Source organism: Schistocerca cancellata, chromosome 3 (genome assembly GCF_023864275.1).
Source record: "Schistocerca cancellata isolate TAMUIC-IGC-003103 chromosome 3, iqSchCanc2.1, whole genome shotgun sequence".
Classification (NCBI taxonomy): Eukaryota; Metazoa; Arthropoda; class Insecta; order Orthoptera; family Acrididae; genus Schistocerca; species Schistocerca cancellata.
The window spans coordinates 180,301,071-180,373,159 of NC_064628.1; positions in this window are offsets into that span (position 1 = coordinate 180,301,071).

Here is a 72,089-nt window from a genome sequence, read left to right on the forward strand (position 1 = left end):
ATACAATTCCTAAGATTTCAAAAGCTGAGAAGTGCGGGAATTATCGTACTATTAACTTACCAGATCATGTATCCAAGCTTATGAGAGAAGTTATATAGAGAAGGACGGAAAATTGAGAATCTGTTAGATAACAATCAGTTTGCCTTTAGGAATGGTAAAGGCAACAGAGGGGCTGTTCTGATGCAGCGGTCGATAATGGAAGCAAGACTAGAGAGAAATCGAGACACGTTCGTAGGGTTTGTCGACCTGGAAGAAGCGTTCGACAGTGTGAAATGGTGCAAGATGTTCGAAATTCTGAGAAACGTAAGTGTAAGCTATGAAGAAGGATGGGTTGGTTGGTTGGTTGGTTGGTTTGAGGAAGGAGACCAGACAGCGCGGTCATCGGTCTCATCGGATTAGGGAAGGATTGGGAAGTAAGTCGGCCGTGCCCTTTCAGAGGAAACATCCCGGCATTTGCCTGGAGTGATTTAGGGAAATCACGGAAAACCTAAATCAGGATGGCCGGACGCGGGATTGAACCGTCGTCCTCCCGAATGCGAGTCCAGTGTCTAACCACTGCGCCACCCCGCTCGGTGAAGGATGGGTAACATACGGTATGTACAAGAGCCAGGAGTTAACAATAAGAGTAGAAGAACAAGAGAGTAATGTGAAATGCTCTGGTTAAAAAGGGCGTGAGACTAGGATTTAGTCTTTCACCCCTATTGTTCGTTGTATACCTAAAAAAACTAATACGAAAATAAAAGAAAGTTCAATAGTGGGATTAAAATTTATTGTGACACGATATCAAAGATAAGATTCGCTGTTGGCATTGGTATCCTCAGTGGAACTGAAGAACTTCAGGATCTGCTAAATGGAACTTATAGTCAAATGGGTACAGAGTGTGAATTGTGAGTAAAACAAAGGAAGTAATGAGGAGTAGCAGAAACGAGAACGGCGAGAAACTTAACATCAAAAATGGTAATCACGAAGTAAATGAAGTTCAAAAATCATTTTACCTAGGCAGCAAAATAACTCATGATGGACGGACAAAGGGACGTAAAAGCAGATTAGCACAGGCAAAATTGTCATTCCTGACCAGAAACACAGCACTGTATGGTAATGAAACGTGGACTATGGGAAAACTGGGATGGAAGAGAATAGAAGCATTTGAGAAGTGATGCTAAAGAAGAATGTGGAAATTAGGCTGACTGATAAGTCAAGCAGTGAGGAAGTTATTCCAAGAATTGGTGAAGAAAGGAATATCTGGAAAACACTGACAAGAAGAAGGGACAGGACGGTAGGACATCAGTTACGACAACAGGAAATAAATTCCATGGTACTAGAGGAAGCTGTAGAGGGTAAAAACTGCAGAGGAAGACAGAGACTGGAATATGCGATTGCCATTCTGAGATGAAGAGGTTGGCACAGAAGAGGAATTCGTGAAGGGCCCAATTTCTCACAGTGGACAAAGAAAAGTGTTAAGAACGTTCACAAACGTCTGTGTGCAATTTATGGAGCAGCCGCAGTCGACGGTACTTTGCTGGGCTAAGAGATGAAACCATTACGAGAAGGCGAGCTTTAAGATTTAAAGCTTTCGGTGATGCCACCACGGCTGTCACCGCTGACAAACTGAGCTTGCTGATGTCTCATTAGTACTGATAAGAGACAGCAGCATTCATTCTAAAAGATAACTTCTTACATTAACCAAATTCAAGAAGCGCTTCCAGCAACTTCGGTACCGTAACAACACAGGTGATTGATTCAACTTGATAACACTCGACCTCACACAAGTTTGAGGACTAGGAACAAATCATTAAATAGGGCTAGACTGTGTTATCCCGTCAATCCGACAGCACTGTCCTATCACCTTCAGACTTCCACTTGTTATTCGTTAAAGACACTTTGAGGATGACGAAGAAGTGAATAAATGGTTTACGTAACCAGCAAAAGTAGTGGTACCGACTAGAAATACACGCTCTTGTGTCTCGCAGGAGTAAGGCTATAGAACGCTAATAGATAAAGCGCAAAGCCAGGAAATGTAGAAAGCACACCATTTCTTCTTGTAAATAGGTTTCACAACGTTCAACACATAATTGATAATTAATTGAAACCCTCAGCTGCCGACAAGTGTTGTTGATATACCTCGATGGGGACAGCTGAAAATGTGTGCCCCGACCGGGCCTCGAACCCGGGATCTCCTGCTTACGTGGTAGACAGTCTACTCACCTGAGCCACCGAGGGCACAGATGAATAGCGTGACTGCAGGGATTTATCCCTTGCACGCTTCCCGTGAGACCCACATTCCCAACTGTCCACTATCTACATACGAAATGTTCCTAATAGATATTTGCCCATCCACTCATTACTCGCGCCAACATAAGGTGACGATTCACGTAAGAGTTCGTGCACCTGTGCGCATTCGCACAGACGAAGTTCAATGGCCGGGTAGCCATTTAACTATATATGAAGATAGTAACTGTTCTCGAAAGAATAGATACCATTGATGACAGTGCAGCTTCTCTAGAATAAATGATAATTAATTGAAACCCTTAGCTGCCGACAGATGTTGTTGATATACCTCGGTTGGGATAGCTGGAAATGGGTGCCCCGCCCGGGCTTCGAACCCGGGATCTCCCACATACATGGCAGACACTTTATCCAGCTGTCCCCATCGAGGTATATCATCAGCACCTGTCGGCAGCTGAGGGTTTCAATTAATTATCATTTATTCTAGAGAAGCTCTCTCCCCTCCTTTCCCTCGCCCTCCCCAGTGATGTTATTTCGACACCAGCTTAGGGGTCGCTGCTTCGCTCGTATAGACTGTATGGCCTGCAGAGAGCATACAGGTCGAGATGACGCGGCAGATGATTTTCAGTTCGCTGAGGTGTGCTATTTCTACTGTTGTTGCTGCGATATCTGCCGAAGGTGCTGTAATTACTTTTACTCTTCCTGCAGTATCAGTTTTGGTGCTGTTAGCAATCGAGCAGCTGTTGGATCCATGTCTCCTGGAAACATGACTCGTGAATATATAAAAATAGCCCCGTCGATCATTTATTCTGTCGTGCCGCTATTGTCGATACCCAGAAAACCCGCCAGCGTTTTCTAATTTTCTTACTTGTCCAAAGGCCGTGTGGTCGACAACAAAAACCGAGGAGAGGTACTATAGAGACGGCCCGACTACCAGTCGACTAGGAGTCAATGGTCTAGTTAGCGAATTCCCAAGCCTCCAGACCCATAGGCAGGTGCCGGCGGTTGCAGTGCCGGGATAAGCGCGTTGGCGGCCTCTGGAGCACATTCGCTTTTTCAAGTGGTACGTGTGTTATTGCGGCGTGAGGCCGGGAATTAGTGCGAAGCATGTATCCAACAGCACTACTGGAGACGCCTGGCTGGAAGATAGCAAGCGAATAGGCGTGGAAGTAGCGGACGCCGATGTTTAATGCTAACAGAAGACTGAAATCGGTGGTGTCTAATAATGATGCGACACTGCAGCGAAACGATTCCTGTTGTTGGTGACTATTCGAGATGAACACGCAATTTCGGGTCGAATCCCAGTCTGGCACAAACTTTTAGATGTCACTACATATTCGTTCTATTGCAGGTTCATCATTTGTGAAAGTATGCAATCATATCTTTCCATGTCACTGGATATTCATTGATTTCCTACTCATCGATGCACTGATCGCAGAGCATTTATCCCATATATATTCTCCGTGATGTGGTAAACCAACGTGCTTCCTCCCCTCCTTTCCCTCACCTTCCTCAGTGATGTTATTTCGACACTAGCTTAGTGAACGCTGCTTCGCTCGTGTAGACTGTATGGCCTCAAGAGATTTTTCTTTTGCTTTTATTTAATCGAATTGCAACAATTTCTAAGCTTTTCATAATAATTAAGGCCAGATAAGCACGATCTTTCCCGAATGTAATTTGGACAAAAAGCGTTTCTGGCAGCTGGAGTCCAACGTTTTTGTTAATCATGCGTTTTGCGTTCTTGTGGAGATATTTCGAAAGCAACTTCCATCGCTTAACAATTATTTCTTTACATCTAACCGAGAAGTGAAACCCCAGTTTTCATTAATTTAACTATAAAACTCTGTAACGTAGCGAAATATTTTCTTAAGAATTTTCATGCTCTATTGCACCCCCTTACGTATTGAATTTCCAGAAATACTGAAACATGTATTTTTTATTTCTAACTAAGAAGTCAAATACCAGTTGTCATAGATGTCACCTTAAAATCCTTTCGTGGTTGTTTGGTAATTAATTATTTTCAAAATCCTTTCACCCAATATTTTACCTCCTTTAGTGGTTGAATTTTCAAAAATATGAAACACGTAATTTTTATTTTCGGACTGAGAATAAAATACCAGTTCTCGAAGTTCTAGCTTCAAAATTCCCTTAATAGCGGGATACATTCAAAAAGCCTCTCATCCCCTATCTCACTCCTTTAGGAGTGGAATTTCGGACAATTCCTTCTTAACCAATGCCTACAGTATAGGATCCACACTCTTTCCACATTTTAAGTTTGTATCCTTAACGGTTTGGCCTGGGCGATGATGAGACAGCAAATTATTCTGACCCTGTTTCACCCCATTAGGGGTAGAACTTCCAAAAACAGTGAAACACGTATTTTTCTTATTTATGAGTGACCAAATTTAATTTTTTGTATATTTAGCTGTAAAACTGCTTCAAAAATTAAATATTTTCGTAAAATGTCTCATCCCCTATTCCACGCCCTTAGGGATTCAATTTCCAAAACGACTGGAACACGTATCTATTTTTAACGAAACCTCAAACATCAGTGTTCATAGATATAATTTTAAAAATCTTGTGTTAGTCCTTTAAGAAAGACATGCATTTTTTAAAAAAAGGTGTCATCCACTATTTCATCGCCATTGGGTTCAATTTTTAAACTTGCTGGAAAACGTATTTCCTTATTTCTGACCGCCAAACCAAATACTAATTTTCGAACGTGTAGCTTCAAAGCACTCTCAACACCGACAGTTTTGAAAAATAAGTCCGCCACCCCCTAATTCACCCCCTTAGTGTTGAAATTTCGAAAAATCCCTTCTTACACGACGACTACATTATAAGATCCACACCTTCTCCAGATCTGAAACTTCTGTCCGAGGGGTTTGGACTGGCAATGATGAGTCAGCCAGCCAGTCGGCACATTGCCTTTTATGTACAGAGATAAACCATGGAATACCCTGTGGTAGTTCTGTTCGTAAATTAAAGGTTGTTCGTTCTACGTGTTCGGAAATTCACCTCTACATTGCTTCACACATGCTATCGAGTAAATTCCTCAATACGCCCTGAATGTTTGGAAAAGTCGCACATAAAGGTAATTATGTTATACCGTTCTCCATGTGGTACTAACAAATTCATTAACCTTGTGAATTGCTATGTTTCCTTGACGAAACTGTTGTATATTGTCTATTCCCATTGAACATGAACTCGCCATTTTCAGTACTTTGTGTCTTCAGGTCACTGCTTTGTGTACGGAGACTTATGAGTGTTCCATTTATTTTCATTCTGCACATCCTACAGTGTAGCGATTTTAACACCTCATCACTCTGTTTTGGTCAACAGTTCTGTGGCTGTGCTCAGTATTCAAAATGGTTCAAATGGCTCTGAGCACTATGGGACTCAACTGCTGTGGTCATAATTCCCCTAGAACTTAGAACTACTTAAACCTAAATAACCTAAGGACATCACACACATCCATGCCCGAGGCAGGATTCGAACCTGCGACCGTATCTGCTCAGTATTGTACCGGTGGTTGCGATATATTATTTTTACTTTACAGTTTTGTTATTCTTAGTTAATATTGCCCAGCTTGGAATTCCTATATACATTCTTCGTATGCCCGAGGCAGGATTCGAACCTGCGACCGTATCTGCTCAGTATTGTACCTGTGGTTGCGATATATTATTTTTACTTTACAGTTTTGTTATTCTTAGTTAATATTGCCCAGCTTGGAATTCCTGTCTACATTCTTCGTATGCCCGAGGCAGGATTCGAACCTGCGACCGTATCTGCTCAGTATTGTACCGGTGGTTGCGATATATTATTTTTACTTTACAGTTTTGTTATTCTTAGTTAATATTGCCCAGCTTGGAATTCCTATCTACATTCTTCGTATGCCCGAGGCAGGATTCGAACCTGCGACCGTATCTGCTCAGTATTGTACCGGTGGTTGCGATATATTATTTTTACTTTACAGTTTTGTTATTCTTAGTTAATATTGCCCAGCTTGGAATTCCTATCTACATTCTTCGTACTTTATCTTCCACAATTCGATAAGTTTGCTTTTTTATTTCCGAAGGCATGTCCTACATCTAGTGGATACTCGCCATATTTTCAACAGGTATATTTTGTAAATTTTGGAAAAACGCAGTGATGTAGGAGCTATTTGCTGCTGTTGATAGGTGGTAAAATCTACGCCACCAAATCCTCTAACTTAGAAGGGTTTCTCTGCTGTGTGAGGCTGACTCAGTAACATATCCTACATCTAGTGGATACTCGCCATATTTTCAACAGGTATATTTTGTAAATTTTGGAAAAACACAGTGATGTAGGAGCTATTTGCTGCTGTTGATAGGTGGTAAAATCTACGCCACCAAATCCTCTAACTTAGAAGGGTTTCTCTGCTGTGTGAGGCTGACTCAGTAACATTGAATAAAAATATATTTTTTTATCACAGGTAAGAAGAAACGTATCCACGAATCGGTTACGTATTTCACTTCCCGCTCGTAATGTGCCTTTCTTGTTGGACAAAGGTGATTCAATACAACAAACGACAGTCTCATGATCACAATCTGTGAGCGCCGATCAAGTGGTTTAATTTAGGCTCACAGGCAAAGGATATGGTGCAAAGGCGTGGACAAAGGTTTCAGTGTTGCAGACACTCGTGGATAGTCACTCGTGGACACACTGGTGTCTGAGACACAACCTACAACAGATCTTGCCACCACTGCTGGAATACTTGGGTGATATGTATTTTATCATGCTGAGCTTACGCGACAGAGTGAGAAGCAGCTGTGGATTTAGTTCGTTGTCAAGGATCAGGTCTGAGTTTATTTTTGCCACGTTTAAGAAATGATTCACGAAATTAATGAGTATTGTGTTCAGTAGATATTCTTCAATGCCCTCGTGGGACTCGACAATTAGTCAGTATTAATATTACATTGTTCATTCATTACATAAATGCTCTGACTTGCACTGTTTTATTATGGTGTTCCGTACATGCAATGTTTCGTAAATTGGCATACCGAGATGTCGGTTGGAGCTTCTTGCCTTGTTCATCTGTGTGAAATAACATGTTTCTCAGCAGCGGGTTTCAGAACTGTTTACGAATTTGATACGATGAAATGTGTACTCTGTTCACGACTCCGTGAAAAGGGAATTCTTAATAAATTAAAAATCTTACGAACTAAATGGTGGCCATCGAGCCTCACGTCTTTTATCTTACCAGGTAGTAATTATCGAGCTTAATATAGGATAAAAATGCTTTATGTCGTATGACAAATCAATTTATGGTTATATGAGTTATTTTGGAAAGGTTGTTATTTAAATTATTGTGGAAAATCGTAGCCGTTGTGGTGAGTACGCATATGGAATACAACATAGCACCTCAAAGCTCGATTGTAATGTAGCATGTATATTATATCTCACGTAAGTTGCTACTCACGCTATTTCTGAATACATGCATAAAAGTAGATTTCGTGAGTTCGTTTCTATGCCCTTTGCTTCCGAACGCGTTATCCTGATGAGCTTTAAAAGCGAGATGTTACGAAAAAGTGTGCGTTTAGTTAAAAGTACTTGGAATATAAATTTGTTGCCAGTGTGTATTTTCTTCTTCTTGCGTTTAATTAATCAGTACTGAACGTTTGTTTCACACTTTTTTCATGGTGCACCCTCTATTTGCGCCAGTTTTATTCTTTTCGTTGAAACCCATCTTCTGTCTGAAGATTAGACATACATTTTATCGGCACAATTATCAGATAATACTGATTAAAAATGCGAAAGTGATCAAGAAAGTCCATTGCACGATTACTGGCTACAAGGCATAGTATAGTACATCTTTTTTTAAGCTTTAAGTTCCAGTGACTATCAGGCTGCAAAAAGAATAAATTTAAATGCTGATTTTTCATTAACTCAGCAGAGCTGCTACACTGTTGAAAGTGTGGTTAGGTACGGGGCAACAGAGCAGATGGTGTGGTTGTCTTGGTCAATCATAAAGGCTACCCGTATATGCGTTTTGTTCAAATAATAGATAAATTCATAGTGTTGCTCTTAAATATTGGGAGTAGTAAGGCACACATTAATTATTACTCTACTGTGCACATACAGTCTGTGTTTGTAATTCGGACATTAGTTATATCTGCCTAAATAACCAATCTTCAAAAGACCTGTTACAAACTTATCAAAAAATAAGCAGCCATTTCCATGCCACTTAGGTCTTTAATTCCTATTATGAAACACGCTAAAGTGCCCTATCTGTGTTCCGCACGGATAGTCTTTCTGACAAAATAGAATACTGTGTGTTAGTGCCGTGACAAACCAGTACTTCAAAGTCTGACAAGCTTTCTGCAGAAGAAGTAGCAATGTCATTGTGGATATACTGCAGAGAGCACGTTTTGACTTTATCCAAGAACACTGGCACATCGCCTATTAAAAAATTATTGCCAGCAAGTAGCCATGAATTAGAGCAACGACATTAAAAGATTATTGCTCGGGAATGAAATAAAAATTGACCTATGTCTAGGTTATCACTCAGCAAATGCGACCTTTAAACAAATACCACTGAAATCTGAGCTTTCTGGCTTGTAAGTTTATATGTTTGGGTAATAAACGTTCGTTTTGATAAGACGATTTAAAATTCAGTAATATACGTCCACATGGTGTTAGAATTAGTTATTACGTTTCTGACAGTCGACAGTGGATACGAATCTGGCTTATCAACACTGCTACGAGCACATGTTCCCTTTTTTTTAAAAGGTTAAGCAAGATTACTTTTTATCTACTGGAGGATTGCCGCAGTTGCCCTAAGATGTAATCAGCAAGAGCGCAAGCTGCAGCGCTGCCGTTACCAGAGCCGGGCGGGTTCGTCGATGTCGGCGATAGCGGCCGATGGGACGCCACGCACCAATCGATGCACCAGAGGGGGGCTGCTGGTGGCCGCTTGTCGTTCTCTCGTCGTATTGCAGCTTACGTGTCTCTCACCAACGGGCACAACTAATGTTTAACTATGTGTGACACATTGCTAATACCCATTAGGAGCTGTTTTTACATACTGATACCCGCTGAGGAGCGTGAAAAAACTAATTAGCTGATTAGGTTGCTTTGTTCTTCTCCCAGATGTCAACCATCCTTGGTCGTTTTTACTTTTCTTCTCCCTCGAGTCTGTCTTCAACTACCTTAAACAGAAACACTTACCAAATGTATCCACGACTTAATTTCTTATGTGTAATACTTTCTTTCAGGCTTGTTCATAGTAGATATTTTAAGCTGATTGTAATACATTTTGAGGTCTACTGTGATCCACTCTATATTGAGTTTTTCCATACATTTAAGAAATACGGTGAAATTATACAATGTCAACAGAAAACGAACGTGGTTCAAACATTTTACATAAACAAATATTCCTTCTTAACTTCTTTTCGGGTTCGAGGATCTGAAAACTTCCTCTACGATTCCAGAATGAGATTTTCACTCTGCAGCGGAGTGTGCGCTGATATGAAACTTCCTGGCAGATTAAAACTGTGTGCCCGACCGAGACTCGAACTCAGGACCTTTGCCTTTCGCGGGCAAGTGCTCTACCAACTGAGCTACCGAAGCACGACTCAGGACCGGTTCTCACAGCTTTACTTCTGCCAGTACCTCGTCTCCTACCTTCCAAACTTTACAGAAGCTCTCCTGCGAACCTTGGAAGGTAGGAGACGAGGTACTGGCAGAAGTAAAGCTGTGAGTACCGGTCCTGAATCGTGCTTCGGTAGCTCAGTTGGTAGAGCACTTGCCCGCGAAAGGCAAAGGTCCCGAGTTCGAGTCTCGGTCGGGCACACAGTTTTAATCTGCCAGGAAGTTTCATATCAGCGCACACTCCGCTGCAGAGTGAAAATCTCATTCTGGAAACATCCCCCACGCTGTGGCTAAGCCATGTCTCCGCAATATCCTTTCTTTCAGGAGTGCTAGTTCTGCAAAGTTCGCAGGAGAGCTTCTGTAAAGTTTGGAAGGTAGGAGACGAGGTACTGGCAGAAGTAAAGCTGTGAGTACCGGTCGTGAGTCGTGCTTCGGTAGCTCAGTTGGTAGAGCACTTGCCCGCAAAAGGCAAAGGTCCTGAGTTCGAGTCTCGGTCGGGCACACAGTTTTAATCTGCCAGGAAGTTTCCTCTACGATTGCTTATAATAATTTTTCTGTTATGAAACAGGCTGGTCTGACTCGTTTTTCAAGTTTGAGTTTCAAACTATATAAAACAGGTACAGGCCGCCTGCTTAGCTGAGTGGTAACTTGCTTGCCTCCCATGCAACGGGCCTGGGTTCGATTCCCGGCTGGGTTGGAGATTTACTCCGCTCGTGGATTGTTTGCTGTGTTTCCTCATCAGCATTTCATCCTCATCATCGGTAAATCGCCCAATGTAGCGTCGACTGCTATAAGACTTGCACATGGCGGCCGAACATCCGCGAATGGGGCTTCACGGCCAACCGTGCCAAATCCTCATTGCATTTGTAACAGGTACAATGTGTAGTTACAGCTCTTTAAATCAGACCTAAACTGTTAGTCGGGAGACGAACTTGTATTTGGTCGTTACTACCTATCTCTCAACTAAGTGGTTGTACCCTGCTAGCACGCTTACACAGTCTCTGAGTGAACGAATTGTTGTCGGTAGATATCGTTTAGCACATGGTTTACATCCTCTTGCCTCCAACTATGTTCATAGAATTCAGAAGACCACCAACGAAATCCATCGAGAATACAAAACCTGTCTGGAAACGCAGGGTGAAAACCAGACTATCGCCTGGACGCCTATCGTGTAAGTAGCGGGGCGCAAGTAAGATGAATCTACAGATTGTTTTAAAAGTCATTCTTTGAGATGTACAAGTAATTTGTATTTACACTTTTTGGTTCAGAATAAAATGTTTTGAGGAACCCACTTTTTATTCCAATATATATTAAGGTGACTTTCTTCCATCCCTTGTGGAGAAAAGTAAAACTGCATAGATCAAATCGTTTTAATGGCTCAGACCACTATGGTACTTAACATCTGAGGTCATCAGTCCCATAGACTTAGAACTACTTAAACCTAACTAACCTAAGGACAACACACACATCCATGTCCGAGGCAGCATTCGAACCTGCGACCGTAGCAGCAGCGCGGTTCCGGACTGACACCCCTAGAACCGCAAAACTGCATAGATCAAATCGTTTTAATGGCTCAGACCACTATGGTACTTAACATCTGAGGTCATCAGTCCCATAGACTTAGAACTACTTAAACCTAACTAACCTAAGGACAACACACACATCCATGTCCGAGGCAGCATTCGAACCTGCGACCGTAGCAGCAGCGCGGTTCCGGACTGACACCCCTAGAACCGCAAAACTGCATAGATCAAATCGTTTTAATGGCTCAGACCACTATGGTACTTAACATCTGAGGTCATCAGTCCCATAGACTTAGAACTACTTAAACCTAACTAACCTAAGGACAACACACACATCCATGTCCGAGGCAGCATTCGAACCTGCGACCGTAGCAGCAGCGCGGTTCCGGACTGACACCCCTAGAACCGCACGGTCACAACGGCCGGCTAAAACTGCACAGATATATCACTTTGTACGAAATGTTATCAGTGTTGTTTTATTTTTAATGCTTGTGCAGAAGCGAGACGTAAGAGGGTGAGGGATAATTAAAAGTTTCAAAAGGAAAACTACGTCTTCGAATTTTCAAAGTAGTCTGGCGTATACTAGGCTTTTGACAATTATGACTGGATTACACTCATTGGATTTCTCAACTTAGCACGTATGAAACACTTACGGAGAAAGGTTATTTGCAATTTGATCAGCAACTAGATTGCAGTCACAAGAATCGAAGGGCATAGAAGGGAATCCATAGTTCAAAAGGGAGCCAGTTAAGTTTGTAGCCTTTCCGTAATGTTGTGAAATGTGTGCATGCAGCACGCAATAAAGGAATTCTAGTTAAAATTTTGAAAGGGTATTGAAGTTTATGGAGAAGAAAGAACCACTTAGAATACACCGACTTATCGTGTGAGGGAGGCACTAACACTTAAAGGTTTGCCAATAACAGTGCAGTTCTGTCAAAGACGGCATAGGAATTGGAAGAACAGCTGAACGAAATTGATAGCAAGAAAATCAACAAAATTAAAACAAAGGTAAGAACATCAATCAGGCGATGCTGATAGAACCGGATTAAGAATGGAGATACTAAAAGTAAATGATGTGTTTTGTTATTTGGGCAGTAAAAACTGATGATAACCAAACTAGAGAGCATATAAAATGCAGAGTAGCAATGGCAAGAAATTCATTTCTAGAACAAACATCGTGAAGGGTAAAAATCTTCTTTCTTTATGAGATATAATTCCAGATCCTTTTTTATCCTTTTCTTGTAATATTGTTTAGGTTAGTTGCGTGATTCATTGAAACATTCCACTTCAGATTTCTGCTACTAAATGTACCATTAATAAGACTACTTCGAATCATTGCATTCTCCGCTTGTGAATACCGTGATTATCCAGATGATTTACACGGAAATGAATACACCAACTTCAGCTAAATGATTATTAGGTTACTTGATTTAGCGATCACATAATCACATCTACTTCCATCTGTCACTATGCTTCCATTCCGCCTGATGTGACAGTAATCCTACCGTACTGTTGAGGCTTTCGTGGCCCCTTATTGACAAATTGCCTGTTGGCTTCTGTCTCTGGTTCTTCAGTCGACGTTTGTTTACTGATTTTTCTGAAGATAATTAATATTATTTACAAACCAATAAAGAGTAACAAAGAAAGATTGGGAAAGAAAAAAAGGGACCCACTTGAAATGTGAATATAACGCATGCCACGCACAAGCAGAAAAGTCTGTGTTGGGATGACTGCCGCGCGGAGTAGCCACGCGGTCTCAGGGGCCTTGCCAAGGTTCGCGCGGCTGCCTCCGTCGGAGGTTCGAGTCCTCCCTTGGGCATGAGTGTGGGTGTTGTTCTTAGCGTGAGTTAAAGTTAGCTTAAGTAGTGTAAGCGTAGGGACCGCTGACATGAGCAGTTTGGTCCCATTGGACCTTTCCAAAAAGATCACCGAACATTTCAGAGTGAGGCAGGTGGAGAAACTGCCCGTAGTGGAGCACGCGCTGTGTGAGAGCGACCACGTAGTGAAATTCGCCGACACGGAAGTTCTTGCTGTAAAGAAGAGCTATTACACCAACTTGTTCAGAGAAGCTGTAGAAATACACAAACACGAGAGTAACTCCAACAAGAAAGAAGAAAGCCTCGAGGTGAGCGGATCCTGGATTTCCGTCCTGCAGAGATCGATCTTTGCAAGTAGCGAGGGGAGAATCGCAACGCAACCACCTTTGGAAAAGTCTTTGGGCGCTGGTGCGCCAGGTACATATACGAGTAATTTACGGCCACGAGCTCTACTCCAGTCCACCAGAAGCGGTGGAAGGTGTAGCTTTGACAGTGCCAGCCGCTCGCGCTGGTGAAGCGTCAGAAAAATCATAAAAGAAATGCTGTCCGAAGAACAGAGACAGAAGCCAACAGACAATATGTCAATCCTACCGTAACTGGCCAGGCCACTTTATACAATATATTTTGCTAACGTAGGAGAAATTAATATTAAAAATTAATAATTGACACTATATGTTTTTTGCACATACATAGAGAAGGCCGTTTGTTTGTTCCTCTATGCAGACTGAATAAAATTTAATTAAACGTCCAAATGTTAACAAATATAATAGTATTTTTTATCTTTAGTGGTTTAATGAAGGCAGGTTTCAGTATACAGTTTAGTCTAGTGCTTAACGTAATCTTAGTTTGTTACACAGGGTGTTACAAAAAGGTACGGCCAAACCTTCAGGAAACATTCCTCACACACAAATAAAGAAGAGATGCTATGTAAACATGTGTCCGGAAACACTTAATTTCCACGTTAGAGCTCATTTTAGTTTCGTCAGTATGTACTGTACGCCCTCGATTGGCCGCCAGTTGGCCCAATTGACGAAAGGTAATGTTGACTTCAGTGCTTGTGTTGACATGCGACTCATTGCTCTACAGTACTAGCATCAAGCACATCAGTATGTAGCATCAACAGGTTAGTGTTCATCCCGAACGTGGTTTTGCAGTCAGTGCAATGTTTACAAATGCGGAGTTGTCAGATGCCCATTTGATGTATGGATTAGCACGGGGCAATAGCCGTGGCGCGGTATCGAGACAGATTTCCAGAACGAAGGTGTCCCGACAGGAAGACGTTCGAAGCAATTTATCGGCGTCTTAGGGTGCACGGAACATTCCAGCCTATGACTCGCGACTGGGGAAGAGCTAGAACGACGAGGACACCTGCAATGGACGAGGCAATTCTTCGTGCAGTTGACGATAACCCTAATGTCAGCGTCAGAGAAGTTGCTGCTGTACAAGGTAACGTTGACCACGTCACTGTATGGAGAGTGCTACGGGAGGACCAGTTGTTTCCGTACCATGTACAGCGTGTGCAGGCAGTATCAGCCGCTGATTGGCATCCACGGGTACACTTTGCGAATGGTTCATCCAACAATGTGTCAATCCTTATTTCAGTGCAAATGTTCTCTTTACGGATGAGGCTTTATTCCAACGTGATCAAATTGTAAATTTTCACAATCAACAAGTGTGGGCTGACGAGAATCCGCACGCAATTGTGCAATCACGTCATCAACACAGATTTTCTATGAACGTTTGGGCAGGCATTGTTGGGCCCCATGTTCTTCCACCTACGCTCAATGGAGCACGTTATCATGATTTCATACGGGATACTCTACCTGTGCTGCTAGAACATGTGCCTTTACAAGTACGACACAACATGTGGTTCATGCACGATGGAGCTCCTGCACATTTTGTCTAAGTGTTCGTACGCGTCTCAACAACAGATTCGGTGACCGATGGATTGGTAGAGGCGGACCAATTCCATGGCCTCCACGCTCTCCTGACTTCAGCCCTCTTGACTTTCATTTGAAAGCTCTTGTCTACACAACCCCGGTATCAAATGTAGAGACTCTTCGTGCAGGTATTGTGGACGGCTGTGATACAATATGCCATTCTCCAGGGCTGCATCAGCTCATCAGGGATTCCATGCGACGGAGGGTGGATGCATGTATCCTCGCTAACGGAGGACATTTTGAACATTTCCTGTAACAAAGTGTTTGAAGTCACGCTGGTACGTTCTGTTGCTGTGTGTTTCCATTCCATGATTAATGTGATTTGAAGAGAAGTAATAAAATGAGCTCTAAAATGGAAAGTAAGCGTTTCCGGACACATGTCCACATAACATAGTTTATTTCTTTGTGTGTGAGGAATGTTTCCTGAAAGTTTGGCCGTCCTTTTTTGTAACACCATGTATATCTGACTGTGTGTGACCAGCATCAACCTGAGCCGTGGTTGAGTTCCGTCATTAAACTGTCGATCCGCAGTAGAAGTGACTGTAGACGGCTTCGCAAGTCGGAGGAACGGTAGTGTATTCTACTTTCAGCGGGATAAACCCTAGTAAGACAATATGATGTTTAAACTAATTAAAGTCCCTGTCAATATCCTACATACATTTTGCGGCCATAAACCCAAAGAGAACTTCCCCATCATACATTATATGTTGTTAACTTACATTAAAATAATTAACTACTTTCATCTTAGATCTTACCTAGCATAAGTGAAAGTAGTGTAATTTTGCAGTTCAATAAATAATATATTCATGTTTCTATGCTACAAGATAGTAAGAAGGAATTCCCACCTTATACGATTACGTAAGTTATGACAGATATCTTATGGCGTATTTTTAATTATAATCCTTTTTATTTGACTTATCCAATACAGCACTCTTCTGTTTCGCTGGTTTTCTCTAAATTCAAACTGTTACATGTATCCTAGTAAGCTCATGACTCACTTAAATACCAATCGCCAGAAACTTAGGTGTTGTTGGAAAAATCAACCAGACTAAAGCACTAGTTAGATAATTATGTTCTGCACGAGAAACCCATTACAAAAGACGTTAACATAGTTAACTATAGACAGGAGGTATTGTGCGAAGCGTTACATACGATATAAAATATATAAATAGATCTGGTGATGTGCTGGCTACGTTTTCGTTCAAGTATTACACATACGGAGTCCTTACAATACATTGGACCAATATAATTATTTTCTTATGTCTCATAAACTGTAATTAGAGCTATAATTACCACGCAAACTTTTGACCAGTAAGCGTAGGTGAGTTGAAAAGTGAGAGAGGAATGATTCTTAAGCTTTCAGCTACTGAAAACAATTTTTGGTCTTGTTTTCGCCATTAGATAGTTTTATCATCTAATGAATAATAAGACTTGCCAATTATCGAAGAATAAACACGAATTGAATGCATGGAGTTCATGTACCATCATAATTCATAAACTGTATGATGTTCAGTTTTTTAGAGTCTGGAACAGGACCTTGTGACAATATGGAACTTTATGAAAATCTTTATTATATGTCACTCTCTTTTGTAATTCAGAAAAAACTGTTAGAAAAAATCATGTTCGTTGTATTGCATGTAGTTTCTAAGGTCTTTCATCCACGTAATTAATGTCAGACTGATTCGTATACACTGAGTGACAACAGAAAAATTTTACGTTACACAAATTTCAGTCTGTAGTTAAATTTGAAATAATCACACACATACATATTTTCCAGACTATACGACAAAAGTAAAGTACAGTGAATACTCAATTATGTCGTCAAATTGTTGTCGTGAGAGTTTCAGGTAATGGAAAATCAGGGCAATTGAGACTGTGAAAACCGATTTTTGTATTATTAAATCTAGAAAGATAACCTAAGCCGTGCGCAAACATTTACCTTTTAATACGTTGTCATATGTTATCTTTTTAGGGTTGCAACGTAGAGTTAGCGGTTCATTAAATACAACAAAAACTAACTAAACGCATTAAAATCAACAAAATTAGTGTTTATTAAGAGACTAGGGAGACATTTTTGTACATACACTATTTTTAAAAAAATTACTAAAATACTTAAACGTTATTCATGAAGTATCTAACAAAAGTCAAATATATATAGGAATTGTCATATGATGTAGACAAGTCTTTGTCTTCATTTCTGCTACAACGCGAATTCCTTTTGATTAGAAACTCACGGTATCACACTCTGTTTTTCGAACCATTTGAAAGCTATTTGCAGGGCTTGAAATGCTTCCATATGAGATAGTCCCTCATAATATTCTGCATCTACCGATTTCCCAAGCTGAAATGGCTCTGAGCACAATGGGACTTAACTTCTAAGGTCATCAGTCCCCTAGAACTTAGAACTACTTAAACCTACAGGGTGTTTCAAAAATGACCGGTATATTTGAAACGGCAATAAAAACTAAACGAGCAGCGATAGAAATACACCGTTTGTTGCAATATGCTTGGGACAACAGTACATTTTCAGGCGGACAAACTTTCGAAATTACAGTAGTTACAATTTTCAACAACAGATGGCGCTGCAAGTGATGTGAAAGATATAGAAGACAACGCAGTCTGTGGGTGCGCCATTCTGTACGTCGTCTTCCTGCTGTAAGCGTGTGCCGTTCACAACGTGCAAGTGTGCTGTACACAACATGGTTTATTCCTTAGATCAGAGGATTTTTCTGGTGTTGGAATTCCACCGCCTAGAACACAGTGTTGTTGCAACAAGACGAAGTTTTCAACGGAGGTTTAATGTAACCAAAGGACCGAAAAGCGATACAATAAAGGATCTGTTTGAAAAATTTCAACGGACTGGGAACGTGACGGATGAACGTGCTGGAAACATAGGGCGACCGCGTACGGCAACCACAGAGGGCAACACGCAGCTAGTGCAGCAGGTGATCCGACAGCAGCCTCGGGTTTCCGTTCGCCGTGTTGCAGCTGCGGTCCAAATGAAGTCAACGTCCACGTATCGTCTCATGCGCCAGACTTTACATCTCTATCCATACAAAATTCAAACGCGGCAACCCCTCAGCGCCGTTACCATTGCTGCACGAGAGACATTCGCTAACGATATAGTGCACAGGATTGATGACGGCGATATGCATGTGGGCAGCATTTGGTTTACTGACGAAGCTTATTTTTACCTGGACGGCTTCGTCAATAAACAGAAATGGCGCATATGAGGAACCGAAAAGCCCCACGTTGCAGTCCCATCGTCCCTGCATCCTCAAAAAGTACTGGTCTGGGCCGCCATTTCTTCCAAAGGAATCATTGGCCCATGTTTCAGATCCGAAACGATTACTGCATCACGCTATCTGGACATTCTTCGTGAATTTGTGGCGGTACAAACTGCCTTAGACGACACTGTGAACACCTCGTGGTTTATGCAAGATGGTGCCCGGCCACATCGCAAGGCCGACGTTTTTAATTTCCTGAATGAATATTTCGATGATCGTGTGATTGCTTTGGGCTATCCGAAACATACAGGAGGCGGCGTGGATTGGCCTCCCTATTCGCCAGACATGAACCCCTGTGACTTCTTTCTGTGGGGACACTTGAAAGACCAGGTGTACCGCCAGAATCCAGAAACAATTGAACAGCTGAAGCAGTACATCTCATCTGCATGTGAAGCCATTCCGCCAGACACGTTGTCAAAGGTTTCGGGTAATTTCATTCAGAGACTACGCCATATTATTGCTACGCATGGTGGATATGTGGAAAATATCGTACTATAGAGTTTCCCAGACCGCAGCGCCATCTGTTGTTGAAAATTGTAACTACTGTAATTTCGAAAGTTTGTCTGCCTGAAAATGTACTGTTGTCCCAAGTATATTGCAACAAACGGTGTAATTCTATCGCTGCTCGTTTAGTTTTTATTGCCGTTTCAAATATACCGGTCATTTTTGAAACACCCTGTAACTAACCTAAGGACATCACACACATCCATGCCCGAGGCAGGATTCGAACCTGTGACCGTAACGGTCGCGCGGTTTCAGACTGTAGCGCCTTTAACCGCTTGGCCACCCCGGCCGGCAGTTTCCCAAGCTTCCTCCACTGGTAGCTATAAGTTCACTTGCGCTACAGGGTAGTTCCTTGCGCACGTGCTGTTGCCCATCAGCGGCGTATGAAAGAGCGACCGCTCGCAGTCTGAATTCAGTCCCAGCGAGATAGTGCAACAGCTAACTTACTTGAAAATGGCAGCCAGGTGCACCGCGGAAATATTGTCTCAAGATGACACCGTAATCCAGCTGCAGACCCGAGTTACTACGCCGTGAAAGCCTACGTAGTCACATCAGGAGCCTCTATGGAGAGTAGATAGTTGAACTTCTAAGGAGGTTTCATAAACTTCGTGACAAGAAGGGGAAGCTGCAAAGTCTCTTCGCTTTTTTGCTGAGAAGCAACAGTGAAGGTACCATACCTAAATTTGCAAGATTTGTTCATTATATTCATACGAAAACGGTCAACAACATTAAGGAATGTGCCACTTTTGCCCGACTTCGGGAGCGAATTCGCTTTACTCGCAGACAGTTGAATCGGATTTCCAAGGATTTGTTTTACTTGCTCTTGGAGGCTGTGTTAAGATTGCGTAAGTCAGATATGACTACAGTAGAATCAGTATCAAGATCTGATTATTCAAGTCTACTGGTGACTGTATGTCTTCTTGGTGTTTTTTATATTGTTGATTCAAACGAGTTTCTGCTTGTGTTTTATGCTCTGTAGAATCGCTCTGAACATGTGTGTTAGTATCTTGTACGGTTTTAAGATCACTGAAAACTTTTCTATAGCAATTGTGTATGTATTTTTCTAAGTGAGCTACTACATTTTTGCTGATTTCATGTTGCTCGTGAACGAGAGTTTCTCGTATCTGTTCGATCTTATGTTTTGTTGCTGAATGGTGTCATTTTGCGGTTGAATTGCAAGTGTAACTCGTTCTTGAAATTGATTACGCGCCTCTATGTGCTGACTGGGGCGTTTATTTAGTCGTGTTTCTTGTTGTTCAAAACATTTGTTAATTTGTTGCTCTATACAGTTCCTTTTGTTTTTGTGAGACCCTATTAACTTCGTCACTGAGTATTTTGTCTGTTGGTTCATCGCGTCACTAATTGAAATGAAACGTTCTTGTTTCTGCTGTGACTTTCTATTGCCATCCATGATTTGTCGAAACATCATCATAATGCCATTATTCGACAATTGACCATCAGTGCTTAAAGTGTTTTGCGTATACTGTTCAAAAGTGTCAGCATTTGACATATCTGTTGAGGTTTGGGTGGTGTCATTTTCATTGGATTCCGCATTTGTGAAATGTGCCGCCTGATTAATTGCGGCATTGGTAGGTAATGACAAATTCCCATAGTTTGACTGTTGTTATTGAAGATGCACTTTCCATGAATCTGCTGCAACACCAGGGGCGCCGAATTATAAAAAATAGTTGGGAGGCCATACTGGGGGTCTTGCCCCGGGATATTTTCTAAATTTTAGATGAAAAATAGTGAGATTTAAAGTTTTTAAGCATTTTAGAGTCATATGATCAACATTAGAACCCCAAAAACGGGGCTCTCGATAATTCGACACTCCGGTAAACTCGACAAGCCTGACACATTTTTTGGCTTTGAAAAAGGAAACAAAACATAAACACACACGGTATGTTTGTAAAAAGCCAATTTAATTTACCGTGATAGTCATGCTTATAGACTATTACAGAGCAGTAAATATATAGCTCTGAAAATACTGAAATTATATTTAAATAAATCCTAAACTATCGTTAAAAGAACAAAACATAAAGTACTGCTGTCACACAGTAATAGCACTTTGATTAGTAAGTGAAATAGTTAATATAAGCTTGCTTTGAATAAGGCTCAGCCTTCATGAAATAAAAACTATATCTCAAAGTTAATGCTTTAACACAGTTAATAAAATTATTACAGTATACCTAATACTTTCAGTCAAAAAGTATGTAAATAGTGGGTTTTAATTAGATCTTACACCCTAAAAATATTTAAGTATTTGAAAACAACTAATACAGTGCTATAGTAATACAGTAATACAGTACTAAACTAGTACTAGTATTTAGAAACTGAAAATTTAACATTATGTACGTATTTAATTCTCTGTTTCATAAAACGTTTTTTAATATTGCTCTAAATGCCATTATTAGGGATAGAGTGTCTTTAGAAAGGTGCAAATGTCGATCATCTGACTGCATTACTGAATATGAAGTCGTTGATGACTGGTCGGGTATCCAATTCATCCAATAGATCTCGGTGGGCATGAAGAGCAGCCAAGCTGTTCAATCGCTTCTGTCCCATTGTTGATTGGAGATGTAACTTCAGACGTATAAGTGCCCTAAATGACCGTTCTGTCATGACTGGAACTACTTGGAGAAGCTTAACGCACTTCACTAGTTCACATAACTTTTCTCCAGCTGCAGGCTCTGGTGTAATGTACTTTCTTAAGTCAAGAATGTTTTTTAAGGCCACTTGATTTTTATTAGCGGTATCAGCTAACACATTCAAGTGTAAGCGCAGTCTCTCAATGTCTAGGTCAGGTTTGAAAAACTCAGTTGATTTATCCAAATTTGTTTCATCTCTGTTTACTAAAAGCATGCACTCTTGTTAAACTGCAATGACCTGTGTGAGTCCAGTTGAAGCAAAACGCTCACTAATGTAAGATTGCACCGTTTCACAAACTTCTATGCAAATACATTGAAGAATTCCTCTGGGGTATTGAAAGTGTGTGGTAAGCTGGCTTCGTTGCTTTCATACTTCTTTTGTATACTTCGATTCCAAGGAAGCGAAGGATCATCAACTTCTGAAGGTTTTTATTTTAGACACAATTCCCAAAAGTGTTCAAAACTATCACGCTTTCCATTCAATATATAAATCAAGCCCTCATATATTTTTTCCAGATCAGCAACACTTAGATGAGGGCATTGAATTTTTTCATTGACATCCTATACTGGGTTCATTGCATGGAAATAAACGCGTAAAAAGAAATAAGTCTTGAATTGAAACATTGACACAAGGTAGCCTGCACATTCGTAACTTGCCTCTATTTTGTCTTTTGCAGAAAATGTTTCAAAAAACTCTAAAAGTTCTTCAAAGTTTTTCAATAATTTCAAGACACTAAAAGCTCGCATAGTCCATCGAGTCAAGAAATGGGGTCGTAGACCAGTTTGGTTGTTGGCGCTCTCAGAGCGTATGCTTCTGAAAAGTCCCACCCTTTTGTTGGATTCCCTTCCGGTCCTTGGCTAAAGCCATAATATCCCCCGTATATTTAAGATGGTGGAGACTGTCTGCAACTGCAAAATCTAAACCTTGAGCAGTGCAGTGCACATAACATGCTTTTGGTTGTATATCGAAAACTCTTTTTCAGTCCTTTGAACTTACCTCTCATATTTGAGCCACCATCGTAGCACTCTCCTCTTGACAAATCAAGACGAGCAAAAACGTCTTTTAAAAAACTAAAGTGAGTTTGCGATTCAGTGTTGGGGGTCTCGTATAAGCCAATAAATTCTTTGTTGAAGATTAGGGAATCATCGACAGTGCGAGTACAAAATGACATTTATTCGTGAATTGAAGAATCATTTGTTTCGTCAACCATAATAGAAAAATGTTCAGTCTTCTTGATTGAAGCCAATACCTTTCTCAACACAGACTTTTCTAGTAGATCAACGATCTAGTTTTGAATATCGTGTGAGTTCCACTTATACCCCAAACGCCCTAACAATCTTTAAACTCCAGAATGTCATCCTTTCGAAGTTCCAACAATTGAAAAAAAAATGAATTTTTAATTTCGTGCCCACTAATTGCTAGTCCTTGTCGGCGTAGAAATTGCACGGTAGTAGAAACTGTATCCAGAGCTAAATGTCTTTTCTTCATATCACTATCCAACCATTCATTCAATTGGAAGGCCACACTTCGGTTAGTGATAGAATTTAGTTTCAGAACACCTTCTTCATGCGTAAACGTCTTTTCATGAAGACAGAATGTTTCCAAAGCCTTTTTCCAGTTAGAAGACTCTACGGAAGTAAATGCTTCTTTTTTTAATTTTTTTTCAAGAAAATTGTAATAGATTTTTGGCATCTGCTCTTTGCAGATTATGCAAAAACTTGTATATTTAATCAACAGAGACTTCTGATATGAATTTACGTTATTGGATTGTCCAGGTTTCGGCTATGAACGGTCCTCGCCTGAAGAAGACGAAGCAACTGACGACACAATAGTTGTTGGAGGTTGACTTGCAGTATCATCAACTTCCAAGCGCGCCATTTTGGCAACAAATTTATCCATTGCAAACTTAATTCACAATACACTAGGAGACCAAAGTAAACGAATAAAATATAGTCATATAAAATAGTCTACTAGACACTAAAGTCAGAACACTAAACACGTCTGCAGCATACACTGAACGAAACTATCTACACTGAATGACTGAGACTGCAGAGTGTGCTTTATATAACCGCGACGTCGTAATGTTTCTAAGTGTGAAGGCGACTCAAGGCGGAGGGTTGCAGGCACTTCTTCTCCAGTCATTTTGATGTCGCCACGGCCGCAGAGCTGGCCCGCCGCCGCCTGACTTTACCCAAAGGTTCGCGCACCGGGACAAATTCTAAGTGTGCCTGCAGCACCGTAACACTATCATGATTCACACCACTCATTTTCGGTTACTACTGTGATAATTATTTTTTTAAACTTATTACTGAATATATTTTGACAGGTAACTGTCGTCAAACAAGGAAAATAAAATATTCCAACATAATTTTATGATTTTACAAAGCATAACATAACCAATAACTTTGTTGAATTATTGGGGGGGGGGGCTATGCCACCCTCCCCCCTAAACGAATTTTTGAGTGGACTACAGTATTGTGCTACACTGTTGATTTGAAATTGGCCCTGGTAATAAAACAAAACTTGGTAAGTTTGAAAATAATGTCCCTGTGCTTAATGAATTCTGTCCCGAAAATAATAAAACTTCTTACCTTTATCTAGGCAATGGCAACGCTCTTCACACTGCTCTCTGTTACTACTTTAAATTTTATAGTTAGCAAACAGCTGTTGTGCACGGCTGTTGTTTAGCATACATTTTAATCAAATTTAGTATGACCAAGACAGTAACTTCTTGAGAAAAATAGTTAATCAGAAATGATATGGGTCTGTCAACTAGCATTGACTTGGGGTAAGTAACAATATGGGACTAACTATAAAACTTGTATTTTGACTCTCTGAAAATTAAAAATGCTCACAATTAACACACTCAGTAAACTGATTATACATTAACAATTAGCTTTACAAAATCATTGGATGTGAGTGTTGTACATTGCCTCAATCGTCACTTACGAATACACGCGTAGCAATAGTAATAAAACAACTTTCTTTACCTTAATGATTTCCAACTTCTGGTGAGATTCCTTTTACAGTTAGCAAACATCATAGTATCCTGCAAATACGAAAATCATTACTGTTGTAGCGAGTAAGTATATATCCATCACACATCAGGTACAATACGTCTTAACACTTGAGAGTCTTCCGTACACCTCTCGATCTGAAGTTACTCAAACACGTTAACCATAACTCCCTGAATCAGCGATCGCTGTTGAGCAGCGACGTTACTATACAATCGATACTACATTTGACCATCTCTGGTTCAATATAATATTTTCTTACAAAACTTGAATTAACTAGTTTGAGTGACTTCAGTTCCTGTTATAAAAATAAACAAGAAATAAGTACACATAATATTGTAGCACAAAATCATCTCCCAGCCAACGTAAGTTGCCTTTACACTACTTATATTTTTAGACTACGCTTACGGCATACCAAAAAATGTGGTGTTTATTTCCAAGTAGGAAGAATATCGAATTACATAATAAAATTTTGGAAGGGGCTTACGCTGCCAGGTGGCACTATCGAATAATTTCCAAGTCATTATAGCCTGCATCGTCGTGATGTGCCACTTGCGCGAAGACAGCACGTCATAAGTTTTCATTACTGAAGAAACGGTGATTATAACATAGTTTGGTGACGACAGGTCCCTTGAGATGACCCTAGAATACTTTCCATGTGTTCACTATGTCAGTTAAATCTATGTTTACGGCTCATGTCGGATATTACCTTCATATTTCAAGTCCTTAAATACGATAATTTTGGATCTCTGGATCTCGGTAATGGGTAAAGATACTGAAAAAAAGTTTTATTGTTCCCCGAGAACACCTTCAGAATGTACGGCAACAATCTCGAGCGTTAGCCGTGAACAGACATTACGGAAGTGGCCAACTCCACAACCCATACTTTTGGTACCCAAAAATCATGGTTTTTGCCGTTTTTGCAGAAACTGATTAAAAAATAGTGCTTTTATGAGCCACCTAAGGCCAACCAACCGATTTGTTCAATCTGCATGGGCTAGAGGAAGTGTGTAATGTTCAGATTTTGGCACTGTAATTTGGGATAGCTATAGTATGGTCGTTCTTCCGATAGTTACACAAATGGTCGCTAGGCTAATCGCTAGCCAAAACACTTGACTCCTTGTTTCTGTGGTCAATAGAACCTGAAGGGGCGGCTTTTAGGAGCATATTGGTACCATGCGCTGTCGTGTACAGACCGACTAGGGTGTCAATTACATTTTTATAAAATACCTAGAACATTTAGGAGAAACCTAGGACTGTTAGGAAAAAATGAGTCACAAATTTTACGGACAAAATTTAATGGACATAGAAGCTTACTATTGCATCATGCATCATGATCCCAATAGACTTTCTATAATTATTCCGCTGAACTCTCACAGTATTTTCCTATTTTACGTATTTTATCGAGAAATTGATCTTCGTTTGATTGCTAATGCGATTTTGCTTTGTGTTTACGTGATTCTCAGTGTCAAATCTTCCACGCTCTCTAATAGCAATGTTTGATTTGCACAATTTACATTCTACAGATTCTCCACTGTCAGCAGTACAGGTAAACTTACTTTTAATATTGCCGTTAAAATTACGCTTTCGTTTTAGCGTGATGGATAGTTAACTTGTTTCGCTAGGCCCAAGTACCAACAGCACAAAACATTAACAGTAAATACACTAATATTCTAGAGCAAGTGGTACAACTGTCGCTTCCTAGCGTGTGTACTTGCACAATACGCAGTAAATTGCAAATCAAACATCCGGTAGCGTAAAATACCTCAGCCAAACGAAATCACAAAAAAAACGGGACATATGGGCTTCCTTAGAGAGACAGACGGACAAAGTGAGAGAGAGAGAGGGAGAGAGAAACACTCTCTAGGGAAAATGGGTCGAGTGAACACCCTAATTTACACCCTTCATTTAGTAATCGGCTACGATACGGAATCCAACAACATGATTAGAGCCAAACGAACAGAAAGTAATTGAGATCGTAATCAGTATACTGCGATTGTGTTGAAATATTTATAGCTGCTGATGGTGATACATATAGCCAACACTCTACGGCATGATAATTTATTCGGTTCGTTGGCTCTTTCAGAGCCACAGATATGCCTGTTTTCCGGGCATGTTCTTTTAGCTAACGCCTCTGTGCTTTAAAGTTCGAATAAGTAACACCGGTAGTTAGCTTTAACGTAATTTGATACGGCGCTGCGCCCCCCCCCCCACCTGCTCATGACACCCTCCCTCCCACCAGGGGACGTGAAATAGTAAATCTCCAAAGCGCCGTGGGGAGCTAGCTGGGAAGATATCACATGAAGTAGTTCTTCAAACCCACTTGCGACCTGGTGTTAGACAGTGTCTGAGTTTTCATAGTGTGTCAGTGAGTCACATAGCACACTGCCAGTCTGTTTCGGATTTACAATAATTATTCTCTATTTCAAGTAGTAAAGGGTACAATAATCAGTCGCAAATATAGTTTGTTGCATATCTAGATTTCGGCCCTCGTGTGGTCATCTCATCTGCAGGAAATGTAAGTTAAATCGTTATAGCCACTTGTGTATACACATGGTCCCAGGTGGAATATTCATGTCAAAGACTTAGTCCACACTGTGTGAACTTCGAATTTGCTAGTAATCATTACCACTGCTATAAAATTGAAAATATTTAGGAAGTCCATAGTAAACGCAGATTTGATGGCTGTCATGTCGAAGGATTTGTGGAGAGTGATTTGTAGTGCCCTATTCAGAGAAGGCGTCACAAAACTTTATAGGCACAACAATATATTTAGTTTAGTACCTGACTCTGTATCACAGTCAGATGTAATGACATCGTCAAGGTACGAAATATCTATGATAGGCTGAATTTTCTACGGCTATTTTCCCTCTAATATCCATGACAATATCTTGTGGATATATTTTCACATCGTACTCATCACATTTTGTCTGTCTTTTAATAACCGTTTTTGAAAGATAATATTAAGAACGGTACACACATACAAAATTAAGAGATATGCTATGTACGTGGTCGCCTGTTGGAGTTTCGGCAGCGTGGCACGGTAGGGAAAGCAAGCAAGTGGATCAAAGACGGCCGACCGCTGTGGCCGAGCGGTTCTAGGAGCTTCAGTCAGGAACCGCGCTGCTGCCTTGGGCATGGCTGTGTGTGATGCCCTTGGGTTAGTTAGGTTTAAGTAGTTCTAAGTCCACGGGACTGATGAGCTCAGATGTTAAGTCCCATAGTGCTTAGAGCCATTTGCATCACTCTTTTTTAAAAAAAATCAAAGACGGATGGGGAATCATTTTAGCTGCACCACGGATCACAAACGGGGAAATCGACTGACATAAGCGATTGTGACAAAAAAGGTGATGCTATTATTATCCGTAGCCTGTGATCTAGTATTTCGAAAATGGCGTAGCTAGTCGAATATTCACATGCTGTAGTGAGCATCTATAGAAAGTGGTAGAACGACAGTGAAACTACCATTGGGCATAAGAGGCTGCACGTCCACGACTCTTCAGTGAACGCGGAATTTGGAAGCTTGCCTGCTCCTTTTTTTTTTTTTTCATCAGTCTACTAACTGGTTTGATGCGGCCCACCACGAATTACTTTCCTGTGCTAACCTCTTCATCTCAGAGTAGCACTTGCAACCTATGTCCTCAATTATTTGCTTGACGTATTCCAATATCTGTCTTCCTCTACAGTTTTTGCCCTTTACAGCTCCCTCTAGTACCATGGAAGTCATTCCCTCATGTCTTAGCAGATGTCCTATCATCCTGTCCCTTCTCCTTATCTGTGTATTCCACATATTCCTTTCCTCTCCGATTCTGCGTAGAACCTCCTCATTCCTTACCTTATCAGTCCACCTAATTCTCAACATTCGTCTATAGCACCACTTCTCAAATGCTTCGATTCTCTTCTGTTCCGATTTTCCCACAGTCCATGTTTTACTACCATACAATGCTATACTCCAGACGTACATCCTCAGAAATTTCTTCCTCAAATTAAGGCCGGTATTTGAAATTAGTAGACTTCTCTTGGCCAGAAATGCCTTTTTTGCTATAGCGAGTCTGCTTTTGATGTCCTCCTGTAACGCCGGAAATGCATATCCTCCTATTTCCATCTATTGTACTAAAATTTGTTTTCCTTATTTTTGTTACCTGGATATATGACATTTCTGTGTCTTTACATATTGTAATTGTTTTACTATTTGTATATATATATATATATATATTTATGCATTTATGTCGATGTATAATTGATTTGTTTCCTAAATATTATTTGTATTTTTACGCTGGGTCTTGCCTAGGGAAAACTGCTATCGAACGATTACATTGATAGGTCGTGTGAAGAATCAAAGTGTGTAGGATCTTTGGTAGTGGTAACTCTGCCTCGTGGAGCGCGGGCTGAACAGAGTGTGTCTGGCTGGAGTAGCGAGTGGAGCAGGTGTGTTGTGTGACACTCCCGCGAGTTGCCGCGCTTTCAGGGTTAGGCAGCATGTAATTGCGCTCGACTTGCTGTGATAGCTTCTGACATGGTGTCGCGGACGGGAAGCATTAGCTGACGCGCATCAGGAGCCCGTTTCGTCAGGTGACCATGTCGAGAAGAAGGCCCGCCAACATCCAGCTTCTGCAACAGCGACGGCCGACAGTCAGTGACTGTCGCCACCTCCTCAATCGATGGCTTCAAACCTTCAATCAACCAACAAGGACGACTGGAAGCACGTAAAGTTTTAGAACTGTATGGCAGTCCTCAGCTTTTCAAACTTTTAAAATTGTTGGATCACAAAATTACAGCAACTTAGCATGAACGTTTGTTGCTCATTGTCCCAATTGCATTACCAAGCAGGGTCCCTTCCTTTTCCGGAATAAACCCGAGTGTCGTTGAAATTCAAACGCCAGCATCATTAGATTTCACTGCTTTAATTTCAACGTTCAGTTAAGGTATTCATAGCTGGCTACAATACTTAGATTACACAAGCACAAATTAAGAGTGCGAGTTTTGTTACCATATTTTAGCTTACCTGTGACTGCAGCTCAGCTTGGTACGAACTAAATTTTACTGTTGTTAATTGTTCAGAATCATTTAATTCAAGTTCAAAGTTAAATCTCTTGTTTCTAAATTGCGTAGATTCAAGTAGCTTTTGAAATGATTGTTGAGGTAGTCCAAGACTAACCGTATTTTACTGAATTTCGATGTGCTTCAGAAAGAAAGCTCACGATTTACTTCAGTCACTAAATTAACTTTCAATTTTCCGGTTTTATTAATTCTTTTGCTAAATTAAGTCAGAGTGTAGCGAAATTTATTACTTCTGACAAACTTTCAGTTTTCACACTACACTTGTCAACCTTCAGTTGCCACGCTTCTAGTGCTAATTATATGTGTAATAATCTTTCTTTTTCAGTTACTATAGTAATTGTCCTTAGGACTGGCGACCGTAATTTCCCCCAAATCTCAAATATCTAATTACCGCTAGTTGATTGTTAACGTAACGGCCGCACATTTACTTTATTTATTAACTTCAGCCCTTTTCAAAATTAATTTCCACCAGTTTCATTAGCATTTTTCCTTTCATTTAGATGTAACCCTTTCCTCCCTCTTTACCGACAGACTAACTTCGATGACGATTGCTTTTCCCAAATTTCCATTAGGTACATGCGGTTTAATTTTTCACTGTCAATAAGGTCGATAAGTGAGGGGGAGGTTACACGTGGCGACCGTGACAGGACAATCTTCGGATTTGAGGTTGTTCTGGACACGAATTTTGCATTGTGCAAATCTCGTAACAAAGTACTGGTTACGAAATGGTCGATACGTCAGCGAGAATATTAGTGTGAGGAATCCTAATTAGATTTGAGATTTGGCATTTATATTGAAAATTAGTAAAATGAGTGAATGCAACAATTACCAAAATTTGGTAGACTTGGATACGAAACAATCGGGCGAACAGTGGGAAACGCGCACCGCGGAACCCATTGTTCAGGGGCAGGCGGCTGGCATGAAAGACGCGACCGCCAAAACGCAACGAAGAGCAGAAATCGAATTCCAAACTTTAGAAAAAGTTTCGGAATTGGAAGTGAAAATCAAATCTGAATCCCTTGATGACGAATACGGGGGGACAATTAAACAGGAAGCCGCTACGGAAGTAAAACCGGTAGTTTCCGGGAATTTAACTGATTTATTGAATGTTTTGATTAACGAAATCACGAGTCAGTCTGAAAAAATTGAACGGAAGCTAGACAATCAGAACAAAGTTATTAATGTCGTTAACAACAATGTTGGAGTTGTTAACACAAAAGTTGATAAAATCAAAGAAGATGTTGTTGTAATTAATACCGAAATCGGTAATCTTAAACAGGAAATGGTAAACGTTCAGGCGGAAATTGCGAGCATAAATACTCGTTTTAATTCCGAAATTAGCAGAATCGAGAAAAGTGTAGGAGAAGCAGTTGCTCCGATCATCGGGAATAAGGTGACAGAACAAATTCAATTAGTGAAAAAAGAGGATCAACAGAAGGTGGAAACTTTAAAGGCCATAGTGTCCGAGGTTGATGCTAAAGTGACGAAGCAGGCTAATACCTGCGAAGAAAAAAAAAAGGGAAGTAGATACTCTTGCGACAACCGCTTGCCAAGTAATTACGTGAGTTTCGGAATTAGAAAAGAAACTTGACAAAAAACAGAGGTATGTGCCAATCTGTGCACATAGTTCGGAATTGCTGACGAAGGAGGAGCGGTTCGACCCCTTGAAAAAAGGCGGTATACATGCGACGGATTTCATTAAAAATTGTGAAAGAGTTTTACCCGAATCATGGACTAATGAGAGGAAGATTAACGCGATTATTGATGTCTTGGCTGGTGATGCCAAGCGTTGGGGCTTAAACCTCAACATTACGAACCTGACTTTTGACGAATTTAAAAATTTGTTTCTGGCTGAATACTGGTCAGAGCAAAAACAGCAAAGTGTCTGGCGCGAATTTGTCGTATCGAGGCCTTTCGATGCGAATTCTCGTGGTTCGATGAAGGAGTTTTGTGACGGCTGGATCCGCAAGTTGGAATATTTGCGTGATCGCCGCACGGAATCCGAAATAGTCTGGGAACTCTACAAGAAGCTTCCAGATGATACAAAACGCTACGTAGGAAGCAATTACAGGACAATCAATGATTTCCTGGAAAGAGTTGAGGACGAGGACAATTGACGCAATAATCGCGACAGTGGTGGAGGCCGTGGTAACAACAACGGGTACCACAACAACCACAACAACGATAACCATGGGAATAATGCATACCGCAACCATGGCAGCAATAACAATAATGGTTCGGACCGTAATAACAATCGGTACAATGCAAATAATAACAGGAATGACGGAAACCAGTATCATACTAACGTGATAGGGGCATCACAGGATAGTAATAACGCCAGAGGGTGCGATAAGCCGCCTCAGCAGGCGGGGAGCAGATCTGCTTGGACGGGACAGGGAAACCATTAGCTGCGCCGGTGAGGGGCCGACCGGGCGTGGAGAAATTTTGGCGGCCCAATAACAGGAGAAAACCCAGGTGTCGTCGTTATGAAAATTCCGTATGGAATAATCAACGGCGGGAGAGTGTGCCAGTGTTAGGAGAAAGGAGTGCGCCCACAAATAGTATATCAGCTGTAGACATGGCAGTAGAAAATACATTCACTGTCAGTGAGAATGGTTTAAGCAGTGTTCCGGAAATCGATTATAATGTGGCAGCTGTAACACCCACAGCGGAAATGGAGATTGAGTTTAAGAATGATTCGCAATTGTTGAGAGAAGATCAGATGTCGGGTAACACGTCCGTCATCGAGCGAGGGGATGCAGAGAGGGATGAGGTCTGGTTAAGGCAGTTCGGTCGCTTATACGACGAACTAAGAGATTATAGGGGCCTGTACAGGAGAAGTGTTTATGGGGAGCACGGGCAGGATTTTCCGCGTCTTGTGACGCAGGAAGATAGTGTTTGTGAAATGATAGAAAGTTCTGGCCCTAACCGGCAGACTTTACTAGAAATAGTTGATGTTAATGGGGAGCACGAGCAAGATTCGTCATGTTCCGTCCCGCAGGAGTTGGATGTTGAAGTAGTAACGGAAAGTTCTGGCCCTAACCGGCAGACTTTACCGAAAGTTATAGTGGTAGAAGTAGCCGACCCATCCGACGCAAACCTACAGTTTAAATATTGCGAAAGTATTAAGGAGAAAGAAGTACGAGTCCATACAATAACGGTTTGGTCATTGTAGCAAAACGGGATGGTAGTGTGCGTATTGTGATTGACGCACGCACGTTGAATAGGGTCGTTCAACGTGAAACAGACAGACCAGAGAGTATGGAGGAGATTTTGCAACGTTTTCATGACGTTAAGTTCATGACTAGCCTCGATCTGACGGCTAGTTACTGGCAAATAGAACTCGAAGAAGGATCTAGGCCATATACCGCCTTCTTGTTTGGGGGCAGGTGTTATCAGTATAGAGTACTGCCGTTTGGACTTAATATATCTGTGTCCATATTCATCAGGGCCCTAGATAAAGTGCTAGGACCGGCTTTGAGCTCAAGATTATCTGTATATGTTGACGACCTATTGTTGGCCAATGCCACTTGGCATGACCATTGTGACCTGTTAGATGAAGTTTTTAGAGCATTGCGCCGTGGCGGAATGACTCTAAAGCTAAAGAAATGCGAATTTGTGAAGCAGGAACTGAAATTTTTAGGGCATGTAATTACCACTGCTGGTATTACGAAGGACCCAGAGAAACTAGAGGCAATAAGGAATTGTCCTCCACCCAAGTCTAGGAAACAGTTAAAAAGTTTTCTAGGGCTCACAGGATTTTACCGTAAATTTGTAAAAGGACAAGTGTTTAATGATGAAAATTTGAATAACCTCTTACGCAAAAACGTTCCGTTTGTGTGGACTGACGGGTGTCAGGCCGCTTTCGAGAGATTAAAAGACGAGTTGTTAAGATCTAACATACAATTTCATCCTGATTTATCGCTAGCCTTCCATCTGGGAACGGATTCGTCGAATTACGGGGTGGGGGTAGAACTGTTCCAAGAAGTTGATAAAGAAGAGGATAAGGAACACCGGACGATAGCGTTCGCGAGTCGAACTTTATCAAAAAGGGAGTGAAACTACACGATTTCTGAGAAAGTGTGTCTCGCTATCCTGTGGGGATTCAAGAAGTTCAAGGGTTACCTATGGGACCGTAAGGTGATTATTCATACGGACAATAAGGCGCTCACTTATCTGAAGAATTGTAAACTACTTCACGAAAGACTGACTAGGTGGTCGCTGTATTTAGAGCAATTTAACTATGACATCTGTTACGTAAGAGGTACCGACAATTGCGTAGCGGATGCGCTGTCGCGGTTGCCCGAGTCTAAGCAAGATGTATTGAAAGATGAGTCAAATGGAGTGGTCAAATTATACTATTTTAAGGAAGTTGAGGGACGCAAATTAATAGTGAACATCTGTAAGAATCTACGCCGTCATCAGAACGAGGATGGTTGTTTAAATATGGTGAAAATCCGATATGACGAAAGGAGTCCTGAAGGAGAGAAATTAAGGAAGTATTACAAGATATACGATCATATCTTGTACATACGTAAGGGTGAAGATAGTAATATTTGGCGGGTATGCTGGCCCACCAAATACGTCACGGAAATAATAGACTACTACCATTTGGCGTATGGTCACTGTGGACCAAAGAAATGTACGGAAAAGCTGAGTGAAGTAGTGCATTTTAACAACATGTTAAAACGCGTTACTGGCAGAGTGAAAACTTGCGATTTATGTCAGAAGGTGAAGGTTACCAGCTGTACGAGTCGTGGTCCTATGCAAAGTATAAGGCCTAACGACACCTTTGAATTACTGTGCGTGGACTTGTACGGACCTTTGCCCAAGTCATCAGGAAACTTTGCCTACATTTTAGTAGTGCTAAAAGCTTTTTCCAAGTTCATCAAACTATACCCGATTAGGAAAGCTACAGCCAAAGCGGTCTATAGCAAGCTTGTGAACGATTATTTTGTTAATATTGGCAAGCCCAAGGCGATTCTATCAGACAATGGGGCACAATTTACTTCTAAGTTGTGGAATGAAGGCATGGAAAGTAATGGGGTCGAGGTGATCCTTATTTCAGCTTATTGTCCGGCTGGGAATGCCGCTGAGAGGTATATGCGCGAGCTAGGCCGACTTTGCCGTACCTATTGCCATCACAATCATAGGGCATGGGGCAAATATGTAGCAGTATTTGAGAGAATTATGAACACCTTGAGACATGAATCGACGGGATTTTCTCCAGAGGAAATCCTGTTGGATGACAGAAGTAAAAGTTTAGTGGAAGAGATAATCAAATTCCCTCCACGGATTGACATTAGTATTGGTGTGAAAAAAGATCGTTTGCGAGAAGTAATGAAGCTAAAAGCCGATGCTCGCATACGTCGTCATGACGTTAAAGCGCGTTTTGCTAAGTTTGCAGTCGGAGACTTAGTACTTGTAAAAGCTCATGAGAAATCGAGCGAGATAGACAATGAAATCTCTAAATTTAAGTTTGTTTATAATGGACCATATAAAGTCATTGGTATACCTCACACAAATGCTTATTGCTTAGAGTATCCAAGCTCTGGAAAACGATTAGGTATAGGGAATATTGTAGACTTGAAATTGTACCAACCTAGGATCGATTAATACCACACAATGGGTAATTTGTACAGTATGTAAATATAGAGTGTAAGATTTAAGGATGTGCCATGTTGCGAGGCTTTTGCCTGACCTAGAGGTCATTAAAGAAGTTGTAATTAATAAGTAATTAATGTTGATTAAATGATTTTAGAGTTACTGAATATTAATCAATTTTGAAACCAAGCTGCTAGTTTAAGTTTTCAGCTGAGTCACAGTAGATTAAGGAATGTAAATATGATTTTGTAACTTGCTGTAAGATTTCATGAATGTTTGTTTTACTAGTCTTTGTCGATGTACTTAGACGCTGTTTTAAGTTTCAGGCTAGTACATGCGTGTGATGATGGACAGTGTTGAGTTATCCACTATGATAGTATTAAGGGACTCCTTGAGATTACTCGGGAGTGAGTTTTTCCGAAGAATTCAGTCAAACGGACGTTCTCGAAATGCCGTTACAAGGGCGAGTGAGATCAAGCGTGCCGCACAGGCGGGCGCAACAATACTGGCGAGGCGGAGCCGCTGTCCGCTCTTGAGCCGCTGTCGGCTCTTGTGCCACTGTCGGCTCTTGTGCCGCTGTCGGCATTCTTTGTACTTGCGAGTACCGAAGGTGGAGTTGTTTTTCTTCCCAGACAGCTGATGTGAAAGAATTCTGTTGTCAATTTTTATGGTTTTTTCGATCTACTGAATATTATTTTCTTGTTTAGCGTTAATTGGACTCTCATGGAGAGAGTATTAATTATCAAAAGGTTACATAAAAATTTGTATAATACGTAATTAATAATTAATTTGCGTATTTTGATCTACCTGTTTTTTATGACCATGCACTCTGATTCATTTTGTAAATAGTATTCCATTTCTTGATACTGCTAGGAATTTTGATTTTTAGAATAGTTAAACCATTTTCTATGTTTTCTATGAATTTTAATATGTTGTCAAACTTTTTTTTTGTGCAAAATGACAGAGTGGAATAAGATTAGGAGTGTCTCCACTCAATTATTATCGTCTAAAAATTGGTTTACGGTTAATTAGACGAATGCTAAATTTTGTTGATGTTTTGAGCATATGCATTTCCGCTGTTTCTTTTTTGGGACATTTTCTGAGTCTGTTTACGTTACGCAAACATCCTCAGACAAAGTGGGGCACGTGTAACGCCGGAAATGCATATCCTCCTATTTCCATCTATTGTACTAAAATTTGTTTTCCTTATTTTTGTTACCTGGATATATGACATTTCTGTGTCTTTACATATTGTAATTGTTTTACTATTTGTATATATATATATATATATATTTATGCATTTATGTCGATGTATAATTGATTTGTTTCGTAAATATTATTTGTATTTTTACGCTGGGTCTTGCCTAGGGAAAACTGCTATCGAATGATTACATTGATAGATCGTGTGAAGAATCAAAGTGTGTAGGATCTTTGGTAGTGTTAACTCTGCCTCGTGGAGCGCGGGCTGAGCAGAGTGTGTCTGGCTGGAGTAGCGAGTGGAGCAGGTGTGTTGTGTGACACTCCCGCGAGTTGCCGCGCTTTCAGGGTTGGGCAGCATGTAATTGCGCTCGACTTGCTGTGATAGCTTCTGACATGGTGTCGCGGACGGGAAGCATTAGCTGACGCGCATCAGGAGCCCGTTTCGTCAGGTGACCATGTCGAGAAGAAGGCCCGCCAACATCCAGCTTCTGCAACAGCGACGGCCGACAGTCAGTGACTGTCGCCACCTCCTCAATCGATGGCTTCAAACCTTCAATCAACCAACAAGGACGACTGGAAGCACGTAAAGTTTTAGAACTGTATGGCAGTCCTCAGCTTTTCAAACTTTTAAAATTGTTGGATCACAAAATTACAGCAACTTAGCATGAACGTTTGTTGCTCATTGTCCCAATTGCATTACCAAGCAGGGTCCCTTCCTTTTCCGGAATAAACCCGAGTGTCGTTGAAATTCAAACGCCAGCATCATTAGATTTCACTGCTTTAATTTCAACGTTCAGTTAAGGTATTCATAGCTGGCTACAATACTTAGATTACACAAGCACAAATTAAGAGTGCGAGTTTTGTTACCATATTTTAGCTTACCTGTGACTGCAGCTCAGCTTGGTACGAACTAAATTTTACTGTTGTTAATTGTTCAGAATCATTTAATTCAAGTTCAAAGTTAAATCTCTTGTTTCTAAATTGCGTAGATTCAAGTAGCTTTTGAAATGATTGTTGAGGTAGTCCAAGACTAACCGTATTTTACTGAATTTCGATGTGCTTCAGAAAGAAAGCTCACGATTTACTTCAGTCACTAAATTAACTTTCAATTTTCCGGTTTTATTAATTCTTTTGCTAAATTAAGTCAGAGTGTAGCGAAATTTATTACTTCTGACAAACTTTCAGTTTTCACACTACACTTGTCAACCTTCAGTTGCCACGCTTCTAGTGCTAATTATATGTGTAATAATCTTTCTTTTTCAGTTACTATAGTAATTGTCCTTAGGACTGGCGACCGTAATTTCCCCCAAATCTCAAATATCTAATTACCGCTAGTTGATTGTTAACGTAACGGCCGCACATTTACTTTATTTATTAACTTCAGCCCTTTTCAAAATTAATTTCCACCAGTTTCATTAGCATTTTTCCTTTCATTTAGATGTAACCCTTTCCTCCCTCTTTACCGACAGACTAACTTCGGTGACGATTGCTTTTCCCAAATTTCCATCAGGTACATGCGGTTTAATTTTTCACTGTCATTAAGGACGGGAGGTTACACTCCTTGCTCCGTCCGTCATTGGTTATTTTACTGCCTAGGTAGCAGAATTCGTTAACTTCATTGACTTCGTGACCATCAATCCTGATGTTAAGTTTCTCGCTGTTCTCATTTCTACTACTTATCATTACCTCCATCTTTCTCCGATTTACTCTCAAACCATACTGTGTACTCATTAGACTGTTTATTCCGTTCAGCAGATCATTTAATTCTTCTTCACTTTCACTCAGGATAGCAATGTCATCAGCGAATCGTATCATTGATATCCTTTCACCTTGTATTTTAATTCCACTCCTAAACCTTTCTTTTATTTCCATCATTGCTTCCTCGATGTACAGATTGAAGAGTAGGGGCGAAAGGCTACAGCCTTTTCTTACACCCTTCTTAATACGAGCACTTCGTTCTTGATCGTCCACTCTTACTATTCCCTCTTGGTTGTTGTTCATATTGTATATGACCCATCTCTCCCTATAGCTTACCCCTACTTTTTTCAGAATCTCGAACAGCTTGCACCATTTTATATTGTCGAACGCTTTTTCCAGGTCGACAACTCCTATGAAAGTGTCTTGATTTTTCTTTAGCCTTGCTTCCATTATTAGCCGTAACGTCAGAATTGCCTCTCTCGTCCCTTTACTTTTCCTAAAGGCAAACTGATCGTCACCTAGCGCATTCTCAATTTTCTTTTCCATTCTTCTGTATATTATTCTTGTAAGCAGCTTCGATGCATGAGCTGTTAAGCTGATTGTGCGATAATTCTCGCACTTGTCAGCTCTTGCCGTCTTCGGAATTGGATGATGCTTTTCCGAAAGTCAGATGGTATATCGCCAGACTCATATATTCTACACACCAACGTGAACAGTCGTTTTGTTGCCACTTCCCCCAATGATTTTAGAAATTCTGATGGAATGTTATCTATCCCTTCTGCCTTATTTCTGCCTGCCTTCTGCCTGCTCTATAAGGCAGGCGATCTGTGAAATCTTTGCCGAAAGAGCACAATGCTGGTGCACGCATAAGAGTTCCGGAGCACGCCGTTGAACATGGGGCTGCACAGCAGACTGTTCACATGTTGGCTCTACGACATAGTCAATTACGATTGCACAGGCTACGGGATCGTCGAAATTGGACCAAGGATGAATGGAGTTGTAGAATTTTGGAACACGTATTGTGTTCGAGTATAATGACTTTTCTGGAGACTAGAAATCTACTCTGTAGGAATCAGCATGGGTTTCGAAAAAGACGGTCATGTGAAACCCAGCTCGCACTATTCGTCCACGAGACTCAGAGGGCCATAGACACGGGTTCACAGGTAGATGCCGTGTTTCTTGACTTCCGCAAGGCGTTCGATACAGTTCCCCACAGTCGTTTATTGAACAAAGTAAGAGCATATGGACTATCAGACCAATTGTGTGATTGGATTGAGGAGTTCCTAGATAACAGGACGCAGCATGTTATTCTCAATGGAGAGAAGTCTTCCGAAGTAAGAGTAATGTCAGGTGTGCCGCAGGGGAGTGTCATAGGACCGTTGCTATTCACAATATACATAAATGACCTGGTGGATGACATCGGAAGTTCACTGAGGCTTTTTGCAGATGATGCTGTGGTGTATCGAGAGGTTGTAACAATGGAAAATTGTACTGAAATGCAGGAGGATCTGCAGCGAATTGACGCATGGTGCAGGGAATGGCAACTGAATCTCAATGTAGACAAATGTAATGTGCTGCGAATACACAGAAAGATAGATCCTTTATCATTTAGCTACAAAATAGCAGGTCAGCAAATGGAAGCAGTTAATACCATAAATTATCTGGGAGTACACATTAGGAGTGATTTAAAATGGAATGATCATATAATGTTGATTGTCGGTAAAGCAGATGCCAGACTGAGATTCATTGGAAGAATCCTAAGGAAATGCAATCCGAAAACAAAGGAAGTAGGTTACAGTACGCTTGTTCGCCCACTGCTTGAATACTGCTCAGCAGTGTGGGATCCGTACCAGATAGGGTTGATACAAGACATAGAGAAGATCCAACGGAGAGCAGCGCGCTTCGTTACAGGATCATTTAGTAATCGCGAAAGCGTTACGGAGATGATAGATAAACTCCAGTGGAAGACTCTGCAGGAGAGACGCTCAGTAGCTCGGTACGGGCTTTTGTCAAAGTTTCGAGAACATACCTTCACCGAAGAGTCAAGCAGTATATTGTTCCCTCCTACGTATATCTCGCGAAGAGACCATGAGGATAAAATCAGAGAGATTAGAGCCCACACAGAGGCATACCGACAATCCTTCTTTCCACGAACAATACGAGACTGGAATAGAAGGGAGAACCGATAGAGGTACTGAAGGTACCCTCCGCCACACACCGTCAGGTGGCTTGCGGAGTATGGATGTAGATGTAGATGTAGATGTAGAAATGCGTCGCTTCGATGGGTCGATTATCTTTTTCCTGCACCAGGTCGATGGTCGTCTCTACAAACGCCGTCATCCAAGCTGACTGCGTTTCGAATTGTGCAACTCGTCATGAACGCCGGCTGGTGAGAACGGTATTACGCTATGGGAGACAGTCTGCTGCCCTCGCATGGGACCCGTGGTTGTCATCGAAGACACGCTGACAGCTGTGAACCACGTGCATTTCTTTATGCCTGATGTCTTTCCCGCCGGCGATGTCATCTTCCATTGGCCACGAAATGTGAATGCAGTGGAAACTATGAGGGTTGTTATCAGTCGCCATCACCGCGTACGCAGATTATCGGCCCACTATGTAAAGAAATTACATGACGTGCGTGGACGTCTGGTGCGACGTACCTCGAGAAACCCACCAAAAAACTGTCGAATCTATAAAATGCCGAATCGGTGATTTATTGTGCACCAAAGATGGACCGACCAGTTATTATGGAGATGAAAGTAATATTTTTGTCTTGTCAGGGTAGATATTGCGTTACATTGTAAAAGAGGAAAATGTAACGTTAGGGAATTTATGATGCCTACGGAAATGCATTTATGAACAAAACAAGATACGTAAGGAATGAAAATTCGCAGTGAAGTACGAAGTTTCACTTAATTGTAATTTACAAAATACAGTAATTTTTTGTTACCGAAGCTAGAAGAACTATTTAAGTCTCCAATGTCGTTCTGTGTTAAACATGACGTTCGAAAAACTCTAGAATGAAGCAGAGACAAAGCTAGGCCTCAGTTACGTCAGGTATGGACATGTAAACACTTCTAGATGGTATCAGTAAGTGAACATAAATTGTAAGCCGTCCGATTTCGCTAACACAGTTAAAAATGGCCCTGAGAACTATGGGACTAAACTTCTGAGGTCATCAGTCCCCTAGAACCTAACTAACCTAAGGACATCACACACATCCACGCCAGAAGCAGGATTCGAACCTGCGACCGTGGCAGTTGCGCGGTTCCAGACTGTAGCGCCTAGAACCGCTCGGCCACACAGCCGGCTAACACAGTTATTTATGTACTTTTATATCCTCCTAATGTAGAGTGAATTTACACCATTCTACATTCATCCTCAAGAAATTATATTTCAGAAGTACTCGTAAACAGAGAAAGTATTTATGGTTCCTTTTCCCGCTTCAGAAGAAAATTGTCCACCGAAAAGTGATAAAAGGATCTTTTAACATGAAAAATAATGTTGAAGGGCTCAGAGAGTGATCACTGTTTTCTAATAATTTACCATCTTTTGTTGGCAGCCACAACACACAATGATGCAGCTGTCCTAAATTTCTATAATGCTGCAGCACACTTCCAGAATACTTACTTGTACGTAAGTCTCAGTTAGGAAAAAACTAATACCTTGTTTTTAATTTAAAAGAGAAACAAGTGGTATACTAAGCGAAGAATCTTCCGTCGCATCACTTAATCGTGATGGGTACACTAAAAAAAAAAACACAATTTTACTTCTTATTCGAAGAGCAATCTAAATCAGTAATCCAACTCTTGCTATACGCATTCCTCTTCTTCCTCACCAGTCTGCGTTTCGTGGGTCCATATCTCTGTTTCCAGACCTGTTCGATGTTCTGAAGCATTTTTGTATTTCTTGTAACCTAAGGCCTTTTTCTGAATTTTGTTCCTAAAGAAATTCCTATCACATGGGTCGATTATGTTAATGTTTGCTTCTTTGATGTCATTTAGGTCTATGTAAATAATACTGGTCGTCCTTTGAGCTTCATAATTGTGTTAGTGATTTACTTTTTCAGTCTACCTCTGTCCATTGTAGCCCATTGTGGGTACTACGCTGCTAAGTTGTTCGTAGATTTCTTGGTTAGGTCGTGGTCTCTTGTATTCTGTTTATCTTGTACTTCGGCCAAGTATATTTCTAACAGTCTTCTTTCTGTTCCCGTAATTTGGTTTATACCAGCTTTCCGCACAAGTGCTACTGTGCGGGCACTATACAGACCGTTAGGTCTCACTATTGTATTATAAAGTTTAATTTTGTTGTCCCACGATACAGCTTTTTTCTTGTATATATCTTCGTTGGTCCTTGTTCTTATCTCTACACAATGCTCTTACTTGTTTAATGCTTAACCACTCACCCAAGTATTTGAATGAACTGACTTCCTCGATTGTACAAGCTGTCATATAGTGGCGAATAAAACAGCGGTCCAGAAAGTATAGTACAACTTTACTTGTGAATAATTTCGGTGTATTCTACCACTCCTCTGCTGCATATTTTTGGAGCACTAGCAATGACGTCATTTGTGGCACAGGTTTTGTTACTAAGATAAATTAAAACCAGTGTCTATATGATCTTCTTTTCTTGTCTAAGTATTAAATCTGTATCGGCACTTCTCTTCGTTTTTTTATATGGCGTAAGCGATTTCAAAATTCCCATCCATTTTAACTGTTCACTGTTCCTTACTTGCTTTATGATCATAATACAGAGCGTTCTGCGCGTGTACGTAACTGTTCCACCGGAGTTACCGAAGGCAGTATCTCATACATTAACACTTACATGGAGAGTATGTGGATCAGTTGTCATAGGCTTCGTTTGGATGGAGTACAAATTTATAATTGCTATGTTGCTTGTAGTGGACGCGTATCATTCACATGTGTTATCAAAGACTGTTTTTCTAGCACAAAGCATTAGCCAGTATTGTGAATGAGACATACAAATTGGTTTGATTTTCGACCTTTTATACCGGTGTTAGTTTTGATCCTCATTAATAACTTTTTCGTTTTTTTTTTAGCTTGTTAAATAGCAACGTGTACAATCTGAGCCTGAGATCTAGCTGACAGAGCACTTCGTTAGGAGAGGAACGCACCGTTAATTTCTGTGATACACTGAGACGATAAAAGCCATGGGATACTTCATAATATCGTGTCGGGCCTTCTTTTTCCCTGGGTAGTGCAACATTTCGACGTGGCATGGACTCAACGAGTCACTGGGGGTCCTCTTCAGAAAGATTGAGCCATTCTGCCTCTATAGCTGTCCGTAAGTGCGAAAGAGTTTCCGGTGCAAGATTTCGTGCACGAGTTGACCTCTCGATTATGTTTAATGACTGTTCGATGGAATTTATGTCGGGCAAACTGGGTGGCCAAATCATTAACTAGAACTGTCCAGAATTTTCTTGAAACCAGCGGCGATCAATTTTGGCCCTATGACGGGGATCATTGTCGTTCACAAAAATTCCATCGTACTTTGGGAACGGTGTCTGAATGAACCACTGCAAGTAGCCGAACATAAGAATTTCCTGTCAATGATCGGTTCAGTTGGACCAGACGACCTAGTCCATTCCTTGTAAACACAGCTACACAATTATGGAGCCACCACAAGCTTGCACAGTGCCTTGTTCAACTTGTTCCATGGCTTTGTGAAGCCTGCGCCTCACACGAAACCTACCAGCAGCTATCACCAACTGAAATTGAGACTAATCTGAACAGGTAACGATTTTCCAGTCGTCGAGGGGCCAACCGATTTTGTTAGAGCCCAGGAAAGGCGCTGCAGACGATGTCATGCTGTTAGCAAAGGCAATCGACTCGTCATCTGCTGCCATAGCCCATTAATGCCTAATTTTGCCTCACTATCCTGACAAATATTTTTGTCGTACGTTCCACATTGACTTCTGTTGTTATTTCAAGCAGTGTTGCTTGTCTGTTAGCACTGACAAACTTGGAAACTTGGAGCACGCTCGAGACAAAGAGAACCCAACTAATCAATTGTTTGGCGCACTTGAGTATAGTTCTAATTTTCTCTGTAGTTCGTCATAGTCATCGTAGAGCTTTATTAATAAAATCGTGATTGTATCACACAAAAGAAACGTCTGGTCTAGCACAGCAATCATACGACTGTTACGAAGATGTACTGAGATGGACTTGGTCAAAAATTTTCCAGATTCTGCTTTATACACACATAAAAAAAGTTTTCCATCACCACGGTTCCGAGAATTGGGCACCTGTACAGGAAATTGGAATAGACATCAACATAAAAATCATTTCCGCCCTTTTTACTGCTGATGAAAACCACACACTGCATGTTCTACCACCATACAGCGAGACCTTCAGAGTTGTGTTCCAGATTGCTGTAGACGCTGGTACATCTAATACCCAGTAGCACGTCCTCTTGCATTGATGCATGCCTGTCTTTGTCGTGGCATATTATTCACAAGTTCATCAAGGTACTGTTGGTCCAGAATGTCCCACTCCTCAACTGCGATTCGGAGTAGACCCCTCAGAGTGTTTGGTGGGTCACGTTGTCCATAAACAGCCCATTTCATTTTCTCCAAGGCGTGTTAGATAGGGTTCATGTCTGGAGAACATGCTGGCCACTCTAGTCGAGCGATGTCGTTATCCTGAAGGAAGTCATTCATACGATGTGCACGATGCGGCCCGAATTGTTGTCCATGAACACGAATTCCTCTCCAGTATGCTGCCAATATGATTGCACTATCGATCGGAGGATGGCATTCACATATAGTACAGCTGTTACGGTGCCTTCTGTGACCACCAGCGGCGTACGTCGGCCCCACATAATGCCATCCGAAAACAGCAGGGAACCTCCACCTTGCTGCACTCGCTGGACAGTGTGTCTAAGGCGTTAAACATGACCTGGTTGCCGCCAACACGTCTCCGACGACTGTGTAGTTGAAGGCATATGGGAAACTCATCGGTGAAGAGAACATGTTGCCAATCCCGAGCGGTCCATTTGGCATGCTGTTGGGCCCATCTGTACCGCGATGCATGGTATCGTGGTTGCAAAGACGGACCTCGCCATGGAGTTCGAGAGCGAAGTTCCTCATCATGCAGCCTATAGCACACAGTTTAAGTCCTAACACGACGTCCTGTGGCTGCGCGAAAAGCATTATTCAACGTGGTGGCGTTGCTGTCAGGGTTCCTCCGAGCCATTATCCGTAGGTAGCGGTTATCCATTGCAGTAGTAGCCCTTGGGCGGCCTGAGGGAGACAAGTCATCGACAGTTCCTGCCTCTCTGTTTGTCCTCCATGTCCGAACAACATCGCTTTGATTCACTCGCCTGGACATTTCCCTTGTTGAAAGCCCTTCCTGGCACAAAGTAACAATGCGGACGCGATTGAACCACGGTATTGGGCGTCTAGGCATGGCTGAACTACAAACAACACGAGTCGTGTACTTCCTTCCTGGTGGAATGATGGGAAATGACCGGTTATCGGGCCCCCTCCGTCTAATAGGCGCTACTTATGCTTAGTTGTTTACATCTTTGGGCGGATTTAGTGACATCTCTGAACAGTCAAAGGGACTGTATTTGTTATACAATATCTACAGTCAAGGTCTATCTTCAGGAGTTCTGGGAACCTGGGTGATGCAAACCTTTTTTGATGTGTGTGCTTATATATATATATATATATATATATATATATATATATATATATATATATATATATATATATATATATAATTCAGGAAATACTGGTGATTTAAGAACATTTGTCTTCGTGTTTTGTGTAAAAGGATTTTCGTAGCATCCTTCCTTCAGTTATTGTTTTTGTGGTGACGCCAAATCATGTCTAATGCATGTTCATCAGGATGAAACGTCTGTTAATCAAATACCTAACATATAATGTATTTCAAAACAGTGTAAGTAGGAACGCGGTGGGATGTAACATATAGAAATTGTGCAGTTACCGTCATTGCATATGCGTAGTAGGCAATAATACATGTGAAGGAATCATGTGGGAATTAATGTCAGTTTTGTATATTTAGCAGCTCATGATTTGAGGACTATAATTGTTAAGTCAGATTATTGAAAATTTTGCCAAAAATAAGCTACATTGTTCTAAAATTGAGCTTGAGGTGTGCTTTACAAACAGTTAGTAAGACAGTCTGTGTTGCAAAGTTATTTATTTCAGTTGCATTTCAGCCATTTGGGGTTCATCAGATTGTGTAAAAGTAACACGATATTAAATCCATCTGTCATAAGCATAGTCATTTGTGTGTCAGAACTAAACAGGTCTGTTGGTCCGCGCACATCTGATACCTCATTTATACTTCCGTAAGTGTTGATCTATACTGTGCTGCTGTGGTGAAGTTTGCTGATGTGTTTAAGATTCACCTCTGATTCTGCATTACTTTATGCTGGATGGGTATTAAATCCAGTTATTTTTAAACAATCTGTTGATGTTCCCCAAGGGTGAAATGTGATATTGAAATAAGGAGATTTGCAAAACAGACTTTTTTTTAGTATGAAGGAATGCCAAACGGTTGCTGTACCAGTCGTCTTAATGGAATGGATTGGAAGAAATCCTAACTGTTTCACCTGTCATATAATATGTAGACATTTTATTTTCGAGGTTAGGTTCTTAATGAATTGTTACTTGTGCAAAAATTGTAGTATAATAGGTGAGATAAAGAGTGCAGCAAGCTGTGTTGGGTAGTAATATTTGTGGTGACAGTTTATTTTCTGAAAAAGCATAAATAGTGCAACTCTATGACCTGAATTCATTTTAATCTTGCTTGAGATGTATGTACATGTAGACTGTTTTATGTAAATAGTGCATACCTTAGACCTTGACGTCATATTAATTTTACGCCTGAGGTAACCATATGCACACAACTATATGTAAATAGAACACATGTTGAGCTCGGAATAATTTTAATATTATGTTGGAGGTTATGTGTGCACAGTTTTGCATATTAGGTGTCAGGTGTTAATGTTAATGACACATATAGGGCAAAATCATTCATATATCCAAAAATGTTACAGCCAAAATAGTAAAACTTGAGACTGTTACTTATAACATAATGCTTGATATTTTGTGTAGTTTTTGTTTGGTTATGCACATCCAGGACAGTTGCATTTTTCTTTAAAGATAACGGAAAAGTGCTGCGCAGGTTTATTCAGTAAGTAATTCATAATAACTGTGCCAAATTTTGGGACGTTAACTTTTATAGTTCCTGATGAAACGTACATTATAACTCAAAAAAAGTCAGTTTATGGCTATTGACATTTAAAATTTTTATTTCAATTTTTGACAATATTGATATACTGCTAGTGGCTAATTCTGTTTATTTCCGTAATTTTCATTCACTTTCTTGTCTTCCTGGGGTAATCTCTTCCCCTGTCTCCTTTGCCTACCCGACTTTTGCATTTTCTCTTTTGCTGCATGAGCTTTATCCAGTCGCACTTCGTCTATGCTTGAGTGTATCTTCAGTTTGAATGCACCTGGAAGGAAGCCTAGTCTCTGCAGCTATTAATACTATCTACATCTACACTACTGAACACTAGGCAGGTATCACATTGAGCTGTATTCATGGCAATTGCGTACACAAGTAGTGGTTTTGAGCAACACATCCATGTAAAGTGATTGTAGCTCTCATTTGTGTACTGTGTATCCCCATGTTCCCCGTTTTGTCAGCAGTTCAGGTGACAAGTGGAAAATCATGTTTGTGGGTGCGTGGCTTTCCACTGGATTCTGCCTGAAGATATTTGCAACCAAAATATGTGACAAAGGTCGGCTGGTGTGGCCGAACGGTTCTAGGCGGTTCAGTCTGGAACCGCGCGACCGCTACGGTCGCAGGTTCGAATCCTGCCTCGGGCATGGATGTGTGTGATGTCCTTAAGTTAGTTAGGTTTATGTAGTTCTAAGATCTAGGGGACTTAGATGTTAAGTCCCAAAGTGCTCAGAGCCATTTTTATGTGACAAAGGGAATATTGAGGATTATCATCTGTGGAAAATTTGTTCCGTTGTTTCCACTGTATGTAAGTTACCTGTGATAGATTTTCCATAATATATTTGTACAGTGCCAATACCTTGTCTTTCAATCTGTTAACACCTTCCAGTGGCTTTCCATCTTCTAATTTCTTGCTTTTCATTTCTTTCTTCAATCTGAGAAGTCTACGTGTCATTCGCCCCTAACATTGCAGTTTTTCAATTTGAGTTTGTGAGTCATAGAGACTGCCCGCTAAAACAGTCTTAAAAGTACTGGAATCTCCATCACCTAGATACTTCTCATACATAACACCAAATTGTTCAACTGACCTTTGGAATATTAGTTTGGTCCCAGCTGTAGCACTTGATCCCTGGTATTTCTTGCTCAACACTTCCTTGTGTTCCTGTTGCCACGTTTCTTCTTCAGTACCATCATTGTTATTTCTTATGTCACACTGAGCATAATATTGGTGCACTTCTTGGAGGTCTAAGATTTTTCCTGTATCCACACTAATGACAGGTGATATGACCCCTCTTCATCCAGGTTCCATTACAAGAGACACGTCCGCCGCTCGTGGTCTCGCGGTAGCGTTCTCGCTTCCCGAGCACGCGGTCCCGGGTTCGATTCCCGGCGAGGTCAGGGATTTTCACCTGCCTCGAGATGACTGGGTGTTTGTGTTGTCTTCATCATTTCATCATCATCCAGGAAAGTGGCGAAATTGGACTGAGCAAAGGTTGGGTAATTGTACGGGCGCTGATAACCACGCAGTTGAGCGCCCCACAAACCAAACATCATCATCATCACACATACAAGAGACACACAGATCTGCCTTCACTACACTGTCTCCCTCTTCCACTTCATGGCTAATATCTACAGTTTCCTCAATAGCTACTTGCACTCAGCTTCAAGAGTACTCAAAAGTGTTTTGTTTTAATCACTGAATGTAGCCATTGTGCAGGCACGTTCATCAAGCCAAAAACCATATTTGTGCCCCTCTGCATACATCTAAGCATCTCATGTCGTTACACAATCGGGTATTCGCCTCATACATCTACCCATAGAGAACAGAGGTCTTGCACTGAACATCATATTTACAAACTTTACACAAAATATGTATATTACTTACAATGCCAATTCTGTAACTGACATCATAGTGTCTATGGGCCTGTGATCCACAATTACCACATGCACGTGAAACATTAATCTTATGAGCAAGTACTTCGAATTCAGCTACCCTAAATCCACTGAAAACTCGTCTTTGGCGCTCTATACAGCATCATCAGTTCCTTCACAAATTTCCTTTTTCTATGAACTCAGTGACGTTACCGAAAATTGTTCTTCACACTTAGGAGCAGCATCTGTAACACAGTTCTGTTATTCACATTTCCTGTAATTGTTACACTTGAAATTCGACATTCCCCCAGTTTTAGACAGTGCGTGCACTGTTACAACACATTTCGAGCAAAACATGTTGATTTATGAAAAACTAAAAACCGAAAAAAGTTTGTAGCAAATACTATTTAAAAAAAGAAAAACACAGGCACACACGTTGTTAGCAAAGAAACAAGCAAAGATAATCTATCGCACAGCCTTCCAAATTTGCTCTGATGAAATAGGGTCGTGCTGTGAAACAAATACTGCATTAGTACTTTGTTTTCTTCTCAATTGATGCCAGATAACGTGTATTTTGTGATAGAGCTTCCATCATCCGAATCGAAAAACAGTAACGAAATATGAAGAAAACTTCTGCATGATAAATTCTTTCACTACATGCAGTTCCCCACATTATAAGAAGAATTAACTTATGATACTTACTTTCGATAGGTCTTTCTCTCCTTCTCCCGACACAAGTATCGGTTTTTGTGAATACATGATTTTATCAAATTGTGCCTTAAGTAATTTCTCCGCTGGGCTTTTTTATACATCCACTCCGACAGCCAAATCTATATAATACTTGAGTATGACACATGACAGCGTGTAAACACTGAATGTGTCGAAATCCAATTCACGCTGATTCAAGCACGCTCGCTTCATACAAACTTCATCTTTTATTAAAATACGCTTGCGTCGGAAGGTTATCGTGGCCAGCTGTAGTTCACTTGCTCTAGTACTGTGCATATTTTAATAGCGTTTTGGCATTATTTTGCTAAACACAACAACAACCATAGGAGATAAATTAATCATCAACAATACGTTCTGTAACATTATCTTAAATATTCTGACAACTTTCAGGTAGTTTACTCATTGCACGTCTTTAGCCACCTAATCTTCCTGCGTTAAAGATGTCACCAGTACGGCTTGGAGTGAATTTTCGCCTGGAAAGGAATTTTGTTGTAGTTGTTTCACACAGAAGGGGAAAGGCAAAATTTGAGATGCAGGATCAGGTGGGCAAGTTCGTAGGGATGAATTCCCAAATAAACTCCTACTTACTTTCGTTTGTGTAGTGAGCAGAATGCGTCATCATATAGCAGCGGCAATTGATGCAGATTTTTTGAAGTTTTTCTGATACTGCGACCGAAAGACGTCTCAGTTATTGTTACAAATTCCAGGTGTATTGGAAACAACTTTGCGGTATAGTTCATATAGCACAACATTCTTTTTCTACCACTAGATGCAAGGTATTAATTCTTCACACTCCAATTTGCTCCTGGAAATGTCTTTTCTTCAGGCTCAACTTCTTTAGGAGTTAGCATAAAGACATCATAGTGTGTTAGTAGTAACAGTATGACGCAGGAATACTCAGTGACAGAACTGATGACGTTAAAGAAAAATCTGTTCATAGAAACACGTTTGATCTTCGTTGCGCCTATTGAATGAAAAGGTCAGGTTTATCAATTATCGCGAATTTCTTGACGTGAAGCATCATTTATGCCATAGAGATCTGTCTTGAAATAAGAAAACATCCTTTTTTGGCGTTAGGTGTCCGATAGCACTCGCCACACAAACGATGCAAATGTTTCGCTCCGCTTCATTAAACCTGAAGTGAACAATATGTCGCAGGTGTTAGAAATTTTTATAGTTATGAGAGTATTTTATAACGCTAAAACAACTTTAGGAAGACTGACAACGAGTAAGCAAAATCGAGTACGTAACTGCGCAACAGATACGAGAACTTGAAATAAGAAACTAACACTTGGTAATTACACTCATAGGTACCTTGGTGTATAGTGTAATTGCACGGAACCCACCTAAGTTATTTCGCGCGGGAAATCTGAACACAAAAGAAACAATTTTAACAAGTTTCTTGTGCTGGTCATTTTCGCTGCAGCTGTATATAAATTACAGTAGTTCAAAAGAAAAACGAGTTTTGCATGTTGCACATTAACTTTTTTTATTTGTCTTGTGCATTTCGCCATAGTTACAAGTTATTTTCAGTGGGTATGTTGAGAATGTGAGAGTAGCAAGGGGCCGAAGTGTGCCCCTCCGCGATTAATTGGTCGGACGGCAGCCGGCGTCGAGGTGCGCTGTGGCGTGTAGTCCGTGGCCGCGTGTAGGGCAAGGAAACTCTCGAGCATAAACTGTTCTGACTGGAACGGTGTGTTGTCTCAAGGTGTGGACGAGCAGTTGTCTGCTGGAGGTGATTAGAGGATAGGGTGATGAGTGCAGCCAGTCAGATTACAGAAACTTTGATCAGACGTACTTCAGCTTGTCTGAAAGCGAAAGTCTGCAGCTGACAGGAGATGACCCTAGGACCTGAGGGCACCACTACAGACGCACCGATGCAGGCGTTCCTTATGGAGGGAGGCTACCCAGAGTCTGGATGCCAGGTGTGGGCTCTCAGTCAGCGGTCGTTGTTTCGTGGAATGTAGAGGCAACGTCAGAGATGCGGCGACGAGTGGTACAAGTTATGCGTGCATGAGAGAGCCCAACTATGTCGAACCACACGGGCTGGGCCTTCAGGTGTAAATCCAGATTCTCGGTGCTGCCGGCTTGGAGAGGGCCATGTTCTGGGGTCGTCTCGAAACGTCTAAAGTGGGTGTGATTTTGAAGGGCGTGGTACATGTGGCAGTTCGGTCTGTCATGTTGCTGCAATCACACAGCATGCCTGTCCGTTGGCCTGTATGAGCGTCGATTGGGGAAGCGGCATATCAGGGGCTAAACACGCGGTTCAGTAACCAACACATCCGGTCTGGCTGTGGTCTCATTAGTGTTCAGGGTTCCATCTTCTGCTCTAAGTTCTATTATAAACTATATTGTGTTGCATGATATCGACGCCACCCCGAGCTCTCTCACAGAAGGATTTTCTGTTAATCGTGGGTTAGAAACTGAAACAAATTATCTTTGAAGTTGGATAAGACTGAAAAGATTGATAGCTGACACAGAGAGACGGACTTAGAATTCCGAGGGTCCCCCAGTTTTGTTGGAGAGTTAAGTGAACCATTCGGACTAATTGTTAGTCCATGCGGAGGCTGGCCGGAGACCAGGTCTTACGTCTTTATGTTTTACACTTTCTGAATACTGTGTACACTTCGTATATAGTGCCACAACGCAGAATTCATCGCCATGTTTCGTCGCTGATCGAAGGGTTCCTTCAATTCGCGTTTCGACTAGTTTCTTGTGCAATGAAGGTAAGAAGATTGGACCTCACTTACCCAAGACAACTGTGTAACTTTGTGTTGTTTATTCTGGAACACTCATTACGATGCTTAAATTCTTCTCTTTTTATCTCAGGTACAATTGTAAGAATTTTGCTGCAGTTTTCACAAATAGAATCAGTGGTAGTCAACCTGGTCTCTACCACCCGTTAATGTTCGTTTCAGTTTTCGTGGTGGGTGGCAAGTCTTAGTGATTTAAAAAGATTTTCATTAGGTTTTCATCAAATTTTGACATATAATATTGGAAAAGTAACTGTTATTATATTCTGTAACTCCTCTTTATAAATTGTGTAGAGGAAACTTACTTCCGTACTTTATTAACGACCATTACAGCTGAAACAGTGGCGAGTTTGAAAATATTGCTACCAACGTGGAGACGAAGGTGGGCTGTAGGTAATAATGGTTGACTGCTTTTGAGATCGATTGATTGATGCGGCGTATCCGTGTGTATAATTTATAAATATTTATTGGAAATTGGCTGACCTGTGATGGATTAAAGTCCACCACTGCGATGATTGTGATGGATTTCCATCTAGTGGTACGGCCTTTGTAACAACAGGTGGCAGTGAAGATGAGCAGAAGGCGAGTGGAGCCTGATGATATATCTTGAGTGAATCGTGGTCAGAGTGAGGATTTTTCACTGTCTTCCAACAACCTATCTGGACATTCGCCAGAAGGGAAGCGTCGTTTGAATTCCATTCTAAACTGTACATATCATTTTTCTAGGGGAGAATCGCAGTCAGATTTGCTGATCTAGTAAAGCACGTGCTTGGAAATGGAGAGGCCGCTCGCTCCAACCCTTCTCCAGAATCACCTCGTCCTTTTTGCTGCGTGATGTAACCAGTGGCTCCTTAAAATCAATCCTTCTAAGACCCAGGCAGTCATCAGAGGTCGCCTTCCGGGTCCTTGATTTTTCCCTTACTATCTGTGCTCGTCCTGTCCGCCTCTCCCCCACCCTCACCTATCTTGGACTCATCATTGACCGTCACCTCACCTGGATCCCTCATCTCCACAACATCCAATCCAAAGCCCACAACTGCCTCCATCTCCTTAAACTCCTCTCTGGCCGGACATGGGGGTTGAAACCCTCTATCATCCTGCACACCTACAAATCCTTAATCCGTCTCATCCTCTGTTATGCCAGTCTCTCCTAGGTATCCGCCCCCACCCCCCATGTTCCATAAGTCCCTCCATATTCTTGAGTGCCATGCACTCCACCTCACCTTCCTTGTATGACTCCCGTTCCCCACGCAGATCCTCTATGACATGAATCCTTTCCTCCATCTGCTCCTTTTCCTCGAACATCTCCGCATAATCTACACCTCTCGTCGACTTGATCCCGCTCATACTCTGGTTGCTCCTCTCCTCTCCAACCCCCGCCCTCTGCCGCACCTTCACTGTTCTGTCCCCCCTACCCTCCACCTATACACCCTTCATCTCTTATCCCAATCTGGCTTCCATCAACTCCCCCCTCCTGGATGATGCCCTCTCCCTCCATTTATCCCTCCTCTCAACTCTGATCCTCACCTCCCCCTCCCTCCATCCGTCCTTTTCCTGGGCTCCCTCTCCCACCCCTTCCATCCGGTTTTTTTCCCCACCTACCCTCTCTCTGACTCCCTTCTCACTCCAGAGTCCTTTTACTTTCCCCACCAAAGCCTTCCTCCTCCATCTCATGTCCGCCCTGGCCCCCTTTTTTCTATGTCCGCTCCCTCCATCGGCTCCCCCCTCTTTTTTCTTTTCCCTTGCTCTCCCCTTTTTCCCCCCTCATTGGACCAGGTCCTCCCTCCGCCCCCATCTGCCACCGTGTCGCCTCTATAGTGATGTTTAAAGTCAATGTTCAGTGTTGTGCATCGCCTGGCAGTGTTGCGAACAGCCACTGTTGCTAGTTGTGTTTTTTATCTCGTGCGAACAGACGCCAAACTGTCGCCATGTTTATTTTTTAATTGTGCCTGTCTACTTACTATGTGTCTTCGTCTGCATCATCAATGCTGTGTTTTTAGATTTTAAATTCCACAACTATCCCCCATTTTACAGTTATTTACAATGTCACCATTTTATCACCGGTTTTTATTGTTTGTTTATATTCTCAATATGTTTTCCAAATTTTCTGTGGGCTGTAGAGCGGCCTATTACGCTGCTGCCAGTCTGCCCACCCCCTCGGGCGGAGGGGGGAGAGGGGGAGAACCCACATGCAACAAAGGAAAAAAAATGGAGAGGCAACTCCCCAGCTCCGTCGGTCATGGTGCGCTGCGGACAGGTCTCACAAGATAATGCTCTACTTGCTGTCCCACAAAGCATGTGTTATACATGCTCGTTACATAAAAAGCTATAGTCTTTACACTTTTGTAAGCATGTGACACAGTACAAACCACAATGAGAAACTACCGCCGGAAAAGTACAATGGAACTGATATTCACCAAGGACAACCAGAGGACAGCGGCTTTCGAAATTCCAAAATGGTTAACTAACTACATGAAACTAACAAGACATCAAGTAGACAGTATACAACTTAAAGCTGACGAGTGTGACTACTATTGGAAAAGTTCCTGTAACTTAGTGTAGGAGTGGTTAATTCGTGAGTGCATTAGTACCTTTGTGTTAACATTAGCAACAGGCTCTGTTTATAGCTGAAGCAAGATGATGTGAAACGGAAGTTCACAGCTTCAGAATATGAAAACAGAACTTTCTGCACTATTTCATGATCCTGCCTATAGATCCAATCGAGCCTAGTTATCACCGAGGCCGACTACCCTATAATCGAACTGTAATCAACGAATTACAATTCTCTGAAATTCTTTTGCATCATTCTCCCTGTTAGTTGTTTTCATCTCATGTACCACTATGGAGTTTCTCACTGTAAAATTTAACTGTTAAGGAACAAACCACCTAAGGCAAATAGGATTTTCCTCGATTTAGTGTTGGTATGTCGTATGCGCTCTCAGAATCAAATGCTGTGGCTCCATGGCTGAACGTAAGTTATCGACAGCTACTGTGCCCCCATTACTCCCAGTCTGTGTCACCGGGTCCACAATGCTAAGGACACCACTTCGCTGTCTGCAAAACAGCTTGGTTTGGAATGGCTACCTCAGCAACACTGCAATGCTCTGCCGTACATCGGCCTTGTACGGCCGCGGAGTTGTGACAACATCAAGATGGGCTGGCAATCAGCGGTCTTCGCCCCTGCTGCCACAGCACTGCCCGCAAGGCGGCCGGTGGCATGCTTTCTCATCGCCATGGCTAAGATCCGGCCCGTGATCCGGTGTCCGAATCTGCAGCCCTCACCTTGGCATTCTTCCGGCGTGTTTTGGGAGCCAAGAAGACTGCCGCAATAGCAATTTGTTTCGTGGTCCGCCACTCGCAGGCTGCGGACCCAGCGATGTCCTCAGAGGGTCGAAACAGCGACGTGCCATGGACTGGAACGCTGGCGCCCCATCTGCTGCTGTGTGTAGCCAGTGGTGTGACACACTTTGTCGTCCAGGAGAGCTGCCACACGTATATGCCTTGTTAGTGAACCGGCACCTATTTATATGCGGCTGTGTGCCTCTGTTTTGCTAACGTGCCACTCCAAGTCATGTACTCAGAACACCTAGGTAGGACAGTGGGCCCCTTATGCCTGTACCTTGCGCCATGCAAACCGCTGTGTTTACTCTTTTCAGCGGGTCTATGGCCCTGTGGCCTCCATTCTACTTTGCAACCGCTGGTAGCGTAACTTACTGTCAACAGGCCCTCCCCTGGCTGTAACTTGTGTGCTTCGAAATATTGCATCGAAGCTAACCTTTTCTCATCTTAAGCTGTGGTGCCACTACATTATTCCAACTTCGGAAAAACCCAATCCCTGGGTCGACCTCTAAATAACCTTAAAATTGTTTGGGTTGGCATGTACTTTTGGCATTTTTACTACTACTATTAGAAATCTTAGAAGTGGTCTAGTCCTCGAAAAAGACATGACATAAGACAAAACCTAAAAATTTCTTACTGGGTGACCACTCCATTTAATGCTGGATCAACCAGATACCTATCCATGTTATGCCCTCAGTACCCAATCCACTGAGATATGGACTACCATTGTTTCCCTCTTGTAATTGGCTCTCCGTCTGATCAGAATGGAAACGACACACAAGAATGTTAACGCTGCGATGGCACTTGGCACAGAGGTGCTCAAAACGATCGTTACCTGGCGTTGCCTTTCCCTGTATTGACCGACATGCTGCACAAGCTGTTCGGCTGATATGCGCCCCTCTCACTCTGAAATGAACTGGTTTACGAATCTCACAGACCTGACTCCATGGTTTAAGGTCAGATTCTGCCTTGGCAGAAACTCTAAAGTTGCTTCTGGCCAGTACAGCTGTGGCTGTGTAAGATTCAATTGCAAGACTCCTTACATTGACGCTGCAGTTCTGTTGATTAAAATTCGGCTCACCTCGAGCTCTATATGTTTCGCTTCTGCAAATACTCCCTGCTCAAAACAACTTGCTACTACTATTAATTTTCGTAGGTGGAGAAGATCCAGTGCATCCTGGCACTTTGCAGCTCATTTTGGCTCCATGATGTCCCTTGGGCAGTCTATTTCTTTCCTCCTGGCTAAAAATAACTGCACCGTGCACATGTCCAGATTAGTGCTTTATCACCTCAACTGGACAGACCATTACCTTCCCTCTATGGCAGCTCCGTCATTCGCCCGCATCTCGTGGTCGTGCGGTGGCGTTCTCGCTTCCCACGCCCGGGTTCCCGGGTTCGATTCCCGGCGGGGTCAGGGATTTTCTCTGCCTCGTGATGGCTGGGTGTTGTGTGATGTCCTTAGGTTAGTTAGGTTTAAGTAGTTCTAAGTTCTAGGGGACTGATGACCTAAGATGTTAAGTCCCATAGTGCTCAGAGCCATTTGAACCATTTGAAGCTCCGTCATTCCTCCCTTTTCATCTCGGCGTACTGGCTATTTACTGCTGAGATCAGCAATACCTCCACAGTTTTTACTTCTAAAAACTTGCTCAAAGCTCCCCTTTTCAGTGACCCGAGGACAGTGCTCATCATCACCCTTCCTCCCTCTTCAAAAAGACTGCTGTCCCTATCAGGCTTACAGTACTCGAAAACACATACAACATATGAGATACAACGCCTAATTATTCTACACAAACCCAATGATACATAACAAAAAAACTACAAATACTCGACTAATTTCTGGTTCGCAAAGCATACGGTACACCATGCTGTACTCTTCCTGGTTTTCTCTGCACTGAACACGTCTCTTCACTCTCTCTTTCTTCCTACTCCCTTCCTGTGACATGCCTGGAATCACATACGGACAACCCTTAAATGGAAACAACCACCCAATGTGTACTATCGTTGTAAATATACTGGAAGCAATCTTGATTGCATACACTTAATGTGGTAACCGTTTTCGATCTTATTATAAGATCAACTTCAGACCTACAATGAACAAGAATCCTTATAAACGTATAAAGGACGAATTTGTATACTGTTAAATCAGTAAATAACGGTGATATACCATAGATGTCTGCCGGAGACGGTGGCTCATGGCAACTCTCTTGGCTGTGGCTGGTTGTGTACTGCAACGTGAAGGATGCCAGCTATTAATTAAACACTTGAAGCCCCACTCACAGTCTCTGGCATAACGTCATGAATAGGCAATAACGTAAGTTGCATGTCTACCGCTTAAGAATGTATCACGGTAGTTACAGTTAAGTCATTTTCACCATCTACAGGACCTATAAAACAAGTTAAAATGTTACACCTTATAAAATATAGTGTAAAAAGGTAATTACTGCGACCTAAATAGTGTGGCCCTCTATCATGTACTGTTATCGACCAAAGCGAAGATGATAACAAGGACGCCACTCTAGTAACCATGGCTACCTACTCATCTTACTAGGGCGAAAGAAGCTATCTGTGGGGAAAGCGTCCTGGTCACTCTAAGGTTGCCAAGGAGACCCAACGAAGGTCGAGCAGTACATGATACAGGTAGTAGTATGCACATGAGTTACTGTTACCATGAAAATTTTAATTAAAAGAGATCTCGTCAAAATAAATGTTACATATAGAATGCGAATCAGTAGTCGAATGTTACAGAAATATAAAGTAAGAGCTATATTACCATGACGGTCATTTGGCTGCACAGAATGCAACGTGATGGCTATCATAGGCGTAAAATTAGTGACATTATGCCACTAAAGAACAGGTAAAACCACTGTCTGGACGGTCACATCATGGGAGGATGAAATAATGTCTGTGGTAACCATAATGTTAAATTGAAATATAGTGTTAATAAATATACCTATACCGCTGGTATACTCGTAGCAGGATGGGGGAAGAAACATCCCTTGTCGAATAGTAAAACACAAATAAGTGACATATAGCGTACACATAATGCAAGAAAATTGATTGGTGCACACAAGCACTTAATCGAGTGTAATATGTGGTAAAATAACAGTCGCAAGTTGATGTAGTACACAAAATATAAAGCATGATAATGTGATACTAAACGTATTGAAGAGCAGATGCCCATTCGTCTGACATAATGTCTGTCCATATAGTATAATGAGATACAATAGTTATAAAGAAATGTGGTAAGCAGTAGCATAACAAACACAATCGACAGTAATTGGGTGTTAAAAAACTGTTAAAAGGAATCGTTACAGAGGAGATATTGTTATCGTGACATCTATACTCATCCAGACTAATGGAACACCATGGAGTGTGAAGTATTTTAGAACAGTTCCTCAAACAGATCAAAGAAATATTTTTCTCTGAAATCCAGTTGTTCGTTAAGTAGAATGTCTGGATCTTTTTTCCGATGTATACAGGATGTTACAAAAAGGTACGGCCAAACTTTCAGGAAACATTCCTCACACACAAATAAAGAGAAGATGTTATGTGGACATGAGTCCGGAAACGCTTAATTTCCATGTTAGAGCTCATTTTAGTTTCGTCAGTATGTACTGCAACACGTGATCAAATTGTAAATTTTCACAATCAACATGTGTGGGCTGACGAGAATCCGTACGCAATTGTGCAATCACGTCATCAACACAAGAACGACACAACATGTGGTTCATGCACGATGGAGCTCCTGCACATTTCAGTCGAAGTGTTCGCACGCTTCTCAACAATAGATTCGATGACCGATGTATTGGTAGAGGCGGACCAATTCCATGGCCTCCAAGCTGTCCTGACCTCAACCCTCTTGACTTTCATTTACGGGGGCATTTGGAAGCTCTTGTCTACGCAACCCCGGTACCACATGTAGAGACTCTTCGTGCTCGTATTGTGGACGGCTGTGATACAATACGCCATCCTCCAGGGCTGCATCAGCGCATCAGGGATTCCATGCGACGGAGGGTGGATGCATGTATCCTCGCTAACGGAGGACATTTAGAACATTTCCTGTAACAAAGTGTTTGAAGTCACGCTGGTACGTTCTGTTGCTGTGTGTTTTCATTCCATGATTAATGTGATTTGAAGAGAAGTAATAAAATGAGCTCTAACATGGAAAGTAAGCGTTTCCGGACACATGTCCACATTACATATTTTCTTTCTTTGTGTGTGAGGAATGTTTCCTGAAAGTTTGGCCGTACCCTGTATTAGTTTCCAGTTCTTCAGGGGTATTAAGTAAAACCCCTTTAGGGACAGTCTGCAAGATACTCATATTGTAAGTAATAGTCCCTTCAGAATTCTTATTTTGGTTAATGTGTTGCCTGAAGATTGACTTACAATGTGATGTACCAGTAGTATGTTCATGATACCTTATCTTAAAATTTCTACCAGTTTGGCCAATATAACGACTACCACAATTATTACATGTGATTTTATACACCCCAGAATTTAGATATTTATTACTCTTATTGTTGATAATGTGTCTCAATCTATGTTATGGGTGGGGCTTCAATTATTTAATTAATTATTGCACATTGTAGGTCTGAAGTAGATCTTATAATAAGATCGAAACCGGTCACCACACTAAAATAGTGTACGCGATCAAGACTGCTTCCAGTTTATTTATAGTAATTACAGATCGCTGTTTCCTATAATAAGAACTATGTTCTTTAAAATGTACTATCGTTGCTCTAGTTGGAAGCTGAAGCTTAACATTAATGGGGGATGTGGTTTCAACTACTTGGTATGGATACTTGATACCTCGTGACGAACTTCCTTGTTTCCTTTTGGCAAATAGGGGCTGGATAGCACTACCCATTGTCCTTCTCTGTACTGCGGTAACCTTCCTTTCCCCTTTATTGCGTCTTCCAGTCTTTCCAAAGTCTCCGTATTTGCCTTTTGTACCCGTTCCCAAACATCCCTAATTGTTCTAGCGATTTGACACAAAGATTCACCGGTTCTTCCTTTCTGTAGCTTCACTAAATCAAACGGTGACGGCATCTTTCGCGCATACACTACCGCACACGGAGACAGACCGGTATTGGTATGGACTTTTTCATTGTATGCGCATATAGGAGAGCTGACGCACTTGAATGCCTTGTTAGTGAACTGGCGACTATTTACACGTGGCTGTGCGCCTCTATTTTGCTAACGCGCTGCTCCGAGTCATGTGCACATAACAGCCAAGTAAGCCAGTGGACCCCTTCTACCTGTAACTTGCGCCATGCAAACTGCTGAATTTACTCTTTCCAGCGGGTCTACGGCCCTGTGGCCTCCATTCTACTTCGCAACCTGTGGTGTCACCGCCAGACACCACACTTGCTAGGTGGTAGCTTTAAATCGGCCGCGGTCCATTAGTACATGTCGGACCCGCGTGTCGCCACTGTCAGTGATCGCAGACCGAGCGCCACCACACGGCAGGTCTAGACAGACTGACTAGCACTCACCCCAGTTGTACGGACGACTTTGCTAGCGACTACACTGACGAAGCCTTTCTCTCATTTGCCGAGAGACAGTTAGAATAGCCTTCAGCTAAGTCCATGGCTATGACCTAGCAAGGCCCCATTAATCATTTCTAGAGAGAGTCTCACTTGTATCATCCAGAATGCTGTATACATATGATGCATTAAAGTTAAGTATTCCAGCAGCTACGTACTTTTCTTTATAGCATTCATTACGTATCCTGTTTGAGACCTAACGCCAGCCGGCGTGTGTAAACGCGTGCCTTTCGGTTACCCGTCACTGTGGACTGGCTGTCTTGTCAGTCCACTACACAACCGCTGGTAGCACAACTTACTGTCAACTGGCCCGCCCCTGGCTGTAACTTGTGCGCTCCGAAACATTGCACCCAAGCTAACATTTTCCCATCTTAAACGGTGGTGCCGCTACACTGATTTTGAGGAGCTTGAAAGAGGAAAGGGTCTTGTACCAAGACGTTGTGCTTTCTGGTATGTAAGGCTACGAAGGAAGACTGAACCAATAATGGTATCTCGAATAGATTCTTGAATGCAAACGTTTTTTTTCTTTAAACTAGAGAACCGTACCAACTACTGATATCGCATGGAGCAATAAGGTTCTGTACATGTATGACATTTGTAAGAAGACATAATACTGGCATGAGGGCCATTATTTCTTCGCTATCGGTATGTACGTCACACAAGTTCAACTGACAAAATGCTTGCATTGAGCGAACAAAAATTTAACGAGTCTGTTAATTGTAGACATGTAAGAGAGACATGTACTTACAACTTTCTGCAGTAGGAAACAAAAGGCATCATAAGGGAGGAACGTATTGCTGCAGACCAGAGGAATATTATCTAGCAAATAGTGGCAATGCAGCGGAATAACAAGGAGATGCATTACCTACCAGGACCCACCAACAAAACGTTCTCCATCTGCTGGAATTGTTTATCCGTTTTAAAGTGTCTATGCACTATCCGACCACAAGAAAGTGATAGCCACAAAGTGACAGGAATTGCAGCAAGTATTCACTTGTATCTAATTGTAATACTTATTTTTTAATTGCATTTATGTGACATTATACTTAGGGTTTGTTTTATTGTTACAGCGCTAGCGTAGCTACTGCTGGACCAGGAAATGGAACTGATCGTAGCAGCAGCAGCAACAGTCTGCAATTGCGTATATCAGTCTAGAGGAATACTAAAAAATCGTTGCTATGAAAATAAATACCAGTATATCCTACAAATCAGCGTGTCAGTGGAGGTAAGATATTGGACAGGGTATTCTACACAGTGGTAATATTTGTAAGCCCTCCACACAGTGACATGAAAGTAATATTATCCGTGGATGAACGGTGTCGTCTATGCGATTGTCAACGCTGTTTTCAGCCTTGTTCCACGGAAATGTTCACTCTCCTTTAGTGATACTGGAGAATCAGACAGCCTCTGCAAGGGACTTCTCTGAAACAGTTAACATATGTAACACCATGGAGTGCATACATCTACAGGTGCAGACGTTCAAAAATGTTACTTATAAGTTATGCAATACAGCTTGACGAGACGCTTGCATCAGTGTCATCTAAGGTGACAGACATATGTCTGCGGAATCTGTGAGACATTGTGAAGTAATATGCTGTAATTACTTCACCAAACTTCTCGTCCATTCGGAGAAGAGATAGATCAACTCTACGGTTCGTGTGTTGTGCATCGATTAAAGTGGAAAAGCATGAATCAGTTGTGCCAGAAGTGGATAACGACGCGTTGTTGGCTCCGTTATTTGAATAAAGTGACAGAATCTGAGAAAATCAAATTAGCAAATGAATCAAATGAATACAGTTTCTTTCTCATTCAGCAATAGAGCAACGGTCATTGTTGATGGTGGTGCACATTTTTCTTTGTACAGTGCTATGTAGATTCGATGAATCGAGACTGTGGATTGGTTTACAATAACTTGATGATAAAGTTTGGTTTCGTGTGGGTTTGTTATTGTTTTTATGCTCGGCGACGGTCAGTGTGTGCGTGGCACAGACGACTGCGAGGCGCCTCACCCCTTCCAATCAGACAGTTTGGGTTGAGACATGCCAGCATGTGACTGGATCAGCTGTCGTGGGCTGCCATGATGCCAACTCCCGTCATCGACATCCGAGTTTGTTTACGACAGATAAAACAACAGTATCAATATCTGTATGACAATGAGTGTAAAGCGCTAAGCTGTCAATATAAACACAACCGTCGAACTGTTTATTGACGGTGATGCATACACATTCAAAGTTCTTGTTGTGGTTTCACATACCACACTATTCGAACTAAATGAGTTCATTTTTCTACAACAGCAAGTCATTATTTAATGTTTTCAGTTCAAAATAAACTAATTTCTGTGAGCATACGAGAGTCTCGTCCTATATACATTGTCACTAAATAATAGATAACGGGTTTAAAACTCGAACAGGGACTTAAAGTTCTTGTACCAGAGCCGTGTTGTCGGCAGCAATTTACACCAGTGGAGGAGGAGGAGATTAGTGTTTAACGTCCCGTCGACAACGAGGTCATTAGAGACGGAGCGCAAGCTCGGGTGAGGGAAGGATGGGGAAGGAAATCGGCCGTGCCCTTTCAAAGGAACCATCCCGGCATTTGCCTGAAGCGATTTAGGGAAATCACGGAAAACCTAAATCAGGATGGCCGGAGACGGGATTGAACCGTCGTCCTCCCGAATGCGAATTTACACCAGTGATCTCTCACGGGGCTAGTACGTAGTGCTGGTGGGAAAGTTGTAGAGGTTGTGCCTGTGGTAGCAGCATCCCGCCAATTTTGCAGGATACTCTGCTTATGAGTTCATGATTTCTTCCCACCCGTCCTTGCTGGACTTAAGTGAGCAATATTTACTGTAAATATTCACATTTTCTGGTTTCAATACCTTCACTATTCCATTTCGGTAACACAGCTTGTCGTACTAAAAAGTCTTTGGCTGTCCATTATGTCTCTGAAAGTGCATTTTCTGTTTACACTGTCCTTGCATTTGCACACTACACATTAATTTTTGTGAGGAACTAGTACACACGTTTTTCCTCACTGGTACAATTCATTATCTTCAATGAGAGTATTTAGATGTTTGTAATTCTTGAAGTGTGGAAAATTACGATGAGATACTTTTGTCATGGTCGAGTACTCTACACACTAGAATTACTTTCTTAAAAGTGGTTATGCATCAGGTTTTCTTAGATTTACCAGTAGCATCATACAAGGCGCCTAAATGTAACAAATGCATAAATCTAAATGACAAAACATCATCAAAACCGAATGACACAAACGCACCTGACTAGAAATGAAGAACTGTATTTATCACGGTCCCAACTGTCTAGTAAGTAACGCATCGCACTCGTTTGTGTACTAGAGGTGGGTAAAGTGTTCTTTTCAGAGATCGGATCATACCTGGTCATTCACTGGAATGAACTAGTCCTTTTTCATGACTCAGCACTCACCATTCACTCATAAAAATAAGCAATAAGAAGGTGCGCTGCCTTTTCAATTCAGGTCTTTAAACCTGTATTTTATCTCATTTTGTCCTATTTTGAAAGAACATATAAAGAGGAGTAATAATTTTGTGTCACTAGTAATTTTCGGATACAAAAGTTTTTAAAATTGTCAATATTACAACAAAATCGTAAATATTTTTATCAGGTAGAAAAATTTTAAGAATGATACTTTTATTGAAAACAAAATATAAAAATTAAGTGTATCTGCAGTTATCATTTACAGTCAGTTTTACCATATATGTTCCCATAAAGGAAAATTAATCAATATTGCCACTCATAAATAGAATTTGACCCATTTTAGCTGATGTGAGTCTCTTTCCCTTCTTAGTGCACTTTCCTCCTGCTTTTGAAAATAGTCGCTTACAAGCCGCTGATGTTGCTTTGATAGATAATATTTTTAGAACCAATTGATACAGTGGTGGCCACAGCAATTTTCCTCTTTCCCAGCAGTTTTTGGAACGGCTTTTTACAGGCAAAAATCCCTCCACTGAACATATGTCCAGCTCGACAATTGCTCCAGTTCTGGGTCGTGGCTTGCTTGAAGCTGACTAATAGTTTTAGTGAACTCCTCCCAGACTGAAGAATCTCATGTGTCCCAGTGGTAACTGGTTGAGAAATGAGCTCTGTTTTGAACAACCAACTCTTTCATTTCCTCAATAGCCTTCAAATAGCAGTCCTGAAATGTCTTGACGTCTAAAAACCCTTGGTTTGGCATCAGGGGTCGAGTAACGTTGCCTGACTAATCAGTTTGTTGCTGGAGATAATCCTAGACCACTCTGATAACCCTTTAAGCAAATTATCAGCCAATGACTGTTTCTTGAGGACATTCTTTATTTTTACCTTTCAGATATTTTAGCTGCCATTCCATTAACTTTGGTTAAATTTTCATTTTTAAAAGTAAGCTGTTTTCTCTGAGGACATTTCTTTGGTACATAATCATAAACTTTCAAATTCTGTAAAGCCTGTTGCATTATCTTACAGTCTATACCTTTTAAGTTTGAGGTGATCGATGTTCCTCCTAAAGTAGCGTGGCAAGAAATTATGGAATCTTTATTTAAAGTAAATCTTTGAAACATTTCGTAAATGGATTTCCATCAGGCTGAGACATCTTGTTTCGGTTTCACTCGGTCTTTTTTTTTAAATTTTTTTTATTTGATCAAGTTTCCTTAAAGCAAATGCTTTTTGCTTAAAAAAAATAACGACTTATTTGATATCGTGTATGGTTTTCTGCGTGGACTTCTAAATTGTATGTTGCCCAGCAAGGGTTAAAGAACGCTCAAAGCGTGCGATATGTGGAAGTTTCAGAAGCATGGCAGTTAATTTCATATTTGACGCATTTTCTGTTATAATGGAAGAGATTTGAAAATTGATATTCTATTTGGGACAGCAGACATTACCCAGTTCGAGATGTTTCTGCAGTGTGTCAGTCTTCGGATTCTGAGCACTCTAAACGGTATAACTTAGTTCACTCTTCTCATCTATGAAATGTGCTCCGAGTGCGTAGAAACTAATGTTATTTACAACTCGTCTCCGCATCAGATGAAAGACAGACAGCCTTTGCGGTGGTCAAATAATTTTTATCAACTAATTGATGATGCAGACTGGACATTAGAGAGTTTGAGAAGGTTTTCCGACTTGGTTAATTATAATTTGGGCAAAGCATGCATACAGGGTGTTACAAAAAGGTACGGCCAAACTTTCAGGAAACATTCCTCACACACAAATAAAGAAAAGATATTATGTGGACATGTGTCCGGAAACGCTTAATTTCCATGTTAGAGCTCATTTTAGTTTCGTCAGTATGTACTGTACTTTCTCGGTTCACCGCCAGTTGGCCCAATTGAAGGAAGGTAATGCTTGTGTTGACATGCGACTCAGATTTTCTGTGAAAGTTTGGGCAGGCATTGTTGGTAATGTCTTGATTAGGCCCCATGTTCTTCCACCTGCGCTCAATGGAGTACGTTATCATGATTCCATACGGGATACTCTACCTGTGCTGCTAGAACTTGTGCCTTTACAAGTACGACACAACATGTGGTTCATGCACGATGGAGCTCCTGCACATTTCAGTCGAAGTGTTCGTACGCTTCTCAACAACAGATTCGGTGACCGATGGATTGGTAGAGGCGGACCAATTCGATAGCCTCCACGCTCTCTTGGCCTCAACCCTCTTGACTTTCATTTATGGGGGCATCTGAAAGCTCTTGTCTACGCAACCCCGGTACCACATGTAGAGACTCTTCGTGCTCGTATTGTGGACGGCTGTGATACAATACGCCATTCTCCAGGGCTGCATCAGCGCATCAGGGATTCCATGCGACGGAGGGTGGATGCATGTATCCTCGCTAACGGAGGACATTTTGAACATTTCCTGTAACAAAGTGTTTGAAGTCACGCTGGTACGTTCTGTTGCTGTGTGTTTTCATTCCATGATTAATGTGATTTGAAGAGAAGTAATAAAATGAGCTCTAACATGGAAAGTAAGCGTTTCCGGACACATGTCTACATAACATACTTTCTTTCTTTGTGTGTGAGGAATGTTTCCTGAAAGTTTGGCCGTACATTTTTGTAACACCCTGTATATTAAATTCTATCTCTTCAGCTATAGAGAACGGATTAGAGAAAGGATGGTATTCTCTGTAAAACAGCTTTAAAAGCTGTACATGTAATGCCATACTTTTATTTAATTAAGCGGATATATAATATTTAAAAAATTACTTATTGGTTGTTGTAAATGAAAAGTAGTTGGGGTGAAGGCATAAAAAGTGAAATAAATCAGAAATAGTTCCAGAACCTGACGACACTGCTGGATTGGATACAGTTTGAGACTAGATTGGCCTTTCTGAGAGGATTCCTTCACCCGAGGCAGAAGCAGATGTGAGTGAAGGTCCAAGAGATTTTCTGCATCGATTGATGGCGATTTTGATCGGCTTCATGACCCACATCACTCTTGGTGTATTGTAGGATGCTTCGATTATAGGTGTTTCTTCAGGTTTTAAGATGAGCAAGAAGCCATAGCAATTATCTGCTGACAGTAGCGGCATCTTCCCTTTTCTTCCATTTTGGTAAAATGGTACCAAATATCACTCGTAATTCTTCTCGGTGAAAGCAATCTGAATGGCTTATTGTTGTGCTGCACTGAAAAGCACAAATGTAAAATTAAAATATTTATTATCAACACAACCATTTTAAATTGGCAAAGCTTAAAGCAAGAACAAATATACATGCAGCACGTTCTATAATCAGAAGTAATATGTAGATTGTCGTGATCTCCGGAACCAGACGCACAATCGTGAAGTTTCTATCATGTACAAAAAGTTCTGAAAAAGTCATAGTGATCGAGAAATTCACGAAGACAAGCCTGATAATATGCGAGGATTTCATTCTAAAACATTTTTAATAATGTGATAACCGAATTCAGGCTACATAGCGCGCGAACAAGAGATGGAAGGATAATGGTGCAGATAAAGAGTGGAGAAAAGCAGTGCAAATGAACTCTAAAGCCTGTGTTTTTGGAACTACGAACTTTTCTACCCATGCAGTTACTAGTTCTTCTGGTGTGTCTGTATTGTTATTGTAGGACATAGCTGGCCATTACTTTCAACTCATTTCGACGAACTCTGCCATATATTTGAGAATATCGACATCCATGTCTTTCTTCTAACGAACGCTGACACGTGGCTCTAGCCGAGCATGCTCTCCAGTTCCCTAAATACAAAACTCAACTGTCCTAAGAAACCACAGAAGTAACTGATAAGTAGGTGGAGTAGTGGCATACAACCGTTTCGACTTACTACCGATCTTGCTACTAACATCCAGTAGTAATGAAGATAAGTCCAATATATGTTGAGAAATATCAAATCCATTAAGAAGACCTCCGAAAGCAAGCGGGATAGCCTGTTTCAAAACTGACCTTTCAAAATTAGAGTAGACTTAGAAGCAGGAAAATAATGCTAAGAACACCAACATAAATATTCTGCCCCCCTCAATGTGTGTAGTTTCTTCTTCAAATGTAACGGTATTTCAGCTTGCACCTACCCATGTTGTAGTTGCTGCGGTCTTCAGTCCAAAGACTGGTTGGATGCAGCACTCCATGCTACTCTATCCTGTGCAAGCTTCTTAATCTTCCAGTAACTACTGCAACTTACATCCTTCAGAATCTCCTTAGTGTATTCATCTCTTGGTCTCACACTACGATTTTTACCCTCCACACTTCACCCCAGTACTAAATTTGTGACCCCTTGATGCCTCATAATGTCTCCTACCAACCGATTCCTTCTTCTAGTCAAGCTGTGCCACAAATTCCTCGTTCCCCAATTCTATTCAGTACCTCCTCATTGGTCACATGATCTACAAATCTAATCTTCGGCATTCTTCTGTAACACCACATTTCGAAAGCTTCTATTCCCTTCTTGTCTAAACGGTATGTCGTCCATGTTTCACTTCCATACATGACCACACCTCATACAAATGCTTTCAGAAAGGTTTTCCTGACACTTATATTACACTCGATGTTAACAAATTTCTCTTCTTCTGAAACCCCTATCCTTTCCATTGCCAGTGTACATTTTATGTCCTTCCACTTCGACAGTCATCAGTTCTTTTGCTCCCCAAATAGCAAAACACGTCTACTACTTTAAGTGTCACATATCCGAATCTAATTCCCAAAGTATCACCTGATTAAATTCGACTACATTCCATTCTCCTCATTTTGGTTTTGTTGATGTTAATCTTATATCTTCCTTTGAAGACAATTTTAATTGTGTTCAATTGCTCTTCCAAGTCCTTTGCTGTCTCTGACAGAATTACGATCTCATCTACAAACTTTAAAGCTTTTATTTCTTCTCCATGGATTTTAATAGCTACTCTGAATTTTTCTTATGTTTCCTTTACTCTTAGCTCAATATACAGATTGAATAACGTCGGGAATAGGCTACAATCTTGTCTCACTCCCTTCTCAACCACTGCTTTCCTTTCATGCCCCTCGACTCTTACCTGGTTTCAATAGAAATTGTAAATAGCCTTCGCTTCCTGTATTATACCCCTGCCACCTTCAGAATTTGGAAGAGAGTATACCAGTGAACACTGTCAAAAGCTTTCTCTAAGTCTACAATTCCTTGAAAAGTAGGTTTGCCTTTCCTTAATCTATCTTCTAAGACAAGTCGTAGGGTCAGTATTGACTCACGTGTTCCAAAATTTCTGAGGAATCCTGTTTGATGTTCACCGAGGACAGCTTCTACCACTTTTCCCATTCGTCTGTAAGGAAATCGTGTTAGTATTTTGCAGCCGTGAATTGTTAAACTGATAGTTCCATAATTTTCACACCTGTCAACACCTGCTCTCTTTGGGACTGGAATTATTATATTCTTGTTGAAGTCTGAGGGTATTTCGCCTGTCTCATATATCTTCTCACCAGATGGAAGAACTTTGTCAGGGCTGGCTATCCATAGGCTACCAATAGTTCTAATGGAATGATGTCTACTCCCGGTATCTTTTTTCCACTTAGGTCTTTCAATGCTCTGTCAAATTCTTCACGCAGTATCTTATCTCACATTTCATCTTCATCTATGTCCTCTTCAACTTTTATAATATTGTCCCCAAGTACATCGCCCTTGTATTGACCCTCTATATACTCCTTCCACCTTTCTGCTTTTCCTTCTTTGCTTAGGACTGGTTTTCCATCTGAGCTCTTGATATTCATGCAAGTGGTTCTCTTTGCTCCAAAGGTCTCTCTAATTGTCCTGTAGGCAGTATCTATCTTACCCCTAGTGATATACGCTTCTGCATCTTTGCATTTGTCCTCGAGACATACGTACTTGGCCATTTTGCTCTTCCTGTCCATCTCATTTTTGAGACGTTTGTATTTCTTTTGGGCTGCTTCATTTACTGAATTTTTACATTTTCCCCTTTCTTCAATCAAATTCAATGTCTCTTCTCTTACCCAAGGATTTCTTCTAGCCCTGGCCTTTTTACCTTCTTGATCCTCTGCTGCCGCCACTATTTCATGTCTCAAAGCTACCCATTGTCCTTCTACTGTATTTCTTTCCACCGTTCTTGTCAACCGTTCCCTAATCCCTCTCTGAAACTCTACAACCTCTGGTTCTTTCAGTTTATCCAGGTCCCATCTCCTTAAACCACTACCTTTTGCAGTTTCTTCAGTTTTAATGTAAAGTTCATAACCATTAAGTTGTGGTCGGAGTCCATATTTGCCCCTGGAAATGTCTTAGAATTTAAAACCAGGTTCGTAAATCTCTGTCTTACTATTATATAGTCTACCTGGAACCTTGCAGTGTCTCCAGGCTTATTCCATGTATACAACATTCTTTCACGATTCTTAAAAAAATTTCAGCTATGATTAGGTTATGCTCTTTGCAAAATTCTACCAGGCGGCTTCTTCTTTCATTCCTTAGCCCCATTCCATATTCACCTACCACTTTTTCTTCTCTTCCTTTTCTACTATAGAATTCCACTCCCAACGACTATCAAACTTTAGTATCCTTTCACCATTTGACTAATTTCTTTTATCTCATCATACATTTCTCCAATCTCTTTGTCGTCTGCGGAGCTAGTTGGCATATAAACATGTACTACTGTGGTAGGCGTGGCCTTTGTGTCTATCTTGGCTACAATAATACGTTCAGTATGCTGTTTGTAGTAGCTTACCAGCACTTCTTTTTTTAATTCATTATTGAACTTACTCCTGCATTACCCCTATTTCATTTTGTATTTATAACCCTGTATTCACCTGACCAGAAGTCTTGTTCCTCCTGTCACAGAACTTCACTAATTCCCGCTATATCTAGCTTGAACCTATCCATTTCCCTTTTTAAATTTTGTAACCTACCCTCCCGGTTAAGGGATGTGACATTCCACGCTCCAGTCCGTAGAATGCTAGTTTTGTTTCCCCTGATACCCCTGGAATATTTTACCCAAGAGGACGCCATCATCATTTAACCATACAGTAAAGCTACATGCCCTCGGGG